The 70,158-nt window shown below is 44.4% G+C and overlaps 1 protein-coding gene across 1 annotated transcript; it reads right to left on the bottom strand.

Moving 5' to 3' along the window:
* Nucleotides 1-9,538: 9,538 nt before the first annotated feature.
* On the bottom strand, nucleotides 9,539-32,549 carry EIF3K (eukaryotic translation initiation factor 3 subunit K). The gene is made up of 8 exons (XM_082263727.1): nucleotides 32,422-32,549; nucleotides 26,990-27,088; nucleotides 21,447-21,567; nucleotides 16,106-16,180; nucleotides 14,029-14,095; nucleotides 12,993-13,070; nucleotides 12,463-12,588; nucleotides 9,539-9,643 (listed from the first exon to the last, which is right to left on the bottom strand). Exons 1-8 carry the CDS (start codon nucleotides 32,478-32,480, stop codon nucleotides 9,615-9,617), a joined length of 654 nt encoding a protein of 217 aa, XP_082119853.1. The 5' UTR covers nucleotides 32,481-32,549; the 3' UTR covers nucleotides 9,539-9,614.
* Nucleotides 32,550-70,158: the final 37,609 nt, after the last annotated feature.

Here is a 70,158-nt window from a genome sequence, read left to right as displayed (position 1 = left end):
GAGGAGAATGGGCAGACTGGTTTGAGATGATAAAAAGGCAACAGTAACTCAAATAACTGAATAAAAAGACACACACTGACCTAGGTCAGTGAATCAGCGCTCACTGGACCATTTTGGAGGGGACCACATGACCAGTGGTACCACAGATGAATCACCAATATAAATATAAATAAAAAAAATAAAAATAAAAATATAAATGGATAAATAATTAAATTAAATTGGGTAACAATGAAAATATTGAGAATATTGCAGGGCAAACAAGATACAAGAACCTCAAGTGTGTAGAAGTCCTAATCAATCATGCGATGATCCCGGATGGATCCTTGCTGATGAAAGAGTACAAAAAGTCCAAATCAGGGTACTGGGGTGAAGATTGGACAGGCAGCTCCTCAAGAGGTAGGGATACCCTCCAAACATGTAACAGAGAAAAGAAACAAGGGCGCCAAGTCATAAAGGTAGATGAAAGGACAGTCACATCTGGGTCCTGTGTGGCGCGTCCTGTGTAGTGGTGAAGGAAGTCCTGAATACCGGCAATGCCGGGTGATGCTGCAAATGGCGTGGGCTCCCTGGCTGGGCAGCCTCACCGCTGTCTGCCGTACAGCAGGAAGGTAATAACCCGGAACCAGAAATAGAAGGACAAGTCTGTCGGTTCCTCCACGGAAGCCGACAGGAACGTACACTGAACCGAGAGTGGAGGGCGGGCTGCAACGTCGTTTCGGAGGACCTCCTCCTTCATCAGGCAAACAAATGATGAAGGAGGAGGTCCTCCGAAACGACGTTGCAGCCCGCCCTCCACTCTCGGTTCATTTTCCTTCACCACTACACAGGACGCGCCACACAGGACCCAGATGTGACTGTCCTTCATTTGCATCTTCCATCGGATCTACTGTGGGGACTGTCCTTTTACACCATGCATGCTGTTTCATTGGAATACCTGTTTTTAACATGTAAGTTACTACATTAAATTACACAGCTGTTCATCTACCTTCATGTTCATTTACCTTTATGACTTGGCGCCCTTGTTTCTTTTCTCTGTAACTCAAATAACCACTCGTTACAACCAAGGTATGCAGAATACCATCTCTGAATGCACAACACGTCAAAACTTGAAGCAGGTGGGCTGCAGCAGCAGAACACCACACTGGGTGCCACACCTGTCAGCTAAGGACAGGAAACTGAGGCTACGTTTCAAACAGGCTCACCAAAATTGGATTACAGAAGGTTGGAAAAACGTTGCCTGGTCTGATGAGTCTCAGTTTCAGCTACGACATTCAGATGGTAGCGTCAGAATTTGGCATAAGCAACATAAAAGCATGGATCCATCTTGCCTTGTATCAATGGTTCAGGCTGGTGGTGTAATGGTGTGGGGGATATTTTCTTGGCACACTTTGGGCACCTTAGTACTAATTGAGCATCATTTAAACGTTAAGTAATGTTGCTGACCATGTCCACCCCTTTATGACTACAGTGCACCCATCTTCTGATGGCTCCTTCCAGCAGGATAATGCACCATGTCACAAAGCTCCAATCATCTCACCACTGGTTTCTTGAACATGACAATGAGATCACTGTACTTCAATGGCCTCCACACTCACCAGATCTCATCCAATAGAGCATCTTTGGAATGTAGTAGAATGAGAGATTCACATCATGGATGTGCAGCGGACAAATATGCAGCAACTGCGTGATGCTATCATCAATATGGAGCAAAATCTCTAAGGAATGTTTCCAACACCTTGTTGAATCTATGCCACAAAGAATTAAGGCAGCTCTGAAGTCCAACCCAATACTAGCAAGGTGTACCTAATAAAGTGGCCGGTGAGTGTATGTGAACAGCCTTCATTGGACATGCTTTTTAGATGAAATGCAAATCCATGCTTTTTGGCTCACATCTGATCCACTTAGAATTCGCTAAGTGTGAACCAGGGCTGACTGAGAATTTCTGCCTACTTTTAACATCTTGTGTGAGCTCCCAAACCTCTCTTTTTCCCACCACGCTTCCATTTGTTTGGGATGAGCAGTGTATATTAGTTCCGGTCATGTGCACTGCTCTATCCCAGAGTCCATAGTCCCAGTTCCATCTCAGGTGCAAGCAAAAGAGGGTGGCTACTCTCTATATACAGTGGGAACATTGAGAGTGAATGTAGTCACCTTCTAACTGGAAGTCAGATCACAGCAGCAAAAAAGATAGGAAATTTGGAGAACAATGAGAGGAATCAATTTTTTTTTTTTTTTTGCGTTAAGAATAGATATTTGAATAGAACTTATTGTAAAACAGAGTTTAGTGTCCCTTTAATAAAGTGAAGAGCAATACGTAAAATGCAGCAACACATAGAAGTCAATTAGCACTGGTTTGGCACTGTTCAACGGTAAAGTATGTCTGCCATAAGCTAATGTACTTTTCTTACCATCATTGCACTAAGCGCTGTCTTTTTTAATAAAATGGAGCGAGGGAGACAATAAGCAATGTAATGAGGAAAGAAATGGCAACGCGCCGACATAAAGATGAGGTTAACACAACAGACCTGCATGAAAAGAGCATAAACAAGGAAAACACACATACTTAGATTCCTAGGAACCAACGTAACTATTAATGGCCATATTTGGGAACAGTCATATGTAAGACAATGCTGACCATGGCCAACTTTCCCCTGACCAAGCTTTCTTGGGGACACAACTGATTAGTCATGATGAATTTTCTCAGGCCGATCGCTATTACAATAAAGGCACCGTATTAGAATAAAGGGGGAAAAGGAACCATCACTTTCCCTGATATACACTACAGGCGTATTCCCCTCGCAATAGAGGTGAGAGTTTAGCACACCTAGAAGTGGCACAAGGTGGAGGAAAAAGTCACTATATTTATTCACCATCACCCACAATAGAGTTATACCAAGAAGTGTGAAACAGTCATTTTTTGAAGATTGATTGGACATTTTAGGATTTTGATTGGACATTTTAGGATTGTGTTCTTGCGTATTTGCACAGATTGGCTAATGTATCACCTTGTCACGTTTATTTGTATATTTATATTTTTATAAGGATTATCACTGTAAGCACTGAGTACTTTAAAACAGCACTATATATGTTTACATGTCATAGATTGTTATATATATTACTGTTTGGATTTAGGATTTGATCAATTATCCATCCATCCATAGTTGGTTGAAAGAAGCTCCATAGCATAATTTTATTGCGATCCACATCCACAAGCACAGAGCACTTTGGAAACAGCACAACATTTTATATATATATAAAAAAAAAAAAAAAAAAAAAGAAGGATACACAATATATATTTTTAAGAAATTATTTTTATTTATTTTATTCTTCACGTTTTATCACATGCAAGCACTTTATATTCATCTCTCACCTTGAAGCGCACCACAATCCCCCCCTTTTTTACATTGTGCTAAACTGTTTTATAGTATCCGTATCTGTGGTGCAGCATTAAGGTAATCAGTAGCACCCTAGATAGCGCAGGAACCATAACCCTCCCTATATACTATGGATAAATACATGCTTCCTGTTGACATGCCCATCCGCAATCTCCACCCCCAACTTTCTCAGCCCCTAATGCAGCTGAGAACAGGGATTATGTGATAATTTAGAAAAAGAAAAGGTATATATATTATTTTATATATACGCACAAAGGTTTTGCCTTTTGTTCCTATCTTAAAACGGAAGGAGTGGTTTTAAAACATAAGGGTTCACATATACTTTAAAGAAATCTTGCAGGTTACATAGTCGTTGAGGTTGAATAAAGACAATAGTCCATCCAGTTCAACCTGTGTAGGCGCGCGTGGTCCTAATCATCTCTCATACCCCTGAATGTTCTGATCCTTGAGATGTATGTCTAAGAGTCTTTTGAAAGTTGCCATACTTCCCGCAGAAACCACCTCTTGTGGTAGAGAATTCCACACTCCTGTAGCCCTAACAGTAAAGAACCTCCTACGTTGCCTGAGGTCAAAACGCTTCTCCTCTAATCGCATTGTATGGCCTCAAGTCCTCATGCAATCCTTGCGACTGAATAGCTTTTTCTCTATGCTGAGATCACTATTGAGGTATTTATAAATTGCTATCATGTCTCCTCTCAGGCGTCTCTTCTCCAGGAAGAATAAATTAGGCGATTGTAAACGCTCTTCATAGTTAAGGTCCTCCAATCTCCTAATTAGTTTAGTTGCCCTTCTCTGGGCAAAGCAAAGCCCCACCAGTAACTTACACTCACATTCGTTTTGGCTTTGACTCCACTTTGTTTCCCTGTTACAAGCAAAGAGAGTAAGCCCTGTGTAAGCTTCAAGTCATGACACAAAGCTGAGGACTTTCTGGAGATATACCCAGAGCTGCACAGAAGTCCCAGCCAGGCTCTAGTTATTCCTATGGCTGGAATGATCATAAGTATGGCCCCAGTTATTGAATGCAAAGTGATCAGCATGCAAAAGCTGGAAATGACCAGGACTTTCTTTTTGTGCTAAGGCTGGGCAGGTCAGGAAGGGCCACATAGTACAGATCACCACACTGGGCTGAAGGTTACAATTTTAACACATGGTTTACACTTTTATGCTAGCTATACACAACTCCAGTTCTGAAAATATTTGAGCCATGTGTGGCCCAATTGGCACTACCTGGCTAGATAAATGTTGATCATAAAGGCAAAGTTAATCTTTTACAAAAAAAAAAAATGATAAAACGCACATGTTTTTACGTGTACACTGTCGCTTGCACCTCCGATACGGGCAGGCAGTAACAATGAACTACGGGAGCGCTCGTCATCGTCCCCAAAGTTCATTGAGAACTGCAAGCCCTCTGCTGCAATGTAGGCATTTATTGACAGGAAACTGTGAATGAATATTGCGGTCTAAACTAAGCCCAGCAAGTGCAGTACTGTTATTGTAGCTTTGCTATCACTTCAGTATTCCTAATACACACTCTGAATTGTATGATGTTACAGATTCAAGAAACCTCTACTGTAATCATTGTTGAGCCAAGCTTGTAAGGATGCTAGAAAATTTCTGACACCAATGAGTGATCCTCGCCATAGAAAAACGCAAACACAGCAGTCAAGCGTTGTATCAGAATTTTTTATGCCACTGCGATGTTCGAAGTGGTGCTGTGATCTTTCCTTGCAGACAGGTTTGTTACCAGTTGCGGTAATTATGCTTAGCAAGGGGCTAAAATAACTTTAAGTCTTATTCATTTTCCATTGAAAGAAAACATGTTGCAGTGTTTTTCATTATTATAATGCTGCATGTGCACAAACAGCACTCAGTGTGAACGAACCTAACACCCCATAGACATGGGAAGAACGTCATGAGACAATGGCCAGTTCAAACAAAAAGAGGGAACATTCGGCCTGTTTGTATGTCGGTCTGTCCAGCTTCTGTTAGACGTACATGCTGGTAATCCAGCATGCAACCGACACCCGATTAGCGCTCTCAGCCAATGTCAGAGAGCACTGATCGGAGGGTTCTGGCAGGGGCGTCCCCCTGTTGAAACACAACAGCTTAGCGGGGGGAAATCTCTGGACTAACCTCGCATGGCTAGTACAGTGGCTTTGACCTAATAGTGTGTGGCTAAAGCCAGGTACACAAGCAACATATATACGTAATTAGTCTTCCATTACCTCAATATGATAAACAACGGGAGGAACTCAAACCATTGCACCACTTTTCTGGCAGAAGTACCCTTTAACCGCCTTAGCGGTAAACCCGAGCGTGACTCGGGGTAGGAATTTTCTGGTATTAGCGGTATCCCCGAGTCACGCTCGGGGTGAATGGCAGAGCGTGCAGACAGCGCAGCGGAGCTTCTCTTACCTTATCCTGGCGATCCAGCGATGATCTTCCATTGCTGTGACCGCCAGCGAGATCTCCGCCGCTCGTCTGTCGGTAGGAGGACTTCCTAGTTCCGTTCCCTGCAGCAGCAATGCTGCATGGGAGCGGAACTAGGGAGGGAAATTCAAAAAAAAAACAAAAAAAAAACGTTGCACAAAACACATAACACATTTTATATTATATATATGCATATATATATGCAAATATATATATATATATATATATATATATATATATATATATATATGCAAATATATATATATATATATACATACACACACACACACATATTATATATATATATATATATATATAAAATTATATTATTGATTCGATTATAATTCATGCGTTTATATATATATATATATATATATATATATATATATATATATATACACACACATATATATATATAATATATAGCGCATGAATTATAATCTAATCAATAATATAATTTTATTATATATATTATATATTAAATAATAAAATAATATTATTGATTCAATTATAATTCACGTGTTTGTGTTTCAAATTTATCACATCTGGGATGTCTACTAGACTCTTGTTTTGGTCAGGTTTAAGTCAGTAATTACTAAGAATTGTAGGCCTATAATACATAACGCCAAATTTCCATGAAAAGAATTGTACCGCTTTTGGAACAGAATTCCTGACAGAATCATACCGCCAGGGAGGTTAAAAAGCACTTCTAGCAGTTTTTGAAGCTAATGCCCCATACACACGTGCAGATTATCTGCAGACTTTTGTCTGCAGACTTACCAAAACCATATAATATGAGGTCAAACCTAAACACTTTCAATTTGTATGCAATCCGGCAGGCCCTTGCACTACATAGAAAAGGTAAGTCTGCAGACAAAAGTCTGCAGATCATCTGCACGTGTGTATGGAGCATTACTGAAACGTGCAACAAATTCAGGAAGATGTTAATAGCGCCACTTTTAGAAATTGGCGCTATGACTGCACTAAATCCCAAAAAAAAAAAATTACCTCCAGTTCATAGGTAACGAAAGTGGAGGTAAATAAAACAGAGCAATCAAAGACCACCAAGAATCAATGATTGTCAGTCCCCCCTCTGTGCTCTGCCCCTCTAGCACTCACTCGAGTGCCAGGCTGTGCAGAGGGCGGGAGCAGCTGGCTCAGGCTGTCAGGAGTGACCTGAGAGGTGGAGCCAGATGCTGCTCAGAGCATCTGGATGGATACCAACATGAGAGTCTGGAGTGGCTGAGTGACATCAGCCAACTTTATACTGTTGTCAGCTGAATATGAGTCACAGGAGTCGAGAACCAAGTACACAAAAGAGCTTTGGGCCGACTTCCCCTTAAGCCCAACTCCAAGTTAGTGTACAGAAACAGCAAGAAAGCCTGTCTCTGTATATTTTGTAGCAGGTTGGCATGTTTGTCACCGCTACCTCCGCTATTCCCATCACTGACTGCCAAGGACAGTCAGCTTTTCATTCAATCTTTCCTTGCTATTGAAAGCAAGCAGTTTGCCGATTCCATAGCCAGCATTAGGCTGTCTATTATCTATAGAATCCATAGAGAGTGGGCCTGATGAACAAGTGTCTCTGAATCCCCATCAGGCACCACTCACCCAGCTACAAAACTGTTGTGGTGCTGTGATGTCTGCTTTACAGCTGCAGCAGCGGGAAGGGAGCTCAGCTGTACAGAGGGTGGAATGTCCGTATGGACACTTGGACCTCTGTGCACCTCTTCAAAACAAATGGCAGTTCTTGCCCTGAATTCATATATTTGTTTCCAACAGGTAGTTGAATTTGGGGGAAATACTGACATTTGTCATGTAGAAATGCAACAAAATGCCAGCGTTGTAGACATAGTATATGAATTCCTCAGAATGTGCAATTAACTACTACAAAAGATTTACTGCATGATAGGGTGCAGATTACTACTACCAATACCTTTCTAATAATACTGGTAGCACAATTGAGCTACTAAAAACCTCTTCTGTAGATCTTAGCTAATTACAGCAAGTGAATGAAGGAATTAAAAATCGGCTTGGAGGTTGTGTTAGAGCCCATTCACTCCTATGTGTTTACCACACCTCAATACAGAGGTAAGCTGGTGTTTAAAACAGTGGAAGTAACAGATGTCTTGCTCCTGTATTTTCTATTTGAGGGCCATTTAACACACATTGTGTATAAGATTGCTTTTATTCAAAGTATTCCACGCCATGTTTTCAACCACTAAATTTTAAAAACAAAATTGTAAACTTAAGAGCACTGCATGGTTTTGTACATTTCACAAAGTAATAAAATCTTTTTTTTGATCATCGTTCAATGGTCAACGTGTGTGCCTGTAGGGGTACAGTATGCTAGTAACACAAATTGAACCCATCGTTAAAGATTAACAAGCTTTTACCCTCAGTGCAGGTGCAGTTAATGCCGTTATATACTCTATATTACTCTAGTCTATACAATTCAGCAAGATTTAAACATGCACAGATGGTAAACCTAATCTAAAATGCACTCGATTGTTCCCTAAAGGCATGCTGTTCTTGACTCACATTGGAAGGCCCAACCAGGCCTTGCTCACATAGGTTTTAATTTGCATAAGAGGGCCAAGTATAGAGAGGTTAAACACAGATCTTAATGTGCTGTCACTTTAAACAAGCTGCCACTTTGCCTTAGTACTACCGAAGCTTGCTGATAGTCTGCTTGCACCTTTTTTCATGTGACAGGTCCCACTTGCATTAAAGACATAGTACACACCTCTTTGGTCACTTGTACCTATAGGTAAGCTTATAAAGCTTACCTGTAAATATAATGAATATCTCCTAAACGTACACCGTTTAAGAGACAATTACAATTTCTTCAGATGACGTCACCGGTGCTTGTGTACTGCACTCTGAAGTGAGCGCTGTGCCCCGATCAAGGCTCCCATGCATGGGTGTGACGTCATTGTAGCTCGGCCGTTGAAACTGATGGAGCCCACAAACCTGGAAGGAAGACCAGGTGAAGATAGAAGCAGTGGCAGTGATGACAGCGCTCTGCTGGAGGAATACTTTTTTTTTTTTTAAACCCTCTTATCCTTTACAGCCAAGAAAACTGCTTCTGTTTGAGCTGCAACTGCCATGGTGCTGCATATGTGATCAGTTAGGACACCAGCCCTTTGATGGTTGGACAGTTTGGCAGAGCAAACAAGCAAATGTGGAAGTTAGCAATCCTGGCATTCTAGGAATAGAACTTTTTTGAAGCTTGTTAAACTAGGTTTATTTCCACTTTATGATTTACTGCTGTTCAGGGGCTCTGGGCTTCAGCAAAATGGCAGCCTCCGGCAAGAAGAAACCCGAGCAACGCTGGAGGCAATTTACAGCACACACTAATTTTTGTAGCATATTTATTAATGTGAAATGCATGTTCCTTGCTAAAGAACATTTTTTTATCTAGTTGTTATGGGTAAAGTTCTGCTTTAAGCAAAATCCCTACTTGGTTAATAATGAATTACATCTTTACTTACTCTGGAGAAAAAAAATCACATATACTAAAGGTGAAGGGTAGGCAGATCTGTAATTTTCTTTTCGTACCTAATTGAAAACCATGCTCATCATTCAACTTTGATTTGTGGTAGATAGAACGCAAACATTCAAAATTCTAACTGTGTGAATAGACAGTTTATCATCAAAGCAATGTTCTAGGATATCTATAAAGTTTTGAAAAGAATTAGACAAGAAAGGATCAATTTAACACTTTTATTTGATGTAGCAATTGCCCTGTACATAAAATAATTGGTATTTTCTTAGGGAACATTATCATTACGAGGATGCCATAATTCCCGATACACCTGCAAGGAGAAAAAAAACAAAAAAACAAAAAGGTCCTTGGTAAATGAAGACTTTGAACAAGCTCCGTTATCTGCACACATTTGCAAAAATCAAAAACACAGCACTTAATGTAGCTTGCCTTTTATTTCTGTATTTGTAATAACATATCCTGTGGCCCTACAGTAAAATCCAAAAATAATAATCCTTTCCACACTTATTCCTCTAGTCCAGGGGTGGCGAACACGCGGCTCTCGAGCCGCATGCGGCTCCCGGCCAAAATGAATGCGGCTCTTTGCCTCTTATTATTTGGTATACTGTGGCTCTTTGCCAAGTTTGGTTTTGTTATGCTGCGGGACCTCTGAGGAGAGATCTCCAAGCGCGTAGTCCCGCCCCCAGGCTGCGTCATCACGTCTCCCATCTCCCAACTGCACGGGCCAGAGAGCGTGGGGACCCATGTGTCTCCCTCCCGCCTCAGCTGCCTGTCACGGACATGTCTGAGTGACTGACGAGAGCTCAGCTCAGCCGAGACAGCCGCCTGCTGACATCTTCCCCGCCGAGGCTCCGCAAAACCTTATCTAACCAGCTACCTAGATCACCCTGAGGCGGCCTCAGCAGGCACTGGAGTGCACTGACCATCCGTGACCCTGCGCATATCAACAGCAGCAGGTGAGGAGGGGAGGGGGGGGCTCTCTGATAGGACCTAAATGCAGAGAGGTGGCTCTGATGAAGGATGCAAATGTGGAAGGGGTGCACTAAGGGGGTCTCTGATGGGGGCATTAATGTGTGTGGGGGTCTCTGATGGGGGACATTTATGTGTGTGGGGGTCTCTGATAAGGACATTATTGTGCAACAAGGTAACAAAAAACACCTGACTGAGCATGTTATATTATGTGTTTAATATATTGTTAAAGTTATATGCTTTTGTGTGTGTGTTTGTCTGTTTTGGCAGGTCACTGCGTGGTGTGGCTCTCTGACTCTCACAGTTTAAAATTTTGGCTCCTTTTGTCGAACTTGTTCGCCACCCCTGCTCTAGTCATTTCCCTTTTATCCCTTGTGGTCATCAGCAAGAAGTAAACTTGAATGAGGCCTTAGACTGTTCTTTATGTTTAAGTGGTTCTAAATCTAAATTTTTTATCTTAATAATTGTTCTCTAAAAAATTTTGCGACTTGCTGTGACCCCCAACCCCCCCCCCAACATCGATCCAGCGCTGTGCTCAGCTGCCGGTCTTCTTTCACTCTCCCTGCTTTCACTACACTACATTAAGAGCAATTGGCTCCCACAGTTGGCAGTCAAATCCTGTGAACAGAGCGGGGGAGGTGGATGTCGACCCACACTATCTATCTATGGAAACACAGCTTGGCTCAGGAGCGAGCCCCACACGTCTTCCCCGTTTGCTATGGGGGCAAAGACAGAAGAGGAGCAGCGCAGGTGGTGAGGTGAAGCTCACTGGTGTGGCACCCCAAAAAAGGAGGTTCAGGGCCTCTCTCTGCAATATCATTTCTCAAAGCAGGCGAGTATAACATGTTATTATAAAGGTTTGCCTTTAGAAATGCTTTAAGGCTAAAGTTGATCGGATGTAAAACATTTACAAAAAAAAAAAAAAGGTAACATCGCTAAAGTGCAGATACAAGACACCAGTGTGCGCCTTCAAACTTATCCCTGTCAATATCCTTGGATCATACGAGATCAACATGAGATCTCAACTTCTGCTGAAATTGAGATTAAGAATAATCTCTGCTTGCATAGTAGCGAATTAGTTCTTCCTTTATTAACACAGCAGGTAAAACCATCATAAACCACACTGATGCATTTTAACCAATCCTGGCCCTAATAATAGCAGTATATGAATGAATCTCCCTACCTTCAAAGAGAAGTACGGGGATTGGAGAAAAAAAAAAAAAATCAACTATACTCACCTAGGTGAATGAAGCATTGGTCCGATGCTGCATCAGTCCCCTGCTACCTCTGAGCATGAGAACTGGGCAATCAAAGACTGCTGATCAGTTCTTGGTCTTCAGTGAGCAGAAATCTGGTGACTGTAAAGCCTCGTACACGTACGAACGATCGGCCGTCTTTTGTCCGAGGGCTGTCGTGTCTGTTGAAAACTGCAAAAGACTGCACACGAATTTTGTCGGCCAACAACAGCCGACTGCAGAAGTGATGTCATGTGATGGTTAACTTTCCTTGTCTTTTTTCTTTTCTGAGCATGCCCAGTCTTGCTAATCTGCTGTCTGTTGGCCGAAATCTGTACTGAGGAACAATCGGCCGTTCTGGTGTTGGCCGACAAAAATTTTAATGCCTGCACGACAGATTCTGTTCGGCCAAAAATGCGCTGTCGGAAGCATCATACTAACAAGCCTACAATCGGCCGATCGGTCGTCAGCCGAAAATTTACGGCCGACAATCGGTACGTGTGTACGAGACTTAAGTCACTGGCTCTTTGCTCCTCACTCCAGCGCTCACTATAGTGCTGGGCTGTGAAGGGGGTGGAGTGGCTGTCTCAGTCTCGCAGTGGCATGCCAAGACGCTTAGCCAGCTGCCGGTCAGGCATCTGGGTGGATCCCAACAATCAAATCGATCCAGAGCCTGGACCAACTGAGTAACGTCAGCTGAAAGCAGACTTTAGCCCGCTATCGGCTGAAAACGGGTCACGGGAGTGCAGAACGAAGTGCACTCCAGTAACCTAGAGCCAAAGGGCTTTGGTCCTACTTCTTTATATAGTTCTCCTCCAAACAGGTACAAAGAAAAGCCTTTGTACATCCCTTCCTTACATGCTGAAGCCTCTTCTGAATGTTCTCACTGTTGGGTAAGGTGCTGCATAAAATCAGGTAAACCTACTATCAAAGTCAATCTTTTCCACAATGTTTTTGGGTTTGATGTTCTCCTCCTGGTTACAGATGAAGATCTTGCCATTTTCCGCTTCTGTCCAGCCATATTTGCTCATCCATACTCTAAGCTGGGGCTCTGACCAAAGAAAAAAAGAAGGAATTAAAGCAGATTAAACCGCCTTCTTGTCTACTACAGGGCCTATGAAAAAAAAAAAAAATATATATATATATATAATGCCAGTAAACAAATCAGATTAATACAATGCACAGTGCAGTCATTTTAACATGCCTCAGGCACTCAGAACACAACTTGTTTAGGCTGCTTACAGGATGCCCTATCACTGTTATAATACTAAACCTTAGTTATCCAAGGAGGCTGGAGGACACACACACTTGGAAAATTCATGCAATATGTCTGCTTCATCAGACAACTCAGGTTTCACACACACTTTTTTCTCTTGGAGTCTCATCTGTCTGCTAACACATCTGAACTCCTCATGACTGAGGAGGCTGGTTTTTGAAAGGATTTTAATAACATACCCGACAGATCTCCAAGCATCTCAGCCAAAAGCCACCGGTCTATGTGCTGGTAAGTGATCCCCACAACATGGCAGATAACTACAATAAAATACAGAAGAAATTAGGATAACAGGAAAAACCTATAACAGATACACTACCCAGCATGCTTAGCCATTCTTCCGGAAAAAACCCCTACACTTAGGGCCCCATTCATCCCATGCATAAAGTGAAAATGTTAGGTTAAAAATTTGGTAGCTGCCACTGGTGGGCAGTTTTTAAAGACAAAGGTCCTGTTACAACTCTGGCTGTACAATCTAGTGCAGGGATCCTCAAACTACGGCCCTCCAGCTGTTGCAGAACTACACATCTCATGAGGCATTGTAAAACTGACATTCACAGACATGACAAGGCATGATGGGAATTGTAGTTCCTGAAAAACTGCAGGGCCATAGTTTGGGAATCCCTGATCTAGTGAGTTAAGATGGCCATAGAGGGATTGAAATTCAGCCGGTTCAGCAGGAAACTGACAAATTTTGATCAACATCAGTAAAACCAGCCTGTTGGGTTTTTTTGACTGTTGATGGGGGAATTGAGTGATTTTCTCTTTCATTCAGCTCAATGGTTGTAGGAAAGAAAAAATTGCATAATATATGGCTTGCTTTAGTGACCCGGACCAAGCATATAGCTAGTGAATTGTGACAAACTTGACCTAATATTTTGCACGATTAAGGTTGGTGACTTCCCAGATAGTAAAACCATAGTCAAGATGACAATACTAAAGCCACCACCTGTAATAAAAAGTGGGAGCTCCTGTGTTTCAATTCTCACAGATTCACTTTAAATTATAAGTTTTCAAGAGTCTTATCAGGTGTATTTTAGACTATGTAGTACCGGTCTAAGACCAGGTCCTTCTAGTGGTCACAGATAGCCAGGTTTCTTAGAGAGTTCACAGTAGTGCAAGGTAAAAAGGAAGAAAAATGCAGAATTTTGAAGCTCTAGCATCTGAGCACCACAGATGTGCTGAAGAGAATACATATACACCATACGGTTTACTTACATTTTCTCACCGAGTCCTCAAAGCCAGCAATACCATCAAGGAGATCGAGATTCTCATCCAATGCTTGCTGGGAAGAAAAAATGCATACATTTAGTCAGAAATACACTGAAAAACCTCCTACAGAGGTTCACAGAGGATTCTACTAGGGATCGGCCGATTATCGGTGGGGCCGATATTCACTTTAAGTATCGGCCACAATCGGGTCCCCCGTGCCACCGGGAGGCCGAGTGACCAACCAGCATGTATGCCGGCTGGCCAAAGATCTGAACAAAGCCTGAATCAGCTCTGATCGGGTCTCGGATATAGTAACCCGGAAGCGATGTCATGACCCTAAAAAGGCGCCAAATTTTTAAAAACATGACAGTATTCAAAACAACCAAACTTGGCATTTTGAATGCTTTCAAGTGCAGAGGAGGGGTTTTATAGACCCCAGATTCCTCCATAAAGAGTAGTTGCCACTGCTTATTACTGTTACAAGGAATGTGAACATCCCTTGTAAAAGCAATAAAAGTAAAAAAAAAAAAAAACTTAAAAGGACGGTGTAAAAATTAAAACTTTAAATGTGCAGAATATGGGCCACCTTATATCGGCCTGAAGGGTGGCAGGAAAAACGGTATCAGTACTGAAAAAACAAAATTGGTCGATCCCTAGATTCTACCACCTTTTCCTACACAGTAGTTTTGCCTTTCTAGCCCGATTTCCTAACTTTCAAATGACAGTGGTCTCTGTCTACATATATTTGCAAAAGCATACATGCCACAAATTGCATTGCTTACTATTTACTTTGAGGCACTACACAGCACACAGGGAGGGAATAAATCGGGCTTCAGCCTGGGGTGGAGCTACAGCACAGAAAAGAAAAAAGATGTGCTGTTATGCAAAATGCAGATATGGATTTTAACAGGACCAAGTACTACATACACTTGAGTTAAAGTCATAAATTGTGGTAATACTGCTTTAAAAAAAACACCCGAGAAGGGAAAAAAAAGCACCCTACAGCAACTGCTGACGACCTCCTCAAAATGCTAGCTGCAGCATTTTCTCAGTCATTTGCAGCATGCTTGTTCCATTTGTGTCAATTTGTGTGAATGTTATCAGGCCAAAATCACCAGGGTATGTAAACTTTTGATAAGGGTCATTTGGGTAGTTTCTGTTGTCATTATGATTTAAAAAGAGTAAACACAGTTGACTGATAATAAACGGCTTCAGCCAAACACTAACCATGAGTGAAAGAAAAGTTTGTGTTATCATTCATATTCTCGGAAAAATGGCCAAGAAATCATAAATTCTGCCAGGGTATGTAAACTTATGAGCACAACTGTATTGAACCGAAAAAGCAAAAAAAATAAAAAAATAAAAGCTGTGTTTTGCATTAAAAAAAAAAAAAAAAAGTCCCTAACCCTTTCCAAAAACGGCGAGGCATAAAAATGCATTGATGTGAACAAGTTGCATAGGAACCAATGTAAAAAAGACATCCTGAGTTTCTGCAAAAAGCATTAAAAAACACAAAAAAAAATGCATCGTGTGAATAGAGCCTTAGGCCCCTTTCACACTAGTGCGACTTGTCCCGCGATTTTGGACCGCAAAATCGCATGACAAGTCGTTTTCCATTATTTTCAATGAGCCCCATTCATATCAGTGCGTTTTGAAGTCGCACCGACTTCAAAGTAGTTCCTGCACTACTTTGACACAATTTTAATGTGTTTTGAGGTTAACGTATAGCCCTGAGCCATTGCTCAAAATCGCGGCAAAGTCGCGTCAAAAATCACAGTAAAAATCGCATCGCATAAGTGTGAGAGGGGCCTAAGCCTGAACTTGAACCTTACACTATCATGGCAAAAAAACACCTATATACAGTGCCATATCAGACCATCTTTAATGGCTAGCCTAGAAAGGCATAACTTGTGCTCTGAAGTCAATTCTGTGTGGTGCGACTTTGGCCGTTCATTTTTCACAGTGCTTTACAACACAAAGGGGAACAGTAAAATTGAGAAGGAATGAGGGGGGGCTGCTTGTGGAACTTACAATCTAGACCAAATCTGGAAATCCAGAATTGTATGAGGGAAAGAACACTTACCCAAAAAGACTGAAAGTGACAAGTTTCTAGGAGGTCTCCTAAATACAGGATCTGTCTGATTGGACGTTCTTCTTGCTGAATGTTGACAAGTTAAGGAGATAAAAAAACAAAACAAAAAAAAAAAAACAAATCCACCCATTTCTAATGAATCTCACAACTTAAAGAGGTTGTAAACTCATTAAACTTTTTTTTTTTTTCCAACCTGAAAGAGAAACACATAATGAGCTAGTATGCATCGCATACTAGCTCATTACAAAATACTTACCTTAGAACGAGCCCCCGCCGTGCCGCTCGCTTACCTGTATGACTACAAACAAGAGAAATTGGCCCACGGGACTTTGTGTGAGGTACGTGTTTGGTAGCTGGAGAAAATTGAAATACACAATTGATAAAAGCAATATTAGTTTTATTGCATGATATGCACAGGTTGTAGAAATACAAGTGGTTACATGTGCTCAATGGCGCATGCTGTAGCTCAAAGGCTATATTATACATAGTATACAACACAGGCAATGTAAAATCACATGTTGGCAAATAACTTGGTGTGGCCACTCATTTACAAACATAGCATGAATGGTGTGCTGAGATGACAGTAGAATATAACAATGGATCCCCATTTCTGGTTGTCACATTGGGATCCTTCAGCTCCCGGGTCAGATACAAGACGCCGCTGCCACACAGGAATTCAAAAAATTTTTCCATTCAAGTCTCATTGAGTTGTGAGTATTTGATACTCATTTGATTGAAATTTTTCACTCAATAACCATAGTGGTATTGCATATCTAAACAACAGTGTTCTTTTATAGATATTTCGAATATACTGATCTCTGAAGAAGGGAGATATTGCTCCCGAAACGCGTCAGATCACAATGTTATATTCTACTGTCATCTCAGCACACCATTCATGCTATGTTTGTAAATGAGTGGCCACACCAAGTTATTTGCCAACATGTGATTTTACATTGCCTGTGTTGTATACTATGCATAATATAGCCTTTGAGCTACAGCATGCGCCATTGAGCACATGTAACCACTTGTATTTCTACAACCTGTGCATATCATGCAATAAAACGAATATTGCTTTTATCAATTGTGTATTTCAATTTTCTCCAGCCACCAAACACGTACCTCACACAAAGTCCCGTGGGCCAATTTCTCTTGTTTGTATATATATTTTGGGATGGAGGAGTGTTTCGGTGGGAACCAGATCATTGCCCCTTTTTGAGCTTACCTGTATGACGGGCGACATGTTCAGCAGCCCGTCTTCCGGGATCGCGGCATCCGGCCATCTGATTGGCCGGACCCGCGATTACGTCAATCCCGCGCAGGCGCGTGGGAGCCGACGGTCACGGCACGGGGCTCTGAAGGAACGGCACGAGCGGCTGTTCCTTCAGAGCGCATGCGCCAGTGACGTCACTGGCTGCATCTAAGGTAAATATCTCCTAAACGGTGCATGTTTTTGGAGATATTTACAGTACCTATAGGTAAGTCTTATCATAGGCTTACCTATAGGTACAAGTTACAGAGGAGGGTTTACTTCCTCTTTAAAGTGACACTTGCCATTATTTTTGCAATCCTAGCAGTACCTGTGCAGGGAAGGAGCTACATTTCTTTCATTGCTCCCTCTCTCGTTACAGCTCACTAGCAATTCCTATATAGCAGCTCTCCCCCCCCATCATTCGCTTATCCACTGTCCACATGTAGAGTCAATTATTATATAGTGCACAAGTACTGTTAAAGAATACCATAAAGTGGAACTTTACCCCCTTCCATCTGGTTTTCAGGGTTATCCACACACAGCAAATCCAGCAGCATTCTGTAGTGATCTGCTGCCCTGCTACAGCCCACCAGGACCCAAACCACCAAATTCATCTCAAACATCATTAGGGGTTGGCAGTCTCTTCCTGGTTCTTGTAAGCATGTCATTAGGGGGGTGGCTACTAGAACCAGCAAGACAGATGGTCCCCAAATGACGTGTCATGGCGCATGCGTGCAGAATACACAAGTATCTCAGGAGCAAGTTGTCCTCACCTAGCTAAGAAACCTAGAAGGAAGGGGCGATTACAAAAATAAATAAAGGGCTTGTGAAAGGTGGGGAGAGAAATAATATTAGGGAATGTAAAAAGGCTAAAGCCTCGCTTTAAAGATTGGCAGGGGACACCATGAAGAGGAACTACAGTAAACCTCTCCACTCCAGAAATGTGATGTCTGTGAGCTCCCTTGCTGGTGTCAACATCTTCTCTTGGTCTTCTGGGTTCGCCATATCATATCAGACCATCTTTAATGGCTACCCTGTGCATTAAAGCGTTTATTTTTATAAAATTGATCCTGTTCCCTTAAAGCATGTTATACAGTACAGTGCTTGTGCTGTGTAATTCTGACCCCTGTATCACCTAAAAAACCTGGCTGATCCTGCCAGTTTCTACCCCCCCAATAAACGTGGCTGCTGAGTTCCACCATGGTCAATGTATGTGCCTCCGTCATCCGCAGCCCTGCTCTCCTCCATGCCTGCCTGTCAGCTCTGTGTCATGGCCCGCCTGCCCCTCCCGCTGCTAAAAGAGCTGGTAATAGGTTATATCAGCCCTCAAATTTTCCACTCGCCTACTCGCATTTTGCGAGTGGAAAATTATTTATGGCGAGCGTGGGGCTGCTCCGGCCGGGTGCCGCTCAGGGGAAGAGGAAAGCCGATGGACGGGATTACCATCGAGTGGGGATCATGCCCGTCAATGCACTTACCAGTGCAGGGGAAGAGAGAGGAGAGGAAGAGGAAATCTGGCCAGATAATCACAAAGCACGATCGTTCCGCTGTAACAGCTTTCATTGTAATTGCCGGGCGCTCGCAGACACACAGTCCCGCCTCCTAGCCCGATTCCTTTGATAGACGTCACACGTCCCGGTTGGCCAGGTGTTCTGTCTGTCAAAGAAGCCGGGCTAGGAGGCGGGACTGTGTGTGTGCGAGCGCCCGGCAATTACAATGAAAGCTGTTACAGCGGAACGATCGTGCTTTGTGATTATCCGGCCAGATTTCCTCTTCCTCTCCTCTCTCTTCCCCTGCACTGGTAAGTGCACTGGTGGGCACGGGTGAAGCTGCACTGGTGGGCACGGGTGAAGCTGCACTGGTGGGCACGGGTGAAGCTGCACTGGTGGGCACGGGTGAGGCCGTACCGATAAGCTTCATTAATACTGATGGACACTGGTAGGCTGCATTGATGGGCACTGATAATGTTATTAATATTTACTTTTATAACTTCTGCAATAATGCAAAAACATTTAACAGTGTCATTCTATGAGATAATTTATCAAGGCGTGTTTAGGGGCGGGGCAGGGTAGGAGTTGGGTGGGGCAACTGGTGGCAAGTAACACTTAAGGCCTGGCTAGTAGCTCAGGACTTAAAATTTTGAGCCCTGGGTTATATAATCCTCCTTTTTTCCTAAGCCTGTGTGCCTCTATGCGTTTTATAAAAGAAATACTGTGAATACTTGATTTCAGTGTGCTGTTCGGCGATCACGTGACCAGCCGGCTATCTCTCTCTTCCCTCCTCTCCTCCCGAGTGAGGTCAGCAGGGGAATCTCGGCCCTGACCCCTGCATCTGTCAGACGGGGAGGAGAGAGAAGGCCGGTAACGTGTTTGCCGAGCAGCACACTAACAAAATAAAATGCTCTGAATACCGGTGTAACGTGAGAATTACCTACCCCGTGAGAAAAACCTACCCTCGTCACTTCCGGCCAGGAACAGCTGAGCAGCACAGCAGTGCGCATGCCCACAGCTCCGGATACCTAATGAAAGAGCTGAGGACCCGACTAGTGCGCATGCGCACTAGTAGGAAATTATCACGGTGTCCGTGAAAAAAACCTACCCACGCCACGCTTACATTAAAACAAGTGTGCTGCAATATAAGTCATCTCCGCTCCTGTCCCTGTCACTCCCCTGATCTTGGCTAGTAAATATAAAAGCGGCTCTCGGCTCCGTGATTTATGTTCTCATACAGCCGCCGCCGCTTTTATATTTACTAGCCGAGATGAGGGAAGTGACAGGGATAGGAGTGGAGATCACTCGTATTGCAGCACAGCTGTTTGAATGTAAACGCCGCATTAGACACAGTGCCGTGCAACCGGAAGCGACGAGGGTAGGTTTTTCTCACGGGTAGGTAATTCTCACGGAACACCGGATTTCAGTGTGCTGCTCGGCGATCACGTGACCAGCTGGCTCTCATCTCCTCGTCTGACATATGCAGGGGGCGGGGCCGAGATTTCTCTGCTGATGTCACTCAGGAGGAGAGGAGGGGAGAGAGAGCCGGCAGATCACATGATCGCCGAGCAGCAGACTGAAATCCAGTATTCACAGCATTTTTTTTTATTAAACACAGACAGCGGTACACAGGCTTAGGAAACAAAGGGAATTATAGAAAGTAATGAAGTGGCTTAACAACCACTTTAAATTCAATTCATCCTGGTACAGACCAGGCCAAGAGTGTAATAGTGTAAAGAAGTTTGCAAGCTGAAGGGTAAAGCTCCGTACACACGTAGCGATTGTCGGCCGTAAATATTCGGCCACCGACCGATCGGCCGATTGTCGGCTTGTTAGTATGATGCTTCCGACAACCGACTGCGACTTTTCGGCCGAACAGAATCTGGTGTGCAGGCATTAAAATTTTTGTTGGCCAACACCAGAATGGCCGATTGTTCGCCAGTCAGTACAGAATTCGGCCGACAAACAGCAGATGAGCAAGACTGGGCATGCTCAGAGAAGAAAAAACACACGGAAAGTTAACCATCACATGACATCACTTCTGCAGTCGGCCGACAAAATTCGTGTGCAGTCTTTAGCACTTTTCAACCGACAGGACAGCACCGGACAAAAGACGGCCGATATTCGGTACGTGTGTACGGGGCTTAAGAAACCTTTACTGCAGAAAAGACATGCTATGTCCCTTCAGCAATACAAAGCCTTCCCGCATGCTATTTTTCTTTTCAGGTTTAACTCATGACTGCACAGATTGAATAGCTGAAAATAAGGAGAAAACGAAAACACAATCTGACAAAAGGTTGTCAATTTTTTCCCATTCTATGTAAAACCTTAAAAAAAAAAAAAAAGTTTTGGTCTGCTTTACAGCGTTTTCATACAGTGACCCGGATCAGATCAACAATTTTATCATTCCACACAGCATTGTCTAATCAAATTGCTTGCTATGGACCACTCAGAATCTTCGAGGCATTTTTTCTTCTGGACCCTCAAGGCCCCATAGTTACTAACTCAAAATCCCAGAGACATTTATAGAGTCATACTTTTTTCTGCAATTCTTATTACTTTTTATCTTATTCTTATCTTACTAGAAGGATACATGAGTCTGGTCGATCATGCACTTGCAGAGCGTGAAGTCTGTATGTGGCAGGTTGGTCAGAGCTTTGAGGAGGATCTGTGCAGTGACGGTCGTCTGGAAGAAAGCTGGATTGAACTGATAGCTGCAAGAGAGAAAGAAACACTCAGAGCTCTTATTCATTCAAAGTCGTTTTTGATAGTATTTGATCCAAAATCCTGTAAAATCTACTCACATGGCACACTCAAGACATTTAAAGAGGAACTAAAGGAAACATTACAAAGCTCAGGAGCAGGCAGGATGTGTCGCCTCTGCAAAAACCTTATCCATGTTCTTTGCCATGTACACTGAGCTGTGCATGCGAAGCTCAGGTTACATCACTGGCATGGTCCCGGTGTGCCAGAATGACCAATTCCTGTACAAAATTTACACCATACTGTGTGGGCTATTAATAATCATCAAAGACTGGAACACAGAAAAAGCCAAGGACAAGATGCCAGTGTAGTTGAATCCTCTTAAGCCCCGTACACACATAGCGATCGCCGGCAGAACGATCGGCCGTCTTTTGTCCAGGGCTGTCGTGTCTGTTGAAAACTGCAAAAGACTGCACACGAATTTTGTCGGCCAACAACAGCCGACTGCAGAAGTGATGTCATGTGATGGTTAACTTTCCCTGTGTTTTTTCTTTTCTGAGCATGCCCAGTCTTGCTAATCTGCTGTCTGTCGGCCGAAATCTGTACTGACTGGCGAACAATCGGCCGTTCTGGTGTTGACCAACAAAAATTTTAATGCCTGCACGACAGATTCTGTTCGGCCGAAAATGCGCTGTCGGCAGCATCATACCAACAAGCCTACACAATCGGCCGAATGGTCGTTGGCCGAATATTTACGGCCGACAATCGGTACGTGTGTACGGGGCTTTAGATAGCAGATTGTTGGAGGTAATTATTGTAAATTTAGTTTTGCTTTAAACTCACCACACACATTACAATCTGGATTGCACAATTTCCTTTAGACCTAACAACTATGTAGTGCAAGGGCCTGCCTGGTTAGATACATATCGAGTGGATGAATTAAACTGGTTCTTAGATTACATAGCTTTTGTAAAACTATAGTGGGATGTACAAAGATTGTATGGTCGGACTGAAACGTGTATGGTGACTCTTAACTCAAAATGTTTAACTGTTTCTTCAAACTCCTTTGCCAGCTGAATGGTAATGTATATTAACATTAGCCAGCTTTTGCTGCAGTCTCAGTCTAATCTCATCTGACAGCTTGCAGTGGGGAGATGGAGCTCGATCTCAGAGAAAACACTTTCTATGGTGCACCTCTTCACACAATACCACATCCCTATTCCTTCCCAACCAATAGGTGCGGATATCTGCATGTTATTGTAGTAGCTGTAGAGCTGCCAGCAGATTCCTGCACTCCTCCTTTCTTTATTCTCCCATCCAGAAGAAACCTCTCTAGGGATGTGTGTACAGCAGGGAGTTAGGCTGCTGCTGCTATGAGCTATTGGGAATGAGCGTATTGCAGGCCATCTGAATAGTTGAGAATGTGTGTGCACATTGGTTGTATACTATAGATTTTTTCTTCCGAGACTGCTCATCTGTCATCTGGAGTTATTCACTAGTTAAAAGAGAAATTACATATATACATATCCCTCAACAAAAAAAAATAAAATAAAAAAAAAACGGTTGAAAAGGGAGAAAGTACTTATCCTTTAACTAACGTACAGGAAGATAGGAGTGTCACCTGCTGCAGCCAATGAAATGCTTTGTAACCAGCAATATGAAAAAATGACTTCTGAAATGTATACAGCTGTCATAGCAAAACTCAGACACCAGACCTTCCTCTCAAATTGTGGGAGAAGTCAATATTTGATACACAAAAATAAACTTTATACAGTGTGTATGCTTGAGGTTTGTGATCTGAGACCGATTCTAGGATAGAAGCAACTCCTTTTACAGTTTACAATTGAATCTCAATTTCTGGCAGGGTCCATAATGATCTTCAGTTGTGCATAGAAGAGGACACAAATTTATCAGAATATCACTCGTTTTCTTCAAGCCTCTTAAAGATTTATTGCCCTCACTCCGACATTTGTGGCAATACCTCATGTGTGGCGCAATTTAAGCTTACGCACACACCTTACACTGTAGTTTTGCACTGGGATGTGTACAGAGGTGATTTTAAATTTGTCTTTTATTAGAATTTAATCTTTTTAAAACACTTTTTTCATTTAACATTATTGCTATTACAAAGGGGCTAACAAATGTACCTGTTGTCTGACACCAATCCCAGAAAATAGAGCATTTCTCCCTCTATGAGGGTGTCTACAGCCTCATAGCTCTATACCTATAGTGTGAGATCTCAGGAACCGCTGCCTCCGATTGTTCCTCTTAGGAGATCTGGAGTGAGATTTGGTGATGTGACTAATGTGCTGCTCACTGTTCTCCTTACTGGAGGCTCTGAACTTGAGGAAGCATAGTCCTGCTTTTAGCAAGATGGCCACCTCCACACAAACAGTGCAGATCAGCTGCAGACAGACCACAGGCAATGCTGGTGTATTAGGTCTTTTCTCTTTATTCTCTCAGCTTCCAGAGTTTAGTTTTTTGTTTTTTTTTTAGCTTTTAAATTTGTGGTTAGCAATTACCTCATTTATACCACATTTATTTCAGCATGCTACAACTGAAGGTTAATGTCAAAACATTAAGGGCACCTTTCTGGTTAATTTCTTTGAAAAACGGGTCCAGGCAATTTTCTTTTTTAAGGAACTGCACTGCAAAGCATTGCTCAATATGTTGCACATTATGGGGATACACTGGTGTGAAGCCAGTCTAAATCATTCTTTTGCAGGAGATTAAGGATAAGTTCAGCTTTTGTAACTTGTAACAGCCATATTCAGAGTGTAACCCCACACTGACCCCCCCGCTCGCTCGCTGTTACAATCTAGAAAAAAAAAATGCATCTCTGCGCAAGTCGTTCAGTGTTCTGTGAATATGAAAATACAGTAAAGACAACCTTTGCGGCTGTCGGCTTGTATTTCTCAAACTACCAGAGTGCTGTTGATCGCTCTAGGTAGTTCATTGAGCTTCCTGTCAGAGTATAATTGCCTGACCGTATCGGAGGTATGGGCAGAGTCAGACAGCTACACAGACTGTCTACAGGACTGATGTATTACACCAACGATCTGCTGATCATGGGTGCAATTCTTTACAGGTCCCCAAAAATAATAAACATTTATTTACCTGAAAAAAACAAAAAACAAAAAGCATTTATTATTTCTGTAAAAGTGAACTTACCCTTTAACAACTTGCCTACTGGGCACTTAAACCCCCTTCCTGCCCAGGCCAATTCTCAGCTTTCAGTGCTGTTGCACTTTGAAGGTAAAATTAAGCGGTTATGCAACACTGTACCCAAATGAAATGTAGATCTTTTTTTCAAACAAATAGAGCTTTCTTTTGGTGGTATTTAATCACTATTGGGTGTTTTTATTTGTTCCTGAACAAAAAAGAACGAAAGTTTTTTTTTTTTTTTTTTTCTTCAAAAACGTTTTTATAGTTTGTTATAAAATTTTGCAAACAGGTAATTTTTCTCCTTCATTGATGTGCCCTGATAAGGCTGCACCGAAGGGTAATAATAGGCAGCACTCATGAGAACTGATAGGTGGCACTGGTAGAAAGCGCTGGTGGGCACAGATACCCCTCTCCTCATCGGGACCGATGTCCCTCTGACAGCAGCAATCAGCTTTTTTTCCGCTGGCTGCTGTTTACCTCACATGATCAGCTGTCATTGGCTGACAGCTGATCACGTGGTAAGGGGTCGGGACCGGTGTTCCGTTATAAAAACATATCCGTGAGAAATGCCTACCCTCGTCACTTCCGGGGCACCTACATCAGTACCAACGTCATTGAACAGCTGAGGGCCTGACAAGTGCGCATGCTCGGAGGGTATGGATTTATCACGGTAGTGTGTGTAACGTTACATTTACATTTGCAGCAGGTAAATTAAAACAGCTCCTCTGCAATATGAGTCATCTCCGCTCCTATCCCTGTCACTTCCCTGATCTCGGCTAATAAATATTAAAGCGGTTTACGGAGCCGAGATCTCCGTCATTTACATTTCATACACCCGCCGCCGCTTTTATATTTATTAGCCGAGATCAGGGAAGTGACAGGGATAGGAGTGGAGATGACTCATATTGCAGAGGAGCCATTTTAATCTACCCGCCGCAAATGTAACGTTACACACACTACCGTGATAAATCCATACCCTCCGTGCATGCGCACTTGTCAGTTCCTCTGCTGTTCAATGACGTATGCGCGGCTTTGAGCATGCGCACTGCTACGCTGCTCTGATGTTCCTGACAGGAAGGGACGAGGGTAGGCATTTCTCACGGGGTAGGTTATTCTCACGGAACACCGGCCCCTTATTGGGATCTGTGATCAGCCGAGTCTCATGGACTCGATCACAGAGCGAGCCGCGCGCGCTCTGCAGGGAGCGCACAGGTAGCTCATGGACGTCCTCGCAGCAATTAAGGTCCACGTTGTAGCGGTCTTTCGGCTATAGCGCGGACCAGAAGAGGTTAATACAACTAGGGATGCATCGATCCGACTTTTTTGGTCCTGATCTTTTGCTTTGTGAAATCGCCAATCCCGAGTCCAATCCGGAAGTACTGTTTTGTGAGCTTATAACAAAATAATACTTCCGGATCGGTATCGGCAGATACCTTACAACAATTGTGCAGTTAAGAGGTTAAACTTCCCTCCTCAGACAGAACGAAAAGATACATTGTATTCATTGTGTTTACTTAACTGGGAGACTGACAGGCATTTTTTTTCTTTGACAGCTGTTCTCTGCTTCCTCACAGCTATGTAAAGAGCAAAAACGGATCGGCCCCTGGATCTGTTAATTTTACCGATCCAGCTATTATGGCCATATCGGCGCCGATATCCGGTCCTAAAATCAGATCGGTGCATCCCTAAATACAACCCATCTAACTCAACTCTGAAAGACCTGCTAATGATTGACCAGCAATTTATTCTTGCCTTTACAACTTCCTGAATGTAGCAACACGAGTCAAAAGTATAAATACAAACATGCAATTATTAGGGTCCATGTACACGGGACGCTGGAAATGGTCGTTTAGGAGCAGTTGGGCGTTTTTTTAAGAAGCCCCTGAACCCATCTACATTTTATCTTATCTGTCCATGTACACCAGGTCGTTTACAGTCATTTGCAGGCAGTTGCGTTCAGGGACTTTTTTTAGAACGCAATTATTTGCGTTTGAACGTGTGTTTCCCGGCGTTTCAAACGCACAAACGCGTCCGAGCGCGATGACCCGCGTTTAGCGTTCGCGTTTTTCCATTTTAAAGGGGAATAATTTTTTTGACCTCTAGGAACGCTTCTAAACGCAAACGCCGCTAAACGCCCGCTAAACGCGGGTACAAACGCGACCGAACGGACGTTTCAAACGTCCTAAAAATTTCAGCATTCAAAGGGACTTTTAACAACGTCCCGTGTACATGGAGCCTTAGAGTTTTTGCAATTATGAGAATACATACAGTTTTAGCACTGCTAGGTTGGCTTCCAGGTCATACGCATTTTCCTTTGCCTGGGTCTCTACATAGCGTTCTAGAGTAGACAGATTTTCTGGATTGTACCTGTAGATGAAAGAGCAAACAAAAGGTTATTGGGGAGGCACACCGGCTACTTTTTTATAAGCAGAACTTCAGGCAAAAAGCTAAATGCATCTTTACAAAACATATATGCCAACTGTTTTAGGGCCCATTCACATCAGTCTATGTTGTGTAACACATACACCACAACAAATCTTAATAATTTTGAATGCGCTTCAACACAGGAGAAATCGAACATCACATTGCTGCAATAATCCCTTGAAATTCCCAACTACCTAATCATTTTTATAGCCCTGACAAAAACAGGTCCAACTTTCTTGATATAACTTGGTGACGGAGTAGATATTGGAATAAATACCAGATTTTAGAATTAACATAACATTGGGGAATTCAATATTTACCCTTTCAGACAATTTGAGGAAATGAGTGTGTCCCTGTTGGTTCCCATTTGCACAGCATGCAATGAATATTTATTTTAATATGGCTGGTCTGTATTCACATTGTTAATAAATAAAAGGGGGAGATTTACTAAAACTGGAGCACACAGAATCTGGCACCGCTGTGCATTGTAATCAGTTTCTAACATCAACTTGTTCAATTAAAGGATAAGTTCACCTTTGGGAACATGTTACACCCGATTTTAGAATGGAACATGTAACGTGTTCCCAATGCTGCAGCTGCTGTCCGATCCCTGCACTCCCTGTGACATTAGTACAGGGAGAAGTTCCCCGTACTAACTGTCACTTTTTGAAATCAGCGCGGCCGTGTGCAGTTCCGCCCACATCATTCATTCACACAGCTCTGTGTGTGAATGAACTACAACTCCCGACATCCATTGTAGATGTCGGCTTGTAGTTCTCAATGAACTACCACGGCGATGTGATAGTTCATGGACTCTTCCTGTCGGTGAATCTGCTTGCCCCAGATAAAGGGGCACACAGGTAGGGATGCACCGATCCGGCTTTTTTGGAGCCGATATTGATCCGGAGCTACACACAAAGCAAGCGGCTGCAAAGCCGCTGCTTCATGTGTGTGGCTCCTCCATTCACAGGCAGAGTGCATCTGATATCACTCCGCCTGTGAGCCGGACCTATACAGGAAGTAGCGGCTCCCATCCCATACTACTACTGCACCTAGTAAGGGACGGCTGAGCCGTTACTTAGCAAAAACCGGATCGGCCCATGGGACGGCTGAACTTTACCGATCTCCGATCCAGCTATTTTGTCCGGATCGGGGCCGATTTCCGATCCGAATATTGGATCGGTGCATACCTACACACAGGTACACTGCCAGATCTGCAGGAGACCTGCAATCTGCTAACCACTCACTGGCGCAATGCTTTACAAGCTCCAAAAGGAAAAAACGCTCAAAAAACGGGAGACCTCCCACCCTAAGTGGGGGTGCCGACAGCCATGGAAAGACGCTGGCAACACGCGGGCGATCCGGGTTGAGACATCCTCTGCTAAGCGCAGCTCAGCCGCCTCGTCCCCATATGGAGGGGCACTGTCGTTGCGATGCCTGGGCGTACCAGTAAACTGACGCTCGTTGGCAGGCTGGGACTCCATAAGGATCTATTTTACCCAGTCCAAGGCCCAGCTCTGCAGTCACTTGTAGTCCTCTAGGAAAGGAATCCCTGACTAGCTAGTGATAGTGAGGGAAAACAAAATCTAGTGTGGAAAGAAAAAACACTGAAATTCAGAAAAAAAAAAATATATAAGAAAGCCAAGACGGTAGGTCTCAGCAGGGAAAGACCTAAAGCTCTGCTCCTGACGCTAGGCAGCATGAAACTGAAGTAATATCAGATTGGGTTGCTGGTAATGGCTGTGGGATTGCCCCCTAATGGCGTGCTGAGGTGCGAAAGTTTTTTGTATTAACCTGATAATTATCTGCCTAGCCTGCTCCTGCAGAGTGCGCCATTACACATTAGTGAAAGCTAGAAACTGGGAAATGGTCTGGTGTTGTCTATTACATCCACTTCCATCCCTAAATCAAGCAAAAAAGAGAAAAATGGCCCAGATGGGACTTTAAATGAAGTGGATGCATGAGTCGCTGATGCATAAAAGTAGATTTTAATGAGTAAAAAACATGTAAGCAAAAACATGCATTGCCCAACGGATGGAGTACAAAATATGGCATGGCAAGATTTCAACAGCAATATTGATATAAAAAAATCATATAACATGGAGTGAGCAGGATACACACAAAATTGTCTTAAATATAATGTACAACATAGTAGAAAAATCGACGCGTTTCGTGGGTCTGTAGCCCACTCATCAGGAGTATGTAAAGGTAAACCTGTCAAAGGAATGAAAGACTTGTATGTAATGTCAAAAACCAATAGATGTTGGAGATATCAGCAAGTATGGATTTTCAACAATTGTATGACCCAAGTGGGGAAACCATACTTAAAACGGAGCCATATTTCACTTGGGTCATACAAATGTTGAAAATCCATACTTGCTGATATCTCCAACATCTATTGGTTTTTGACATTACATACAAGTCTTTCATTCCTTTGACAGGTTTACCTGTACATACTCCTGATGAGTGGGCTACAGACCCACGAAACGCGTCGAGTTTTCTACTATGTTGTACATTATATTTAAGACAATTTTGTGTGTATCCTGCTCACTCCATGTTATATGATTTTTTATATCAATATTGCTGTTGAAATCTTGCCATGCCATATTTTGTACTCCATCCATTGGGCAATGCATGTTTTTGCTTACATGTTTTTTACTCATTAAAATCTACTTTTATGCATCAGCGACTCATGCACCCACTTCATTTAAAGTCCCATCTGGGCCATTTTTCTCTTTTTTGCATTAGTGAAAGCTAATACCATCGGGCGGCGACTGTCAGAGGACGTAAGAGAAAAAGTAAATTTATTATATTAAATAGTGAACTTTTAAAAACAAATACTTGCACATATTTTTAAAGGAAAAAAAAAAAAAAAAAGAGTGCATTCATTATTTTTTTTATGGAGGCCGCAAAGCATCACACCCACGATCAGCAGATCATGGGTTCAATGTCAAGCTTCTGCAGAATATTAGTAAAGCTGTCTGCTTGTACCTTCCATACAAGGAGACAGTACCTGGAGAACAGGAAGATCAACAAACTACAAGAGTGCTCCCCTGCACTCTCGAAGTTAATTGAGACTACAAGCCATCTGCCCCAGTGACAGACAGTAGTTGTAGTTCATTCATTCCCAGATCGCTGTGAATGAATGACGCAGCCATGTGGGGGTTAGACTTGATGAGTTTCTTGGGCTTCACTTCTTTAGGTGCTGTAGGGGGAAATCCATTTATTAACGTATATTATTATTATTTCAGGTACTTATATAGCGCTGTCAATTTACGCAGCGCTTTACATATACATTACACATTCACATCAGTCCCTGCCCTCAAGGAGCTTACAATCCAAGTTCCCTAACTCACATTCTTACATACATAGTAGGGCCAATTTTATACAGGATCCAATTAACCTACCAGCAGTCTTTGGAGTGTGGGAGGAAACCGGAGTACCCGGAGGAAACCCACGCAGGCACAGGGAGAACATGCAAACTCCAGGCAGGTAGTGTCATGGTTGGGATTTGAACCAGCGACCCTCTTGCTGCTAGGTGAAAGTGCTAACCACTACACCACTGTGGAGGGAGATTTCTGCAGCATATTTGGCAATTTTAAAATGTGTTATTTTCCATTATATCTACCATGAGGCTAAGTTCACACAGATGGCAACCCTTGTCACCCCTCTGAAAAGCAATCCACAACTCTAAATCCCACACAACTGTGCCGCAACCCAAAGCAATTGCATAAAGTTTCCCCTTTCACTTGAATGAATCACATTTGGTGGCAGCACTGCCCTCAGAATGCCAGATGGGGGGGATCAATTTTACTCCCGATGCAAAGCAATGTGGCACCTGTACAACTCTGGCCAGCAGCTTAAAGCAGCTCTTCAGCCATTTTTTCGTCTTTCCATCTATTAAATCCTCAGCCCTTGTTATTTTAACTTTGGATATTAAAACATTTTTTTCTGCCAGTAAATACCTTATTACAGCCCACTTCCTTTTTCTTGTCCAGTAATTAGCCTAGGCCAATGACATCATGCACAGCCCTCTCTCGCACTCTTGTGAGAGTTTGCATGCAAGGAAGGGAGGGATGAGTCATAGGAAAGCTAAAGGAGAGCTGCCGAGCTGGATGAGGGCGGAGATAACAGGAGATGGCAGAGATCCATGAAATTCATCCAGAGAGGAGAAATGTGCAGGCAAGCAGCGGTGTGAGTGTCTATATATATATATATATATATATACATACACACACACACATTATATATGTGTGTCTGTGTAAATCCAGGAAGTGAACAGGCAGCAGCTTCAGCTGCCCACAGTTAAAATGGCTGCAGCCAGACTTAGTGGAGGGAGATTTCTGCAGCACATTTGGCAAGTACAGAATCACAGTATATATATATATATATATATATATATACAAAGTGGTTGGAGGGAAGCTTCAGAATGGCAGTTCATCTTTTGGGGGGGGGGGGGGGGGGGGGGAGTAACACGTGGCTCAACCACAGGTTTTCATTCACAGCCAGGTGCCCACTGCACATGCGTGAGTCGCACTGCGCATCGTGAGTGGTGAATGCAGTCTTCTGGGACATGTCAGTGTCCCAGAATACTTCGGGGGGGGGGGGGGGGGGGGGTGGAGAGAACTTTCGTTGCCCGGTGCTGCAGCACTCGGAATGAAAGTGGGAAGCGGGTACCTGTCAAAAAATGTGCAAGAGGAGCAGAGAACAAGTTTTCAAAGCGGAACTTCCCCTCGTGTGGAGTTCCGCTTTCAGGGGTGACAACACTCTGCCCTTGTCTCCCAACTGAGCTCCTGCGTTGTCACTCTACCAGACGGACTTCTGATGGGAGACTACAAGTGATAATTTCAGCACATATTTTGCAGGCATAGTCCGCTGTGGTCAGCCTTAGGAAACCCGCCTGGAAAACTCCTATGAAGCCATGGCTGGGGTGCATGTAGATAGGAAGTGGCTGAAAACAGACTGCAAGAAACCAGCAGAGGATGAAAAAAGGTGGAAATACATATAAATATTATTTACAATAGCAAAACTAAATGTTATCCAATGCCAGCCTTTGTTTCCTAATCTGATGTCACCAGATCTCACAGGAGGGGGATGGGGTGACCATTATTTATATCAGCAACTAGATTTATTTCCGTAGGAAGAGTGTAATTGAATGCACAGCTGATTGATAACAGGTTCTCTTCAGAACAATGGCTGTCCTCTGTCCCTGTATGTAATATAAAGGTACACCGTGCTGCTATAGAGAATGGCCGCCCACGGACCCCTACACTTACCTGTCTATACCCCGCAGGAGTTTGCCCACATTCGCTCTCATCTGTTCAAACGAGGCCATGTTGCCTGAAGATGGGAAAAAGAGACCGGAAGAGGAACCGGGCGCACACTTCCTGTCCCCGCACGCCGCCAGTAGCAGGAGCGTCTTCCGCCCATACTTGGTTTACGTGCTGCGCCTGACGCCATCACACTCCCTGAGTGCGAGAATGAGAGCACAAAGATGGCGTGGGGCTTAGCTTGTTACACAGTGCAAAGACGGCGACTCTTTCTGGCTTTAGAGACTTCATTTTCATCAGAGAACCAGTGAGAAGCCGAGAAAAAGACCTCAATGAGCTTCAAAATAAATTAAAGCAATTGTAAACCATATTCTGGGTTTCAGCTACAAAATAAAGTGTAAAAAATAAAAGTAACAATTGATGTTGCCCATAGCAACCACACTAAGGACTTGGAGACCAGGCCTTTTCTGGCTCTTTTTGTTTACATGTAAAAATCAGGGGATTTTCCTTTGCTAAAAAATTACGTAGTACCCCCAAACGTTATATATGTCTAAAAGCAGAGGCCCTAGAAAATAAATTGGTGAGTTTTGCATTTTTTTTTTTTGTCACACAGTATTTGCGCAGTGGTTTTTTCAAATGCAATTTTTGGAAAAAAATATATTTTTTGAAATTTTAATGCTTATCTGACTCCTTACCCCCTCCGTTGCAACATTTGGCACCTTCGGGATGGGGAGTGGGTACCTGTTTTTGACAGGTACTTGTCCCCAGTTTTGGGAAATCATGTCGTGGCGTGATCACTTGGATGTTTGACCCCCCCCCTACTCCTTCCCCCGCCGCCAGGCCATTTAGAAAGGGCAGCGCATGCGCGGTAGAGAACCGGCTGTGAAGCGGCTTGTTACAGACAATGGCCACGGCAGCACCTGAGAGCCAATGAAAACAGCCGACATCGCTGGATTCCAGGAGAGGTAAATGTCCTAATAATAAAAGTTAGCAGCTACAATATGTGTAGCTGCTGACTTATAATTTTTTTGGTACCGGGGGGGCGAGGCAAACTCCGCTTTAACCCATTTTTTGTGGAATATAAAAGATAATGTTACGCCGAGTGAATAGATACCAGACGTCACACTTTAAAACTGCGCACGCCCATGCAACAGAGACAATTAACGTACATTTTACTATCCAGATGTAGCTGAAGATGCCTCCTGGGGAAACTTTTCGCCTCTGTCAAATAATGCATTTTCTCCGTACCTTAATAAGTGTATGCAGCACTGCCCCATACTGTATGCAGCACTTCCTCCTACTGTATACAGCACTGCCCCATACTGTATGCAGCACTGCCTCCTACTGTATGCAGCACTGCCCCATACTGTATGCAGCACTGCCTCCTACTGTATACAGCACTGCCCCATACTGTATGCAGCACTGCCTCCTACTGTATGCAGCACTGCCCCATACTGTATGCAGCACTGCCTCCTACTGTATACAGCACTGCCCCATACTGTATGCAGCACTGCCTCCTACTGTATACAGCACTGCCCCATACTGTATGCAGCACTTCCTCCTACTGTATACAGCACTGCCCCATACTGTATGCAGCACTGCCTCCTACTGTATGCAGCACTGTGCCTTACTGTATGCAGCACTGCTCTCAACTGTATGCAGCACTGCACCTTACTAAATAGGGGTGATGAATTGTTGGTATAACTCCATAGCGCAGGTATACCATATCCCCTACTGCACCTTACTGTATGCAGCATTGCCTCTTACTGTATGCAGCACTGCGCCTTACTGTTTGCAGCACTGCCCCCTACTGTATGCAATATTGGCTCTTACTGTATGCAGCACTGCACCTTACTGTATGCAGCACTGCCTCCTACTGTATGCAGCACTGCGTGAAGTGTTCAGCAAGGGGAAGGTGCCCCTCACTAAATTAGGGGAACTTGATGTTTTTGTGAAAGGTCCACTTTAAAGTGAATGTGTATTGTAGCCTGTTTATGTAACTAAATAGCTGGAGCTCAGATTACACGCACAGCTATAATACATGAGTACTGCTGCATTTCAGATTTTCAGCTGGAGAGAGACAATTTTAAAGCAATGTTTTATAACCTGAAATCTTCATTTAAACAGATCAGTGAGCTGTAACATTTACAATGACCTATTGTCTTTTCAGAGTACTATGACCTGACTGAAGCCAGGAAGTGACTAAGCCCCAGCCGGCCTTCATCATGACTGACTGTCAAGGCATTAAGTGAAACTACCACAAAGTTTTAGACCTGTGAGAGAAGCCTCCGATAGAAGCTGCCATGCCTTGCTAGGTTTTATTTGAGTTTGAGGGCTCTGAAGTCACATCTCAGGGCAAAGGATGGTAACTTCTATCCAAGGTTTCTCTCACAGGTCTATAGTAGGGATGGGCCGAACAACCCCCTGTTTGGTTTGCACCAGAACTTTCGAACATCGCGAAAGTTTGGAACCGAGTAACAAACCCCTGTGAAGTCTATGGGACCAGAACTGGAAAAATCAAAAGTGCCCATTTTGAAGGTTTATATGCAAGTAATTGGGCATACAATTGTTATGGGGGTCCGGGTACTGCCCTTGGGGACATCTATCAATGAAAAAAAAGTTTGTAAAAAATGTCATTTTTAAATGAGCAGTGTTTTATTGATGCCTAAAGTGAATGCATCAAAATGAGAAATAACAACAAAAATGAAAAATTCCTTTAAATATAATGCCTGGGGGGTCCTCTTAGTCTACCTGTAAAGTGGCGCATCTGTAATGTGTATAGAAGCTGCTGCAGAAATAATTGCATTTATAAAGCCCAAACAATTATGACATTTTTCCTGCAAGCTTTCTTTATTTTGAAGGCAACAGCTTGAGAGATTTTTTGGATAAATTCTGGTGTCTCTCCCGTAGACGTTGGATAGAAGTAACTCACAGAAATATACTGCGGTAAATGCGCAGTAACGCACAGAAATATACTACATTACACGGCATGTAACGCACAGAGATATACTACATTAAACATGCACTACGCACAGAAATATACTGCTGTAAACATGCGATAACACATTGAAATATACTGCATTAAACAGCACATAACGCACAGAAATATACTGTGTTAAATGGCATGTAACGCACAGAACATACTGCGCTAAGCGGCACGTAAGGCACTGAAATATACTGCGTTTAAACGGCACGTAACGCACTGAAATATACTGTGTTAAATGGCATGTAACGCACAGAACATACTGCGCTAAGCGGCATGTAAGGCACTGAAATATACTGCGTTTAAATGGCATGTAACGCACAGAAATATACTGTGTTAAACGGCATGTAACGCACTGAAATATCAGAATTTCAGAAAGACCAGTGACATCACTGAGAATACAGCCTATCCATTCAGTAGAGACCAGTGACATCACTGAGAATATATCCTATCCATTCACTAGAGACCAGTGACATCACTGAGAATACAGCTCATCCATTCACTAGAGACCGGTGACATCACTGAGAATACAGCCTATCCATTCACTAGAGACCAGTGACATCACTGAGAATAGAGCCTATCCATTCACTAGAGACCAGTGACATCACTGAGAATACAGCCTATCCATTCACTAGAGACCAGTGACATCACTGAGAATACAGCCTATCCATTCACTAGAGACCAGTGACATCACTGAGAATATATCCTATCCATTCACTAGAGACCAGTGACATCACTGAGAATACAGCCTATCCATTCACTAGAGACTGCTGACAGCACTGAGAATACAGCCTATCCATTCACTAGAGACCAGTGACATCACTGAGAATACAGCCTATCCATTCACTAGAGACCAGTGACATCACTGAGAATACAGCCTATCTATTCACTAGATACTGGTGATATCACTGAGAATACAGCCTATCCATTCACTAGAGACTGCTGACAGCACTGAGAATATATCCTATCCATTCACTAGAGACCAGTGACATCACTGAGAATACAGCCTATCCATTTACTAGAGACCAGTGACATCACTGAGAATATATCCTATCCATTCACTAGAGACCAGTGACATCACTGAGAATACAGCCTATCCATTCACTAGATACTGGTGATATCACTGAGAATACAGCCTATCCATTCACTAGAGACCAGTGACATCACTGAGAATACAACCTATCCATTCACTAGAGACCAGTGACATCACTGAGAATACAGCCTATCCATTCACTAGAGACCAGTGACATCACTGAGAATATATCCTATCCATTCACTAGAGACCAGTGACATCACTGAGAATATATCCTATCCATTCAATAGAGACCAGCGACATCACTGAGAATATATCCTATCCATTCACTAGAGACCAGTGACATCACTGAGAATACAGCCTATTCATTCACTAGAGACCAGTGACATCACTGAGAATACAGCCTATCCATTCACTAGAGACCAGTGACATCACTGAGAATACAGCCTATCCATTCACTAGAGACCAGTGACATCACTGAGAATACAGCCTATCCATTTACTAGAGACCAGTGACATCACTGAGAATATATCCTATCCATTCACTAGAGACCAGTGACATCACTGAGAATATTTCCTATCCATTCACTAGAGACCAGTGACATCACTGAGAATACAGCCTATCCATTCATTAGAGACTGCTGACAGCACTGAGAATGTAAAGAAAAAGGGGTTCAAATGAGCCCCTTTTTCTAGATGGGATGGCGACAGGCTGGTTAAAAGATAGGCATCCCATTTAGCTAGTTACAGGGGTTACTAGGCAGATTTAGGTGGGGAAGCCAGCGTATGGTCAGAATAAGCCCCAATCACAGTGGGGCTTATTCTGTAGCTAGGAAGAGCAGAGTTTAAACTAGTTTATACTTGTTCTTCTTCCCGCCTTCGAGCCTGCCTGGGAGCTATTTAAAGGGGGGCTCAGCGCCTGAAGAATCACTTACCTCAAGAAGAACTTCGTGGCAAGTTGACAAGTTTTGTTCCTGTTCCAGCTCTTCTCCTCACGATGAGTCTTCTTCGCCAATTAATCGAGAGGGCCGGTGAAGAGGGTTCCGAAGATTGGATTCGGCGTTGTCTGGCCATGTCTTCATCTTCTTCCAGTCCGGCGGAGCCTCCAGCTGCTGCTGTTCGTGTCCCGGCTTCGGTGTCTTCTGCTGACGGATCCAGCGGAGGAGCGGATGTCGTCGCCGGGTCAAGCGGTGGAACGGATGTCGTCACCGGGTCAAGTCTGCGTGAGGATGTCGTCATCGGGTCAAGCGGACGCTCGGAAGCCGTCGCCGGGTCAAGACGCGGACCGGATGTTGTCGTCGGCGGAGGTCGGAGGGCATCTTCGTCACCGGAGCCGGCGGAAGAGGATCGTCCATCGGTCGGGCGCAGGCGTGGCGCGTCGAAGAATTCCGGAGCAGAGGCCGTCCCTGCAACGAGGAAGAGGGCGCCCCGCCGCCGCTACTCGCCATCCGCCGCCCGGAAGGAGTCATCCGCCGCCCGGAGGGAGCCGCCGATCGTCCGAGGAGAGCCGCCCGTCGCCCGAAGGGAGCCGCCCATCGACCGGAGGGAGCCGTCCGTCGCCCGGAGGGAGCCGCCCATCGTCCGGAGGGGGCCGCCCATCGCCCGGAGGGAGCCGCTCGTCGTCGGGAAGGATCCTTCACAGTCTCCACGCCCGTCCACGAGGAGGAAAGGAGGAAGCAGCTCGGCATCGCGCCCCGCCGGTGGGCTGGTCGCAGCCCCGGCGCCGTCACATCACCTGGTTCCAGAGCAGCAGCACGGAGATCGTCCCCCCTTTCAGGGGCCAGGTGAGGCGACTAACATTTTTCCTCCTCAGGTGATCCCCCCTACTTTTCTGGCTGTGCCCACCACTGTGGACCGGGATCAAGCTGGGATGGGATGCTCTGGGGAGGGTGTGGGTATGTCCCCCCTGGCCGCAACTAACGCCATGTGGGCTGTTCTACAGGATTTCCTTAAGGAATCTAAGCAGGTTTTATCTGCTGCCCCCCAAATTCGTAGTGGCCCGGTGCCCGCAAGCGGGGGTGATTTGGCTGTATCTAGTGCGTCTGCTGACGCTCGGGTGCAGGCCTCTTCCCCATTGGACGTGTGGGCGCCATCTAGTGGCCTTTTAGGAATTAGTGCGGTACCTAATCCGCCTTCTAGTTTGGCCTCTCCTCTGGCAGATCCTCCTGCTTCTGTCACCCTGGCCAGAACTCAAAATCTCCCTGAGGTGTGCCTCAGGGAGGCGTTGACTTGCGAGATGTCCCCTCTGGGTTTTCACCTATCTGATTCTGTGAAGGAGAAAATCTGGAGTGGATTGTATGTTGACATGCTCTCTTTGCTGCCTTCAGCTAAGGAGTTTGTCTCAAAGGGGGACAAGAAGGACGAGGAGGAGCGGAGACGCCCTGTAACTAAAAATTTCTACAACTGGCTGCAGGCGTTTTTTATTTATGCTGCAGTGCTCTGAGAAACACCCTTCCAAATGGGTTGGTCTTTTTCAGCATTTGGATATCATTTTGGAAGCCTATAAAAACTTTGGTGGGACGGCTTGGTTCTCTTATGACGTTGCCTTCCGCCAGAAGTTGGCTGTGCAGCATAATTTGAAATGGGGTGTCAAGGATATCAGCCTTTGGCTGGATCTTTTGCTACCACAGAAGCCTTCTTTTGGTAGACAGCCGTCTGTGATTACTCAGCAGCCAATCCCTTCTCATTCCTTTCGTAAAGGGGTCTGTTTCAGTTACAACGATTCCCAGTGCAAGTGGCCTGGGACCTGCAGATATAGGCACGAATGTGCCTTTTGTGCGGGTTCCCACCCAGTTGTCAAATGTTTTAAGAAGATGCAGAGTTCTCAACAGGCAGGGGGTTTTTCAAAAGGCAATAACCCCGGTGAAACTGTGCGCAATGCTCCCGTGGCTTCTAAAATACCCCGACAGGGTGAAAGCCATGCTAGTACTTGAGGGTTTCACCTATGGTTTCTTTTTGCCCGTTTTTAAAGGCACAGGTTGCACGCTGGTGAATAATCTAAAATCTGTTGCTTACCTTGAGGATGTGGTTGCTGATAAAATTTGTAAGGAGTTGCAGGCGGGTAGGTTTGCTGGCCCTTTTGACTCCCCTCCATTTCCCAATTTTCGCATATCTCCTCTTGGCATAGTTCAGAAGCGGGAACCTAATTCTTATCGTCTCATCCATCATTTGTCGTTCCCCTTTGGGGAGTCCTTAAATGATGAGATCAGCGAGGACGAGGCTTCTGTGCAATACTCTTCTTTTGAGGATGCCTTGGTAATTTTTTTGCGAGGTTTGGGAAGGGGGGCATTGCTGGCAAAGACAGACATCAAGTCTGCTTTTCGCCTGCTGCCAGTCCACCCTGATTCCTTTAATTCCCTGGGCTTTTTGAATCAATTTTTCTTTGATAGGTGCCTTCCCATGGGCTGTTTCCTTTCATGTTTTTATTTTGAATGTTTTTCCACTTTTTTAGAATGGGTTGTGTCCAGCAGGTCGGGCTCTTCTTGTCTTGTCCATTATTTGGACGATTTTTTGTTCATGGGTGGAGCGGGGTCCCCTGATTGTTTGCATTTGCTTGAAACATTTTTTGACATTTGTGAACAGTTTGGGATCCCCTTGGCGCATGAAAAGACAGAGTGGCCGTCTACTGAGGTGCAATTTTTAGGTATTCACATCGATTCGGTTCTAATGGAATTTAGGTTGCCCCGGGAGAAGGTTGACAGGTTGACATCTTGTTTGTTAGCAATGATTCGCAAGAAGAAGGTTACTTTGAAGGAGATGCAGTCTCTGTTAGGGCTCCTGGCTTTTGCTTCTCGGATTATCCCTCTGGGTAAGTTATTTGCCAGGAAGCTCTATGCTGCTATCTCAGGTTTAAAATCACCTACTGCGCACGTCCGCTTGTCCTCCGATGTCAAGGAGGACATGCTGGTTTGGGTGCAGTTTTTGATTTATTTTAATGGCAGGGCAGTGTGGCAGGATGAGTTTGTCACCGATCAGGATTTCTGTCTCGCCACGGACTCAGCGGGCTCGGTGGGTTTTGCCGCCATTTGGCGGACTCATTGGTGTGCTGACTCCTGGCCTGACGGATGGAAGCAATTGGGTTACACTCGCAACAGCGTGCTGTTGGAGCTTTTCCCAATTGTGGTAGCCCTTGAGGTTTAGGGTTGCCATTTCCGGAACAAACGCATTTTGTTTCGCACTGATAATAAAGGGGTAATGTTTGCCATTAACTACTTGTCTTCCAAATCCCCTCCTGTTGTGAATCTTTTGCGGTACCTTGTATCCCGTTGTTTGAAACTAAACATATGGATAAAGGCCGCCTATGTGCCTGGTAAGGATAACGATTTGGCAGATTCTTTGTCTCGTCTGCAGATGGAGCGATTTTTTCGGCTATTTCCAGACGCGGATCAAGTGGGTTGTCGTTATCCGGCTCAGCTATGGGGCGTGGTATAAATCTGGTTTTGCTTAATATTGCGAATTCTCTGGCCCCAGCTACCCTGGCCGGATATCAATCGGCCTGGGATCTTTGGTTGGCCCATCTATGCTCCATTGGTGAATCTCCTGATAATTTTTCTGAACATCTGGTTTTGTCCTTTTTGAATTTTTTATTTTCTAGGGAATATTCCTGGTCTCATGTCAATAAGCTTCTTGCTGGTGTTTCCTTTTTCGCTAAATTGCGGAATCATCTGCCCTGCTCTGCCTTTTTTGCTGTTCGACAGGCTTTGAAAGGCTATCGGAAGGCAAACTGGCGCCCTGATCGCAGGGAGGCGGTCACTCCTCATATTTTGGAGCAACTTTGTTTAGCAACCGAGCGTGTTTGTTTTTCGCCTTATGAATCTGCGCTTTTTAAGGTGGCCTTTTCGGTCATGTTTTTTGGTGCCCTGCGGATTTCGGAGCTCATTCACGACGGGAGTAGCGTTTCCGGCTTATTGTTATCCGATATTAACCTTCGCGAGGCTGACGTCGGCATTTTGTTACGTTTTTCTAAAACAGATCAATTGGGCGTGGGAAAATGGATTCGTTTACACCAGTACCTTCATTCTGAGTTGTGCCCTGTTTTGTTATTGCGCAGATTTTTGGCGGTACGGTCCTCTGCTGCAGGATCTCTTTTTGTTCATCAGTCGGGTAAAGCGTTGACTAAATTTCAATTCAATGCCGTTTTGCGCAAATGTCTGAATTCTGCTGGCCTGGAGCACTCCCAGCTGTCTTCACATTCCTTTAGGATTGGTGCGGCCACTGAGGCCGCCAGATTGGGGGTCAAAGCTCAGGCGTTGAAAGAAATTGGTAGGTGGAAGTCTAATGCTTATGTCACGTATATTCGTCCTAACACTTGTCGTTGATTTTTAGGTTCTATCTGCCTCTCGGTATGGATCGTTGGCCACTCCTTTGTTCATTGGGCCCGCGCGAGAGCCAGAAGGCGAATTTATTCCGAGAACATTGGTTTGGATCCACGCTTCTATTGTGTCCATTGGTTCAGTAAGAGGGGCATGTGTTGGGCTGAACTGTTACCTGAACTTAGCCGACTATTGCAGGTCCTTTCACCCCCTGATGTATTGATCATTCATCTGGGGGGAAATGACATTGGGAAGTTTAGGTCTCTGGATCTAGTTTTTAGGATTAGGGATGACCTAGTTTATTTGCATTCCGCATACCCAGGTGTGCGTATTGTTTTTTCTGAGATTGTTCCCCGGCTTGTCTGGTTTAAGCACCCGCACCTTAAACCATTGGAGAAGGTGCGGAGGCGGATCAACAAAGCCTTAGCTAGATGGTTAGGCTCCGCAGGCGTTCTGTCATTCCGGCACTTTGAGCTGGAGGGTGGAATCGCTGGGCTCTATAGATCTGATGACGTCCACCTTTCAGATATCGGGCTCGATATCTTTAATACCAATCTGGGTACTTGTGTTGAGCAGGCCGCGCTGTGGGGTGGTGACAGGAGGGCTTAAGCCTCCTGTCTGTTGGATAATTTGGTTGATTATATTATAACTTTTGGTAACCTGGATCTTAGTGATCGGGTTAAAGTTTATTTTGGTTTATGTTAATTTATTGATACAAGTATTAAAACGGCCGCGGCCTTTATAATTCCAGATTGGTATTCAGTCTCTTTATTTTAGTTTAAGTTATTAGAGTATAAGAATAAGTCCTGTCTGCTATCCCATGTAAAGAAAAAGGGGTTCAAATGAGCCCCTTTTTCTAGATGGGATGGCGACAGGCTGGTTAAAAGATAGGCATCCCATTTAGCTAGTTACAGGGGTCACTAGGCAGATTTAGGTGGGGAAGCCAGCGTATGGTCAGAATAAGCCCCAATCACAGTGGGGCTTATTCTGTAGCTAGGAAGAGCAGAGTTTAAACTAGTTTATACTTGTTCTTCTTCCCGCCTTCGAGCCTGCCTGGGAGCTATTTAAAGGGGGGCTCAGCGCCTGAAGAATCACTTACCTCAAGAAGAACTTCGTGGCAAGTTGACAAGTTTTGTTCCCCCCCCCCCTCCCCTTGGCTGTCGCGGCCAGTTTATACTTGTTAGGTCATCTTTGCGCGGTGCAAAGAGGGACGATTTTGTGGTTTTTCTACCATTTCGTGTGATAATTTGGTTGATTATATTATAACTTTTGGTAACCTGGATCTTAGTGATCGGGTTAAAGTTTATTTTGGTTTATGTTAATTTATTGATACAAGTATTAAAACGGCCGCGGCCTTTATAATTCCAGATTGGTATTCAGTCTCTTTATTTTAGTTTAAGTTATTAGAGTATAAGAATAAGTCCTGTCTGCTATCCCATACAGCCTATCCATTCACTAGAGACTGCTGACAGCACTGAGAATGTAGTCTATCCTTTTATTAGAGATCACTGACATTGCTGAGCCCTTGGACTCTCCTGTGCTATAGTGGTTGAGTGGTGGGAAGCCTCCTTGATTCTTGTGTGAGTTAAGTTGACCCGTGTGTAGCACATAGTTGTGGAACCAAAATAAACTTGGCCAACGTCATTGGTCGATGTAGAGGTGGAGACAACTGTATCCTTGGTCTCGGGTTCCCTGGTGATGGGTGGGTTGTCATAACTGGCTGCAAAGGCTTTGGTGCAGAGTGTGGATGATCCACAGGTGGTGCCCATGCTGAACCAGCGCACACCTGGGATTGATGTCATCCCCGCTCAGCCAGTCAAAACAGCAGAAGATCTGAACCCAGAAGAAGACAGGTAAAGGATGTCAGCAGCTGACGAGCGTGCTCATGGACATCACATAATTGGAGTCGAGGTGAGCAGAGTCCCACTCTAAATAGCAGATATAAGGCTTGGTTTACACTGCCGTGACCTGAAAGTCGCATGACTTATAGTTCCACTTTGCCAGGCAACTTGAAGTAACTTGAAGCAACTTCACGGAATACCTGGGTAATCTTCATGTATGTCAGAACCAAATCACAGCAGTTAACATGAGGATCCGACTTAGAGGTGACTTCCATTAAAGTCTATGGCCACAAGTCGGATAGAAGTCGCCTTGAAGTAGTACAGGAACCTTCTCTAAAAGTCAGAGTGACTTCAGAAGTGCTAATTAAGACAGCTCTCATTGACTAAAATGGGATTTCACATGTCACGCAACTTGAAGTCTCACAAGTTAGATCCCAAGTGGCGGCAGTATGAACCGAGCCTAAGTCAGAAAAGGATGAAAGAAAGCCTGGAAGCTGATTGGTCACTATAGACAAGAGGAAGTGATCTTGTTAGCACACTTAGCCTCCCATTGATTTCAATGGAGCTTCTGCCTGCATCTAACCAGGAAGTCCCGCTGGATCTTCCGCATCTAATCACTAACATCCCTAATCCCAAACATGAATGGGGCCTTATGCCATAGGGTCTCATGCACATGTGCAGAAAAAATGCTGTTGTTAAAGAAGGCTGGTGTCTTTTTTTTTTTTTATAAATTCCCCCACATTGATAAACGTTGCTGCCTATTCATATATCCAGGTAGATAAGTAGGATGAAGCCATGACTGGTCACCTCGGTGGACCTGACAACAGTTGTTGTACCCTTTGTATGCCCTGTAGTCACTTACTATCATATTAGTATGGTGCATAGTGCAGAAAATATACTGTATACATCAGAAAACTCAGGCTACATAATACACAGAGCGGTGGGCACAGGACTGCATAATACACAGAGCGCTGGGCACAGGACTACATAATATACAGGAGGGTGTTAGGCATAGAGTACAGGGTTCATAGGCTTGCTATGCACAAAGGACACTTCTACCTCCACATCCATAGCTGCACCCTTCTCTCACAGATTATCTCTGCAGCCACCTGTTAGCCCTTCCCCCACAATAGCTAAACTCTCCATCTCTCCATGCAGCTGTATCAGCTCTGACCCCTGCTCACCCACTGCCCTCACCTGTGTACAAACAGTCAGTGCTGGGACAAGGTATTTTGGTGCCCAGGGCGAAGATGGAAAACTGCGCCCCCCCCATCCCCCCACCAGACACCCCCCCACCCCCGTGTAAAGAAAGATTCAGTGTCAGTTTAAAACAAGAGAATACTTAACCGCTTGCCGACTGCGCACAGTATATTTACTGCGGCAGTCAGCCCCGGCCAGGCAGAGTGACGTAGATCTACGTCGCTAGCCTGTATCCCCGGGTTTTGAGCCAATAGCGGGCAAGCGCGCGCCCGCCTTGGCTCGTTCACAGAGGAGTGCGGGCGTGTGACCGGCGGACCCGATGTCCGCCGGTCACACTACGATCATCGGTACAGCGGGAGAAAGGCGGGCGGCTTATGTAAACAAGCCGCCTGTCATTCTCCCCTGTGTAAAAATGGAGATCAGACCAGACGTTGATCTCTGTTTTTACAATAGTAGCCATGTCCCACTACAGTTAGAAACACGCCCCTAGGACACACTTAACCCCTCCCTCTCCAATACAGTTAACCCCTTCCCTGCCAGTGTCCATTTTTGCAGTAACAGTGCATATGTATAGCACTGATTACTGCAGTAATGTCACTGGTAACCCCAAAAGTGTCAAAAATGTCAGTCATGGGTCCGATCTGTCCACCGCAATGTCGCAGTACCGCAAAAAATTGCAGATCGCCGCCATTACTCGTTAAAAAAAAAAACCACCAAAAATGACAAAAATCTTTCCCTTTGTTAGTAAACGCGATAACTTTTGCGCAAACCAATCAAAATACGCTTTTTGCGATTTTTTTTTACCAAACATATGTAGCATAAAACAAATTGGCCGAAAATGTTAAAACATTTTGATTTTTACATTTTTTTTGGGGGGGAATTTCATATAAAAAAAAGTGAAAAATATTGTTATTTTTGCAAAATTTATGCTCTTTTTTTGTTTATAGCGCATGATCAAAAAATCGCACAGGTGATCAAATACCACCAAAAGAAAGCTCTGTTTGTGGGGAAAAAAAGGACGTTTAGGTACAGCGTCGCACGACCGTGCAATTGTCCGTTAAAGTCACGCAGTAAAAAATCGCAAAAAAAACCCTGGTCAGGAAGGGGGTAAAATCTTCCTGGGCTTAAGTGGTTAAAACAGCTCCCAATTTACGCAATAATAACCCACAGAATTCGGATCAGTTTCTGCAACAATGATCCCCAGCAATGGCACTGGCCCTGGGGGCTCTCCCCCAGCTCAGGCATAGCAGAGGCTTCTCCCTGCCACACATTCCAGAGTCAGGTGGAGAAACAAAAAGATAGGCAGGGGAAACAGAGCCCAGACTGGACTGACAGTGTGATCGGGTCCAGTCCTGGGAGGAAGGGACATGAGTGGGGTTGTCCCCAGACACAGCATAGGACAATGGGTGGGTTCTCTCCTCTCATAACAGGACCCCTCACCTGTGGAGGAGCTGCGCACTGTGAGAGTATATACTGTCCTCAGTCCTACAGACATGCCCTCCATGTACACATCACCTTCAACCCATGTCAGCCCGCTCCTCTTCAACTTGACCCTTTCCATATGAAGGAGGAGGAGTGGAGGGAAATTTAGGACAGAAGCGTCTCATGGGGCCCCCTAATGGCCCTGGGCACTGCCCTGGTGCTCTAATGGTCAGGCCATTCCTGGATATCTGTACAGTGACTGCTATTCCATAAAACTGATATCTGTACACTGAGTAACACTCAGTGTACACATATAAGTGTTATATATAAGGAATAGCACTAAGAGTACAGATATCAGTGTTAGAAGGAATAGCACTAAGAGTACAGATATCAGTGTTATATATTGGGAATAGGACTCACTAAGTGCTATTCCCTATATATAACACTGATATATGTACACTGAGTGGCACTCACTATACAGTTATCAATACACTCAGTGTATACAGAAATCAACACTCAATAGATTAAAGCAGAGTGATATACTGAACTACTGGGCAGAAGGCTGGCCATCACACACTAACCTGCTGCTGTGCTGCAAACAGGTTGCTACCAACTCCAAGACCCATCCGGTCTGCAGTGCACTCTCCATGGTGGGGATGTGGATTGTGGCCCCGCCCCTGAGTTGAATTTCCCGGGGGAAGAAGTGCCCAGAGAGGCTACTGCTGCAACTACCGCTGCTCTCTCCTCTCCGAGCGCTGCAGAAAACCACCGTCAGGGAGGGGCGGACTGAGCCTCTCATGGGCAATGCCTGAGCGCACTAATAGTCAGTCTGCCCCTGTGTGGGATACACACTTGGTTCCTCCTCTAAGTTTCAGCCCTGGCATCGGTCCTCTGCCATCAGTGACGTCACACAAAGCCGGCGCTGTGAACTGTGAAGGTCCTGTCAGGGGGAGTATCTCCACTGACAGGGAAGGGCTCTGCTGTTCCAGGCTTGTACCGAGTGCAGGAGCGCACTCGGCACATTCTTGCAGATATAAAGCCGATGGTGTGCCGGCACTTCATCTGCCCCCCCCCTCCTCTATTAAATGGTACCGCCCAGGGCACCCATCCCTTCCGCCCACCCCTTGTACCGGCCCTGCAAACAGTACTCCCCCCCCATCTACTCATCTCCCATTCTCAGCCCTCCACACAGTCAATTTTTGGCTCTGCTTCTCTTCCACTGAACAGCAGCAGGAGCGGCAGTGGGGCGTCTGCATCTGAGCCACCAGGTTGTTTCTCAGCCAGCATGGAATGCCCTGTCTACATTAATCTGGCCCTGAATCCAGGGACAAAACCAGGGACAGACTTGGACCGGGGACAGTGTCCTCAATCCGGGGACTGTCCCCGGAAACCGGGGACATCTGGTCACCCTACACAACGTGCCACCTACCAGTGCCTATCAGTGCCACTTATCAGTGATCATCAGTGCCACCTATCAATTCCCTTCAGTTCTGCCTATCAGTGCCACCTTTCAGTGCAGCCTCATTAGTGCCACATATCAGTGCTGCCTAAAAGTGCCACCTACCAGTGCCCATCAGTGCCACCTATCAGTTCCCTTCAATTCTGCCTATCAGTGCCACCTATCAGTGATCATCAGTGTCCATCAGTGCCACCTATAGGTGATCATCAGTGCCCATCAGTGCCACCTATCGGTTCCCTTCAGCTCTGCCTATCAGTGCCACCTACCAGTGTGAAATAGTGCCACCTATCAGTGATCATCAGTGCCCATCTGTGCCGCCTATAAGTGCAGCCACATCAGTGCCTCTTGATCAGTGCCCGCCAGTGCCACCTCATCAGTTCCCATCAGTGCAGCCTATCAATGCGGCGTCATTAGCACACATCAGTGAAGGAGAAAAATTGCCTGTTTGCAAAATTTTATGAAAACTATTGGTCTTTTTTTTGTTTGTTAAGCAGAAAATAAAAACCTCAGTAGTGATTAAATGCCACCAAAAGAAAGCTGTATTTTTGTGGAAAAAAAAACAAAACAATGTCATATGGGAACAGTGTAGCATGACCGTGCAATTGTCATTCAAAGAGTGACAGCCCTCAAAGCTGAAAATTGGCCTGGGTAGGAAGGGGGTTTAGGTGCTCAGTAAGTAAGGGGTTAATAAAAGCTGCATAACATGACATTAGCGTTTTAAAGCTTATATGAGATCTATTTTAACAACTTGCCAACCGCAATACGTATATATCCGTTGTGATCTGCAAGTGGTTTACCGGGATTATAGCTGAAAATATCATCCATAACCCCAGTACCTGGCTTTCTCATGAAACCGCTCCAAGCGGCTCATGAAACACTCGCCGGTGTTTCTCGGGCTTATGGTTTTCGCCACTTCATCTGAGAAATGATCTGACGGTGCGGCCAGCTGCTAAGCCATCAAACAGTCAGTACTCTTTCATCCACTCTACAACCTTGGAGGACCAGAGCGACATCATGACGTGACTTCCAACCCAGGCTGGAAATACATTTTTTTTTTTTAAAGCGAAAAAAAAAAAAAAATGTTTTTGTTATCATTTGCTTTTAACCACCTCCTTCCCAAGCCTATTCTGACACTTCGCTCCTACATGTAAAAATCTACTTTTTTTTTGCTAGAGACCCTATAGAATAAAATGGTGTGTGTTGCGATTTTTTGTCACACGGTATGTCAAACGCAATTTTTTTGGAAAAAAAACAGTAAAGTTAGCCCAATTATTTACATACTGTGAAAGATAATGTTACGCCGAGTAAAAAGATACCTAACATGTCACACTTTAAAATTGTGCCTGCCCGTTGAATGGCAGCAAATCACTGACCTTAAAATTCTCCATAGGCAACACTTTAAGTTCCTTTACAGGTTACCAGTTTAGAGTTGCACAGGAGATTTGGTGCTAGAATTATTGCTGTCACTCTGACGTTCGCGACAATACCCCACATGTGTGGTGCGATCACCATTTACATATGTGTGCGGGAGTAACGTATGACTTCGCATTTCTGTGTAAGCACGGTGGGACGGGGGCGCTTTATTCATTTTTTTATTATTTATTTTATTTAAAAAAATATATATATTTTTTACACTTTTTTTATTTATTTATTTTTTGTAATAACTTCATTGCTATCACAAGGGATGAACAACATCTCCTGTAACAGCATGGGCTGTGACAGGTCCTCTTTATGGAGAGATTTGGGATCTATTAGACCCCACATCTCTCCTCTGGCCCCCAATGCAGCCAATCAAACTGAGATCGGTCCGATCAGCGGCTTCTCTGGCCATTGGTGGACAGGTAAACAAAGGGGGCGGAACCAGGAAGTGATGAATACTCGTGGCTCCCGGTTTCCAGGGTTACAGAGAGAGGGGAATGACGTCAGTTTCTCTCTCTCTGTACAGGACAGCCATCGCCGCCGGCCGCATCGCTCCCAGCCTCCGCGATGGGACTGGAGAGACCGGGGGCGAGGAGTGGGACCCCCTTCCGCCACCCCTAGAAGTGATCGAGGATCAAGTGGCTAATTGGCCCCTCAGATCACTTCTACCTTGTAGAGAATTTGCTGGCTGAAAACAATGATACAGAGATGATGCCTGTAGGTGCACCCACCATCCCAGTATAAACCCAAGGACGTACGGGTACGTACATTTGGGGGAAGTGGTTAAAGGTAAAGAAGAGATTTGGGGTCTTTTTGACCCTAGAGCTCCCCAAAAAGAGGACCTGTCATCCTTATCCTTGTATTCTATTACAAGCGATATCTACATTCCTTGTAATAGGAATAAAAGTGACAAAAATGAAAGGGACAGTGTAAAATAAAGAATAAAATGGATAAGGAAAAAAAATCCTTTAGTGCCCGGATCCCTCAGTACTCACGCGCAGAAGAGAATTCGAACCACACATGTGAGGTATCGCTGAGAACAATACATCGAGAACAATAAAAAAAAGTGACCCGGAACATGCCATGCGCTACTTTGCCATGTTTGTCGCACATAGGGCAGCCACTTTGAAATCAGTAGACTGCTCTATGCTTGTTGGGTAAAAAAAAAAAAAAAAAAAACGCTTGAAAAAATGGGTGTTTCCCATACAGGTGTATGTCGTCAGAGGTGTGACTGGGGCCTTCATCATTTCACAAACTATGGAATGCTTTGAAGGCAGAAATGAGCAGTTAGCACACGTGCAAAAATGAAAATACATAAATAAATGACCAACAGTGAAGGGGTTAAAATGACCCTTAAAATGACTATCTGAGCACTCACCCCTCCCCCTCTCTGAAAGTAGCAGATGCTCGTGTCTGCAGACACTACACCCCCACTGAGGCCCCATGTGTAAGCCCCCTCTTTCAGACTCCCCATCATCCCCCACATACAAGTTAAAAGTTGAAATAGAACTAAAGACAATTTTTTCTCCATTTAGAATAGTGTAAGGGAGGGATATAACCTCTGTCAGGGTTACTTTGCCATCTGTGTCCCCATTGGGGAGATTTCCCTTCACTTCCTGTCCCATAGCCAAAAACAGAAGTTAGAGAAATCCCCCAAAATGACATAATCCCAGGGTGTCACCAGAACTAGTGTCCCCATTGGAAGATTTCCCAGCTAATTCTGCTTCTAGTGACAACCCAAATATTGGAATTTTCTTTCACTTTGGGTGATAACGGTAAACATGAAACACAAATAGGGTGAATATCCCTAAAAACCTAACAGGTGTTCTAATCCCTCTCCACTCCATGCAAAACTAAAAATAAAAACATTTTCCTTTATTTATATTTTAACATATGGGCAAGAAATGAAAAAAAAAAAAAAAAAAAAAAAGATTTGGCAGTGAAAGGGTTAATAAACGAAAAAGGGGGAAGGCATTGGTTTTACAGTTAAAGGTTTAAAAATAAATGAAATATATAGTTTGGTAGTGAAAGGGTTAAAAGCTGAAAGGGGGAAAAATGGATTGGCATGTAAAGGGTTAAAATGGAAAATAATTGGTTTGTAAGAATGATCAAATAAAAGAGAAGCGGGAAAGAAATGAGAATATTTGATTTTGATTTTGATTCTAGGGAGGATTTATAAGGCTCTATTCACTGTGTTATAGGAATACAGACCTTTATTTCAGCCATGGGACTGTAAGGGTTAAATCTCAATCAAAATAACTGTCACTTCCAGAAAAAACATGTTATTACAGGAGCCGTATCCCTATTAGATCTGTATACTGAGCCTACAGGCTGAATTCACACAGCTCACAAACAAGGACGAGGCTCCTTTAAGAAAAATCGTCAGTTATTTTTTTTGCCGAGTCATCATGAGGTCACATGACCAGACCTCAGAGCTCAGCCTATATAAGGAGCTGCTGCAGGAGAGAATGTTCTGTAGACAAGTGTTTGCTGACCAGTGAAGACCTGTCTACATCTCTGCTGATTCAGCTGAGATATTTCTTGCGATTTCATTGGATTTGATTTCATTTGAATTCAATTTCATTGTGATTTCATTGTTGCACGTTTAAAGCGTGTTTCATTATTCTTAATAATGAACCAATTTAAATGTAAACAGATTGTTTCTCTGAAAAACACCAAAGAGAAACCCACCATAGGAAGAGCAGCTATGGAAGGAGGGATCAGTGACCAGCCTGCAGATCCTCCAACCAAGAAGCCCAGCAAAATGAAGAAGGCTCGGGCTTTTGTGCGCGGCTGCTTCAGAGCCGTTGTTAGATCTATTGGTTCCGGCCGTAAAGCCAATAGACCTCACCGAAATACAGACACTGGGATTGGTAAGTATTGTGGATATTGATAGATACAAGATAACTGACACCCTTTTATTGGATCCTTCTTTCCTATTGATGACAGGTCACCCCCTCCCCCATATGTACACCTGTATAGGGATTGCCATGGATATTGATGACAGGTCACCCCCCTACCCCATATGTACACCTGTATAGGGATTGCCATGAACATTGCTGGCTTTTGTCTTGTAAACGGCAATCTGCAGATTTTTTAATCAAGAGAAACAAACTGTAAATCTTGGAGCTTTCACTCCCCCCCCCCCCCCCCAACTCTCTCTCTTCACCTGTTAGCTGCCAACTGATTTTTTTTTTTTTAAACTGTCAGTGTGAAGGAGACCTGCATGGTACCAGGGATCTGCTAATCTCAGGTGCAATGCTTTACAGGCTCCTAAAACAAAAAAAAAGTAAATGTACATTTTTTTAACTGCTAAAAATGTATTATTCTTAGCTAAAAGGTGAAGCAATCCTTTATGGTCGGCTCAGATTAAGTGTTAGCTCTCTATTTATTTCCAATGTACACAAAATCAGACACAATGGAAGAGTTTTATTTTTATTTTTTAAATAATTATCATTTTTATTTTAAATAATTGTGATGAGTTTTATACAGTATCTCACAAAAGTAAGTACACCCCTCACATTTTTGTAAAAACTGTTATTCTATCTTTTCATGTGATGAAAAAAATCTGAAGAAATGACACTTTGCTACAATGTAAAGTAGTGAGTGTACAGCTTGTATAACAGTGTAAATTTCCTGTCCCCTTATAATAACTCAACACACAGCCATTAATGTCTAAACCGCTGGCAACAAAAGTGAGTACACCCCCTAGGTGAAAATGTCCAAATTGGGCCCAATTAGCCATTTTCCCTCCCTGGAGTCATGTGTACTCAGTTAAAACCCTCTTCATATCCCCCCACAGCACTGCCCCCTTCACCCCCCCCCCGCCCCCACAGCACTGCCCCCTTCACCCCCCCCCCCCCCCCCGGCCCCACAGCACTGCCCCCTTCACATCCCCCCAAAGGAAAATCCTCTTCATATCCCCACACAGCACTGCCCCTTCACATTTGCCCGACAGCACTGCCCTCTTCACATCCCCCCCACCCCCTTTACATTCCCCCCACAGCACTGCCCCTTTAACATCCCCCCCTGCCCCCTTTACATTCCCCCCACAGCAATGCCCCTTTAACATCCCCCCTGCCCCCTTTACATTCCCCCCACAGCACTGCCCCTTTAACATCCCCCCTGCCCCCTTTACATTCCTCCCACAGCACTGCCCCCTTCACATCCCCCCTTTAAATGACCCCACCTCCTCCCACACAGCACTGCCTCCTTTACATGACCCTGCTCCCCATCCTTCACAAGTTCACAGCCATGTCATTTCTTCCCTTCACTCTCCTACCTTACACACAGAGGAGGGGAAAAGGTGAAACAATCCTGACAGAGGCCCAACAGCACTGGATGGGGTGCGGGAGCTGCCGGGTTAACCTTTCATATTAGCAAGCTGGTGATTGGTTGCTAGGACCGCCTCCTAGCAGCCAATCATCTCCTGGTTAATGTGAAAAGTTAATTCAGGCAGCTGGCTCCCTCCAGGCAGTGCTGGTCCCGCCCCCGGTTCAGAATTGTCCCTCCTCCCACAGTCCCCCTCTGCTCTGTAACGACAGCGGTGGAGGGTGGGAAACAAAAGCATTAGCTAAATGACGCAGTCGCAGCGCTCCAGATAGAACAGTAGCTTGGGCCGGACGCGCACCGTGGGCCGCCATTTAGTGATGCCCGTTCATATAAGGAGGTCCATTCGCTAAAATTTTCTTATGGCTGAGGTCCGAATCTCAAGTCTGTGCTATGACTCAGAAAGATGGGCAAAACAAAATGTGTCCATCAGCGTTGCTCTTAACATAAAATATTCCCATTAGAGTGCCCCTTAACATAAAATGTGCCCATCAGCGTGACCCTTAACATAGAATATGCCCATCAGCGTGACCCTTAACATAAAATAAGGGGCACGCTAATGGGCACATTTTATGTTAGGGGACACTCTGATGGGCACATTATATGTTAAGGGGCACACTGCTGATGGGCAAAACAAAACGTGTCCATCAGCGTTGCTATTAACATAAAATATGCCCAGTAGAGTGCCCCTTAACATAAAATATGCCCATCAGCGTTCCCCTTATTTTATGTTAAGGGTCACACTGATGGGCACATTTTATGTTAGGGGGCACTCTGATGGGCACATTTTATGTTAAGGTTCACGCTGATGGGCACATTTTATGTTAAGGGGCACTCTGATGGGCACTTTTTATGTTAAGGAGAATGCTGCTGATGGGCAAACCAAAACGTGTCCATCAGCGTTACTCTTAACATAAAATATGCCCATTAGCGTGCCCCTTAACATAAAATATGCCCATTAGAGTGCCCCTAACATAAAATATGCCCATTAGAGTGCCCTTTAACGTAAAATTTGCCCATTAGCGTGACCCTTAACATAAAATTTGCCCATCAGAGTGACCCTTAGCGTAAAATGTGCCCATCAGCGTGACCCTTAGCATAAAATATGCGCATCAGCATGACCCTTAGCATTAATTATGCCCATCAGCGTGACCCTTAGCATAAAATTTGCCCACCAGCGTGACCCTTAACATAAAATAAGGAGCACGCTGATGGACACATTTTATGCTAGGGGGCACTCTGATGGGCACATTTTATGTTAGGGGGCACTCTGATGGGCAATTTTTATGTTAAGGGTAACGTTGATGGGCAAAACAAAAAGTTTCCATCAGCGTTGCACTTAACATAAAATATGCCCATTAGAGTGCCCCTTAACATAAAATGTGCCCATCAGCGTGTCCCTTATCATAAAATTTGCCCATCAGCGTGACCCTTAACAAAATATGCCCATCAGTCTGGCCATTATAAAATAAGAAACCCCCTTAAAAATGTGCCCCACATACCTTTGGGGGCGGAAAATGCGAGAGGCAGGAGCCGCAAACAGCAGGGGGGTGTGGCGCGCACGTGATGTCACGCCCCAACTTGTGGCCCGGCTGAGAGTGAGAGTCGGGAGCCGCAATTGGGAGTAGGGGGGCGGGGCGTGCACGTGACATCACGCCCCAACTCGTGGCCCGGATGGGCGTGAGCCGGGAGCCGTAGAAGGAAGCAGGGGGGTGGGGCGCACACACATGACTTCATTGGTTGCTAGGACACCCGCTTTCCCAGCAAACCAATGACTGCTTATAGTGGTGGCCTGACGGTCCGGGCGGAAGCCTCGCACGGTCCGTTCTTGGACCGCGGGCCACCATTTAATGACGGCTGGCCTAGGCTATAAGAAGATTGCCAAGACCCTGAAACTGAGCTGCAGCACAGTGGCCAAGACCATACAGCAGCTAACAGGACAGGTTCCACTCAGAACAGGCCTCGCCATGGTCGACCAAAGAAGTTGAATGCACATGCTCAGTGTCATATCCAGAGGTTGTCTTTGGGAAATAGACGTATACGTGCTGCCAGCATTGCTAAAAAAGTTGAAGGGGTGGGGGGGGGGGGGGTCAGCCTGTCAGTGCTCAGACCATATGCTGTACACTGCATCAAATTGGCCTGCATGGTTGTCATCCCAGAAGGAAGCCTCTTCTAAAGATGATGCACAAGAAAGCCCGCAAACGGTTTGCTGAGGACAATCAGACTAAGGATATGGATTACTGGAACCATGTCCTGTAGTCTGATGAGACCAAGATAAACTTATTTGGTTCAGATGGTGTCAAGCGTGTGTGGCGGCAACCAGGTAAGGAATACAAAGACAAGTGCCTACAGTCAAGCATGGTGGTGGGAGTGTCATGGTCTGGGGCTGCATGAGTGCTGCTGACACTGGGGAGCTACAGTTCATTGAGGGAACCATGAATGCCAACATGTACTGTGACATACTGAAGCAGAGCATGATCCCCCTCCCTTCTGGGACTGGGCCGCAGGGCAGTATTCCAACATGATATTGACCTCAAACACACCTCCAAGACGACCACTGCCTTTCTAAAGAAGCTGAGGGTAAAGGTGATGGACTGGCCAAGCATGTCTCCAGACCTAAACCCTATTAAGCATCTGTGGGGCATTCTCCAGCGGAAGGTGGAGGAGCGCAAGGTCTCTAACATCCACCAGCTCTGCGATGTTGTCATGGAGGAGTGGAAGGACTCCAGTGGCAACCTGTGAAGCTCTGGTGAACTCCATGCCCAAGAGGGTTAAGGCAGTACTGGAAAATAATGGTGGCCACACAAAATATTGACACTTTGGGCCCAATTGGACATGTTCACTTAGAGGTATACTCACTTTTGTTGCCAGCAGTTTAGACATTAGAGGCTGTGTGTTGAGTTATTTTTAGGGGACCGCAAATTTAGACTGTTAAACAAGCTGTAGACTGACTACTTTATATTGTAGTCATTTCTTCAGTGTTGTCACATGAAAATATAATAAAATATTTACGAAAATGTGAGGGGTGTACTCACTTTTGTGAGATACTGTATGTCTGTGGGACTCACATGTTCATGCTGCATGTTCTGTTTTGTTTAACCACCCCTTTAAGTCCCTCCCACCATTAACATAATTGGCCACACCCACTGTTCACCATGGCATGCTACGTGAACCGCATTATTCTTCTACTTGGTGTGCCCAAAGGTGCTCCAGGTCCCTTACAATCCCAGCAACACCCCTGCACAATGAACACCATGCTTAAACTCTTCACTGTACCACACTAACGACACCACTTTTTTTTTTTTTTTTTAATTAAGCAGCCGGCCAAACCTATGATTTTGCACACAGGCCCACTGATTTCATAAACCGCCCCTCATATGACAGAATCAGTCCTGTGATTAGCTGGTCCCCCCCTGCCTTCCCCCTACCAGGGTAAAGACTCTGTCAAAGGGGGGGGGGTTAAGCATAACAAACATATAGCAATTGAAGGTACAGTATGAAAATCTATAAAACAATGATAAGAATATAGGAAAACCATACATTAATATTCCTACTACATTAGTCACTTGTTTTCTCTCCCGGCCAATGCAAACATATCAGCTGATGTCAGGCTGGTGTATGACCCCCTTAGCGAGTAACCCGTCTCCTGTCTGATCTCAGGGCTGATAAATGATAAGCTTTCTGGGCAAAACTGACAGTTAACAAAGCCTCTGCTTAGCTGGTCTTATGATTCACAAACCCCTGCCACAATGCAAAGCCAAGCAAGTGACACCAATACCTCCTGTTGCAACTTCTTTTGTTACCCACCGACTCATTTAAACATGAAAGTGCATTATCACACCACTAAAAATACTTGTTACCAGCTTCCTGAGTCACTGAAATTTAGTAAGTTGGCATAACTGCCAGGCAACCAGCATTTTTATACGAAGGCCAACAATAGTCATTCCTGTGTCCCTGTCATTTTGGGTTTATTTATTGTTCCTGGCACTGAATTTTTCTCTGTATAATTTGATGTTGTAGGAAGAAAATATATATGAAATGTAGACGACGGTGCTAAATCTGATTTTTCTTTTCTATTGCAGATGAAGGCGGAAATTTATTGCAGACAGAGCCCATGCAACAGGCCTGCCCCAGTGAGCAACACCGTGACATCCACATTGACGGCCAAGCAAAATGTGATGTACACATTGAGACGCCAGAAGGATGTGATGTTCCTGTTGAGACTTCAGCAGAATGTGGCATTCCCACTGAGACTCAGGCAGAATGTGACATACCTGTTGTGACTTCAACAGAATGTGACGTTCCCGAGACTCCAGAAGAAAGAGACGTTCATGTTGAAACTTCATCACAATATGACATTGACATTGAGACAGCTCCAGAATGGGACATTCACAATGGTACTCCTACAGAATGTGATGTTGAGAATGAGACTTCTCAAGAATGTGACGTTCAGATTGAGACTTCTCCAGAATTTCACCATCACAATGAGTCTCCTCCAGAATGTGATGTTCCCGCTGAGACTTGGGCAGAATTTGATATTCCCGCTGAGACTCCGGCAAAATGTGATGTTCCTGCATACACTTCAGAAGAATGTGATGTTCCCGCTGACACTCCGGAAGAATGGGATGATCACATTGAGACTCCAAAACAATGTGACATTTACACTGAGACATCTCCAGAATGTGACGTTCACAATGGTATTCCTCCAGAATGTGATGTTCACAATGAGTCTCCTCCAGAATGTGACCTTCCCGCTGAGACTTTGGCAGAATGTGACCTTCCCGCTGAGTCCCCGGCAGAATGTGATGTTCCCGCATACACTTCGGAAGAATGTGATGTTCCCGCTGACACTCCGGAAGAATGTGATGTTCACGAAAATAATCCACCAGAATGTGATGTTCACATTGAAACTTTACCAGAATGTGACATTAACTTTGAAACACCACCAGAATGTGATGTTCACGTTGAGACTGTAGCACAATGTGACGTTCATGTTGAGAAACCTCCAAAATACCAGGGGAGCCATGGGATCACCTCCCCTAGTGAAGATGGGGGCAAGCTTAAAGAAAAGGATACGCAGATACTGGTGGTAGGGGATTCAGTTATTAAAGGGACAGAGAGGGCAATCTGCCAGAAAGACCGTGATCAACGAACAGTATGTTATTTCCCGGGTGCACGGGTTCGGGACATTGCAGAACAGATGGACAAATTGTTGGATGGGGCTGGGGAGGACCCAGCTGTCATGGTACATATTGGCACCAACGACAACATTAGAAGATGGAGCGTCCTACAAAATGATTTTAGGGCCTTAGGGGCTATATTGAAGAGAAGGACCACCAAGGCAGTATTTTCAGAAATACTGCCTGTACCTCGAGCCACAACAAGGAGGCAGCAGGAGCTCAGGGAGCTTAACAGGTGGCTGAAGAACTGGTGCAAGAAGGAGGGTTTTGGCTTCATGGAGAACTGGACTGACTTTTCAATTAATTATTACCTGCTCTACAGCAGGGACGGATTTCACTTAAATGAACAGGGTGTAGCTCTGTTAGGAAAGAAAATGGCCAAAAAGTTGGAAAAAATGTTGAATTTACCAAAATGTGATATTCACGTTGATACTTTTCCAGAATATAACGGTCCCGTGGAGGCTCTGGCAGAATGTGACATTCCTGTTGACACTCCAGCAGATTGTGACATTCCCACTAGGACTGCAGCAGTATGTGAGGATCTTGTTGAGACTCCAGCAGAATGTGACATTCCCGTTGAGACCTCAACAGTATGTGACATTACCGCTGAGACTCAGGTAGAATGCGACATTCCCGCTGAGACTCCAGAAGAATGCGACATTCCTAATCAGACACCGTCAGAATTTGAAGTTCCCATTGAGACTTCGGAAGAATGTAAAGTTCCCACTAAGACTCCATCAGATTGTGACATTCCCACTGTGAATCCGGTAGATTGTGACGTTCCCACTGAGACTACGACAAATTGTGATGTTCCTGTTGAGACGCAGACCGAATGTGAAGTTCCCGTTGAGACTCCAAAAGAATGCGACTTTCTCAATGAGACTCTACCACAATCCGATGTTCACATTGTGACTCCACCTGCATGCGACATTCACATTGCGACTCCACCAGAATGTGATGTTCATGTTGAGACTTCACCAAAATGCCAGGGGAACATCTCCTCAAGTGAAGTTGGGGCCACAGTTACAATAAAGGATCGGCAGATACTTGTGGTAGGGGACTCAATCATTAGAAGGATAGAAAGGGCAATCTGTCACAAAGACCGCTATCGCCGAACAGTATGTTGTTTACCGGGCGCTAGGGTTCGGGACATTGTAGATTGCATGGACAGATTGTTGGATGGGGCTGGGGAGGACCCAGCTGTCATGGTACATATTGGTACTAACGACAATGTTAGAGGAAGATGGAACGCCCTACAAAAAGATTTCAGAGACTTAGGGACTATATTGAAAAAAAGGACCTCCAAGGCAGTATTTTCAGAAATGCTGCCTGTACATGGAGCCACACCAGAGAGGCAGCAAGAGCTTGGGGCACTTAACAAGTGGCTGAGAAACTGGTGCAGGAAAGAAGGATTTGGGTTTCTGGAAAACTGGGCTGACTTTTCATACCGTTACTGGCTCTATACCAGGGATGGACTGCACTTAAATGAGGAAGGTGCTGCTCTATTGGGAGAGAAGATGAGCAAAAAGCTGGAAGAACTTCAAGTTGAGACTCCACCAAAATACCAGAGGAACCATGGGAACAACTCCTCCAGTAAAGATGGGGGCAAGGATACAGGAAAGAATAGGCAGATTTTGGTGGTAGGGGATTCAATTATTAGAGGAACTGAGAGGGAAATCTGTCATAACGACCGTTCTCGCCGAACAGTATGTTGTTTACCAGGCTCTCGAGTTCGGGACATTGTAGACTGCATGAACAGATTGTTGGATGGGGCTGGGGAGGACCCAGCTGTCATGGTACATATTGGTACTAATGACAAAGTTAGAGGAAGATGGAACGCCCTAACAAGTGATTTCAGAGACTTGGGAGCTATATTGAAGAAAAGGATCTCCAAGGCAGTATTTTCAGAAATACTGCCTGTACCTCGAACCACACCAGAGAGGCAGCAGGAGCTTAGGGAGCTTAATAAGTGGCTGAGGAACTGGTGCAGGGAGGAGGGGTTTGGCTTCATGGAGAACTGGGCTGACTTTTCAGTCAATTACCATCTCTATGGCATCGATGGAATGCACTTAAATGGGAGGGGTGCAGCTTTTTTGGGAGTGAAGATGGCCAAAACGTTGGAAGAAATTTTAAACTAGGTGTCAGGGCCTGAACTTGAACCTGGGACCTTTGTTGTATCTGGAAAACGACTATTCTCGCTGAGCTTGTTTACCAACTACAGCTCTGTTTGATCATTACCTTCTATATATGCTATATATGCTACTGGACCCTGGCTTGCTCACCTCCTGGTGGGGCAATCCTGAGGACAGCGACCTGGTACTTAAACGCAGCAAACCCCATCTCCACCATCAGGAGCTCTGGTAAACACCAGTTAGTACTTAGACTTCGTACCTCAGGTGAACCCATGTCATCTGCCAGGGTGACCTGCTTCTATACCTATCCTGCTGTATGGTGGGAGTCCAACTACTGCTATAGCTACTGGTCTCAGAGCCTGACCTGTGATTGTGTCAGAATAATCTGGCTCAAAAAATGGAGACCGCTATAGCAAATGTATGTGTGTGTGTGTGTGTGTGGTAAGTTTAGTGGTGTGCTGTGTGATTAGTTTAGTGGTGTGCTGTGTGATTAGTTTAGTGGTGTGCTGTGTGGTTAGTTTAGTGGTGTGCTGTGTGATTAGTTTAGTGGTGTGCTGTGTGTTTTGTGGTGTGTTGTGTGGTATAATTTATTATTGCAAACGTGTGTTGGACCAGCTATGAGGGGAGGTTGGAAGCCGTTTGTTTTTCAGGTGTGTGTTGGACCGGCTATAAGGGGAGGTTGGAGGCCGGTACTTTTTTCAGGTGTGTGTTGGACCAGCTATAAGGGGAGGTTGGAGGCTGGTATTTTTTCAGGTGTGTGTTGGACCAGCTATAAGGGGAGGTTGGAGGCTGGTATTTTTTCAGGTGTGTGTTGGACCGGCTATGAGGGGAGGTTGGAGGCTGGTATTTTTTCAGGTGTGTGTTGGACCAGCTATAAGGGGAGGTTTGAGGCTGGTATTTTTTCAGGTGTGTGTTGGACCAGCTATAAGGGGAGGTTGGAGGCTGGTATTTTTTCAGGTGTGTGTTGGACCGGCTATGAGGGGAGGTTGGAGGCTGGTATTTTTTCAGGTGTGTGTTGGACCAGCTATAAGGGGAGGTTGGAGGCTGGTATTTTTCTCAGACAGGTTTGGTACAGCCTGTAATGGAAGGTAATTTTACATATGATTGCAAATCTATGTAACCAAAACCTCTGTTTTAAATTTAGTGATTGAACTAGTTTAGACTCGGAATGTTTTTTTTACTCTGTATGTCACAATTTGGAAATGACAATAGAGTAGAGTTAGGGACCGCACTTTTCAGAGGGGCCTTGACGTGGCAGTGCGGCTTCACATATATTTGCAAATGTATCCAACATAAATCCAATACAAATTGCTGAAACATTTTAGACTTTTTTTTTATTTTGCTTACTTTAACCACTTCAGCCCTGGAAGGTTTTACCCCCCTTAATGACCAGGTCATATTTTGCGATTTGGCACTGCGTTACTTTGATGAAAAATTGCGCATTTGTGCGACGCTGTACCCAAATACAAATTATGTCCTTTTTCCCCCACAAATAGAGCTTTCTTTTGGTGGTATTTGATCACCTCTACGGTTTTAAGATTTTGCGCTATAAACAAGAAAAAAGCAACAATTTTGAAAACAAACAACATATTACTTTCTGCTATAAAACATTCCCAATAAAAATTTTTTAAAAATCTAATTTTTTTATCAGTTTAGGCCAATTTGTATTCTGCTAAATATTTTTGGTAAAAAAAAAATCCCAAAAAGTCTATTTTAATTGGTTTGTTAGTTATAGCGTTTACAAACTACTGGATAGATTTTTGGAATTTATATTTATTTTTTTGTTTTTCTTAGTAATGGCGGCGATCAGCGTTTTTTAGCGGGACTGCTACATTGCAGCGGACAGATCGGACCCCTTACTGACATTTTTGACACTTTTTGGGGACCAGTGACATTAATACAGTAATCAGTGCTTAATAATATACACTGTTACTGTATAAATGAGACTGGCAAAGAAGGGGTTAACACCGGGGGTGATCAAAGGGGTTAATGTATGCCTAAATGTGATTACTAACTGTGTGGGGGAAGGTTCTGTGACAGGCACAGAAAGATCTGTGTTTTAGCTTAGCTGAAACTCCTGATCTCTCCCTGCCTGTCTGACAGAAGACTCGCCTGCTTTGTTTACATAAGCAGGCTGCTCTTCTGTCAGTTTCTCTGACGATCGTGAGAGACCGGCAGTAATCGTCGCCACTCCTCCCATGGCCCGCCTCCCGCTGTGTCCAAACACAGCGGGAGCGCGGCTCCGGCGGCACGCATGCGCCACTGAGACCTCATGCACAAAATCATGTAGGTCTAGGCGATTTCGTGCAGCCGAGCTGCCCTGCCACAGTAACAATGTGGTGGGCGGTTGGCAAGAGGTTAAGCATCACATTTTAGTGTTGTGGTAATGTGCATTACCGCAATGTAGGTGGACACACGTTCCATGCATTAACATGTTGGAGTGCCATCCATTGTCTATGGTAACCCAACACATTAACCCAACGCACCTCTGACACACATGCATTGCAGAGCAGCGTGTTGCACTCGGAAATAATGGCGACTCTGATTTTTTGTCTCTTTAGGTGTGTTGGCAGTCTGTTCAATTGAACACAATGCTCCAGAATAAACAGCTGTGAATCCAGTCTTGTAGCTAGTAATAAATTGATCAGAGGGGGTGCAACTCCGGCAACAGAAAAACATTAAAGTGGAACTGCACTCTCTCAATCAACATTGACTGTTTTAACCACTTGCTGACCAACCACAGTACATGTGCTGCGGCTGGGCAGCACGTGCAGGCAAAATCAAGTACATATACACCATTCTGTCTGCTCCAGTTTAGGGGCATGTAGAGTGCCCCCCCTGCTGGTGGGAGATAAAGTCTTTTGAAAGCTGGTGGATTATGGTTGGCGGTTGAGGAACCTTTAAAAAAAACACAACATAAATAGGAGGGATGTTTATTTGCAACTTTGTTTTCAACACGATCTTCCAATTCTATTTCTTTAGTAATGGTATTGATTAACATTTATTCAATTTTTATTGATTGTTATTACCATCACTGTTATTATAAATTTTATTGGTTAACATTTTAACATTTATTGGATGTCTATTTTTTTGGGCAATTATATATGTTTTTAAGACATTTACCAAGGTGACTAGGGAAGACTATAGTTTGTATTTCCTAAATCAATTTCTCTTACATTAAAATAAAAAAATGAGGGCTACAAGTTTTAGCTGGAGATGGGCTTTCATCTTTTATCTCTCACTAACCATCCATTTAAAATTAAATGTTCATCTAAGACTACCCTGTCCACAGGGTGACAACAGTGCAAACGGAGAACAAGGAAAAACAAAAACTTTGTTACATAGTTTGGAAAGAGAAACAGGCCCATCTAGTTTAAGAAATATTGATAGTAAAGGGTATGGGCGCTACTTCTAATATGTGCCGGTTCACACTTGTGCGATGCGGGAACGCTGCGAATATGCAGCGTGATCCCGCATCGCATCCGCACATATGGCAGTTCCCACTGCCATATGCGATACGCAGGGGGTGTCAATTAAATGTTAACGACACCCCCAGTTTGATCGCATATCGCAGTGCGATCTGACAGTTCGCACAGAATCGGATTACACAGGTGTGAACCACTGCACTCCGATTCTGATGAGGCTGAAAAAATGCCTCATGTGCGTGTTTGGTGCGGATACAGTGCGAATTCAGCCATACAAAGTGTATGGCTGAACTCGCATCCGCACATGAGATCGCATGTAATGAAGGAGCAGTGCTCTCCGAATTGCATGCGATCTCGCAAGCCGCACAAATGTGAACCGGCACTAAATGTTGGTATATTTAACACTGGTATGTGATGATGTATCTGTTATAGTGTTATTGGTGTGACATATGGTAAATATATAACAACACACTTATACATACATGGCATACAATATGATATAGCTATAAAGTGCTCTCGTGCTCAGTGCCACAAAATTATGATATGTAAATAAATGATGTGATAACAAATCCTGTGAAAAGGTGAAATCCTTCTGTGGTATAAGAATATAATAAATATATAAATAAATAAAGTGCTGCAGTGTCAAACCTGTGAAAAGGTGAATACCTACTGTATAGGTACAAAGTATGATAAATAAATATAGTGCTACAGTATTATAGGTAAAAAAATAGATATATAAATATCTCCAGATCAAATATGTCCAAAGTCCCAATATTATGTGCTGAGATGGGCTGTCAGCCACATTACTCTTTGAAGGTGCTGTAGTGCCAAACCAATCCAAAGAATAAATCTAAGTATTAACAGTTTGTGATCCTTTTTAGGTCTTTGTGATATCCCAAGTATATGAGAAGCCAAAAGAATAAGTGAGACGGTGGTACTGTGCTTATCTCTTACTTGGCTGTGCTCTGTGCGGTGATGCAGTGCCCCTGTAAGAATTGCACTCACAGCAATGCTTTACCCTGTAAAGGGGTAGCAAGCTCTGCACAGCTAATACTGTAGCACTATATTTATTTATCATACTTTGTACTTATACAGTAGGTATTCACCTTTTTACAGGTTTGACACTGCAGCACTTTATTTATTTATTTATTTATTTATTTATTATATTCTTATACCACAGAAGGATTTCACCTTTTCACAGGATTTATTATCACATAATTTATTTACATATCATAATTTTGTGGCACTGCTTTACAGCTATATCATATTGTATGCCGTGTATGTATAAGTGTGTTGTTATATGTTTACCATATGTCACACCAATAACACTATAACAGATACATCATCACATACCAGTGTTAAATATACCAACATATATTAGAAGTAGCGCCCATACCCTTTACTATCAATATTTCAATTTTATACTTCTCACTTGGGTGAGAAGTATTCTAGGAGGCTGCAAACTTCAGGATTAAATCTTTCTTTTAGCATTTTTCCTAGTTGCGCGGGATTACCATATCATCATCTAGTTTAAGCACTTCCCGACCACGCTACAGCCAAAACACAGCTATAGCGCAGATGTCCGGTTGTCCATGGATGTCATCCCAGAACCCTGCCCTCTGGGGCATACATCAGGCACACTCTGCGACAGCTGTGTCCTTTGGACACAGCTCATCCAAGATCAGAGTAAAGGACCATGGGATCTGTTATGTCCAATCACAGCTGATTACACATAAACAGGTTTACCAGTAATCAGCTCTAGGTGCTCACGCGCTGTGTCTGTGTTAGAAAAGGAGACCTGATAACCAGCAAGGCTGTAAGTACATTGTTTACACTGAGAATCAAGGCCAGTGCCATGATTATCTATGCAGCCCTATCAGCGCCCCTCAGTGCAGCCTCATCAGCGCCCCTCAGTGCAGCCTCATCAGCGCCCCTCAGTGCAGCCTCATCAGTGCCCATCAGTACAGCCTCATCAGTGCCCCTCAGTACAGCATATCAGTGCAGCCTCATCAGCACACGTCAGAGAAGAAGAAAAATTACTTATGACATGGTATATGGATGGTATATGGATATACAGGATGATATATAAGAGAGGTATATGGATGAATAGGATGGTATATAAGAGATGTATATGGATGTACAGGAAGGTATAGAGAGTGTGTGTGTATATATCTATTCACACACACACACACTATCCTGCCAAAAGCATTGGGACGCCTGCCTTTACACGCACATGAACTTTAATGGTATCCCAGTCTTAGTCCGTAGGGTTTAATATTGAGTTGGCCCCCCTTTGCAGCTATAACAGCTGCAACATTTCTGGGAAAGCTGTCCACAAGGTTTAGGAGTGTATCTATGGGAATGTTTCACCATTCTTCCACAAGAGCATTTGTGAGGTCAGGCACTGATGTTGGAGAGAAGGCCTGGCTCGCAGTCTGCACTTTAATTCATCTCAAAGGTGTTCTATCAGGTTGAGGTCAGGACTCTGTGCAGGCCAGTCAAGTTCCTTCCCCCTAAACTGGCTCATCCATGTCTTTATGGACCTTGCTGTGTGCACTGGTGTGCAGTCATGTTGGAACAGGAAGGGCCATCCCCAAACTGTTCCCGCAAAGTTGGGAGCATAAAAAAGTGTCTGAAATGTCTAGGTATGCTAAAGCTTTAAGAGTTCCCTTCACTGTAACTAAGGGGCCAAGCCCAACCCCAGAGAAAAAAAAAAAACACAGCATAATCCCCTCTCCACCAAATGATTTGGAATAATGGCGAGTGTTCGGATACATTCAGGTCTCATCGCTACATCTCTATAGAAGTGTGTCCGATGTTTCCCTTGTATCAATACAATTTCCACCTGTCCACATTCTAGAAATGTAGGCTTATCAGAACTAATGAGTGTAACCTACAGTCCTCCAGGTGTGCAGAGGAATGGACCACCCTATGAAAGATTCAGATATTCTCATATCCTTATCACAACCAGAGTTGTCAGGTCGCTGTCTCTGCACAGCTGGCTGGTGTCTGTGTTGAGCCAATGATGTGAAAGGGAGAAAATGGCTGACTACAGATGACAGGGCTAGGCTGGGCTGCCATTAGAAATGATGGGGCACTGGAGAGCTGACCAGACAGCCCCACGTATCCACAGGCAGCCTCTGTTGGCGCCCCCTGCTGACCAAATGGGAAGTACTGCGTGTACCCCCTATTGATGGTCCTGACAACAGGTGATCTGTAGTATTTGCAGACTGGGCCAGAGGGTGGCCTGGAGTATTGGTAGAATGGAGGATGACCTGTGATATTGTCCATATATACTGGAAAATGAACTGAAGTGTAAATGGACGAAATTGAGGGGTGGTCTGGAGTATCAGCAGATAACTGGGGTTGACTTGTAGCAAAGACATTGTTAATAGATAAGACTTTACCTCCGACCAGTGCAGCTGATTAGTATTGATCCTCAGAGCTTCCAGTGGTGCCTTGGCCTTGGATCTGTTCATGGTGACCAGTCTTTTCTGAGTCCCGGATTCTGCCTTTTGGGCATTCTGCTTCTCCATCCTGTGATCATTCCTATTCTTGCACCTTCACTGGCTGTGCCCTTTTATTCTGGCCTTCCACAAACAACTATCCTTACCAGAAACAAGATGTAAGACAAAGAAATAACTGTTATAAAACATAAAAGTAGGCCAATCATATCCATTTTTCAAGTTAAAGAAAATAGAACCACTTCACATCAGGTGCCTCCATTTGCGTTCCCCATAAATCGGGAACCCCAATCAGAGTACCTTCACATATCAGTTGCCACCACATATTAGATGCCCCCATCAGAATATTACCTTAGATCAGTTACCCCAATCAAGGTACCCCTTTATTACAGGTGTCCCCTTAAGACTGTCCCCTTACATCCAGCGTCCCCATAACAGTGCTACCTTATATGAGGTGTCCCCATAACAGTGCCCTCTTACATCAGGTGTCTCCATAACAGTGCCTCTTTTCTTTTACATCAAGTGTCCCCATAACAGTGCCCCCTTACATCAGGTGTCCCCATAACAGTGACCTCTTACATCAGGTGTCCCCATAACAGTGCCCCTTTTCCTTTACATCAGGTGTCCCCATAACAGTGCCCTCTTACATCAGGTGTTCCCATAACAGTGCCCTCTTACATCAGGTGTCCCCATAACAGTGCCCCCTTACATCAGGTGTCCCCATAACAGTGCCCCCTTACATCAGTTGTCCCCATACCAGTGCCCCCAGACATCAGGCGTCCCCATACCAGTGCCCCCTTACATCAAGTGTTCCCATCACAGTGCCCTCTTACATCAGATGTCCAAGTACCCCTAGAAATCCATACCCCAATCAGAAAATATCTTCATGTATCAATTGCCCCCTTCAATGTGCCCCCCATATATCAATACCCCATAGGGGTACCCCCGTAATACAGCCTCCCCATAGACTAGCTGCCCCATTACATAAGGTGTTCCCATCTTATGTACACCCGTAAAGCAGGAGCCTCATCAGAATACCTTCATACATTGTTTATCCCAAACAGAGCATCCCCATAGATCAGTTACCCCCATCACTGTGCCCCCTTACATCAGGTGTTCTACTTCACAGTGCCCCCTTATATCAGGAACCCCAATCAGAGTACCCCCATAGATCAGTTGCCCCATCAAAATACTCCCATAGATCAGTTTCCCTCATCAGAGTGCCTTTACAAATCACTTGCTCCATCACAGTGCTCCCATAGATCAGTTATCCCATCAGAATGTCCCCTTAGATTAGTTGCAGCCTTAGATTATCCATCAGAGTACATACACTATATTGTCAAAAGTATTGGGACACCTGCCTTAACACGCACATGAAATTTAATGGCATCCCAGTCTTAGTCCATAGGGTTCAATATTGAGTTGGCCCACCCTTTGCAGCTATTACAGCTTCAACTCTTCTGGGAAGGCTGTCCACAAGGTTTAGGAGTGTGTCTATGGGAATGTTTGACCATTCTTCCACAAGAGCATTTGTGAGGTCAGGCACTGATGTTGAATGAAAAGGCCTGGCTCCCAGTTTCTGCTTCAATTCATCCAAAAGGTGTTCTATCGGGTTGAGGTCAGGACTCTGTGCAGACCAGTCAAGTTCCTCCACCCCAAACTCGGTCATCCAAAGACTGGGATGAAATTAAAATTCATATGTGTGTAAAGTCATGTGTCCCAAAACGTTTGACAATACAGTATATATAGATTAGTTGCCCTCATCACAGTGCCCCAACAAGATAGGTTGTACTGACAAATCAGTTGCCCCATCATAGTACCCCCATCAATTTGTTGCCCCATCAGAGTACATATATACATTAGTTGCCCCATCACAGTCTCCCCATAGATTACTTGCCCCAATCACATTGCCCCCATAGAGTAGTTGCCCTCATCACAATGTCCCCATAGATCAGTTGCCCCATCAAAGTTTCCCCCATAGATTAGTTGCCCCCAATCACAGTGTCCCCATTGATTAGTTGCCTCATCATAGTGTCCCTGTAGATCAGTTGCCGCCCATCAGAGTACCCCCATAGATGAGTTGCCCCCCATCACTGTGTCCCGATGAATTAGTTGCCCCCATCCAAGTACCCCCATAGATCAGTTGCCCCATCACAGTGCTTAGTGTAACTGTAGGAGAAATCCCTATAGCCTGACAGGAAGGAGGTAGGAACTAGCAGGAGAAATGTGCACACAGCATGCATGTGAAGTCATTGGTTGCTAGGGATGCCGGCATCCCTAGCAACCAATGACTGCTGCTCACAAGACCAGGACCTGTGGTGGTCCACCATGTTAGTGAAGACTTTATGAACCTATGAGCCTGTGCAGGAGGTGGAGCAAGGGAGTTTATGTGGGAGGAAACTCCTCTAATCTCTCGGCATATCAAAGAAGATAGGAGAATTCAGACTGAGGAGTGGGTGGAGCAGAATAGTTGGAGGAGGGGTGGAGGAGTATGATGTAATTCCTCTACTGTAGTGTTGTGGGGGAGGTGATAGGAGCAGGGGCC

The sequence above is a fragment of the Pelophylax lessonae genome (genome assembly GCF_965119305.1).
Source record: "Pelophylax lessonae genome assembly, chromosome: 7".
Taxonomy (NCBI): Eukaryota; Metazoa; Chordata; class Amphibia; order Anura; family Ranidae; genus Pelophylax; species Pelophylax lessonae.
The sequence above is the reverse complement of the archived record's forward strand: the minus strand, read 5'-3'. Positions and strand labels throughout refer to the sequence as shown.

What these genes read in the sequence shown, in the direction of transcription:
- EIF3K (XM_082263727.1), bottom strand. Translation starts at nt 32,480, where the DNA reads ATGGCCTCGTTTGAACAGATGAGAGCGAATGTGGGCAAACTCCTGCGG. An exon ending in GTCACTTTCAGTCTTTTTGG is followed by an intron (nt 14,096 to 16,105) that starts GTAAGTGTTCTT and finishes TTTTCTTCCCAG; the next exon opens with CAAGCATTGGATGAGAATCT. An exon ending in GGAAAAGATTGACTTTGATA is followed by an intron (nt 9,644 to 12,462) that starts GTAGGTTTACCT and finishes TTCTCCTTGCAG; the next exon opens with GTGTATCGGGAATTATGGCA.